General features: G+C 36.8%; 2 protein-coding genes and 3 long non-coding RNA genes across 8 annotated transcripts in view; 2 read left to right on the top strand and 3 right to left on the bottom strand.

Moving 5' to 3' along the window:
* Nucleotides 1–25,505: 25,505 nt before the first annotated feature.
* Nucleotides 25,506–27,244, bottom strand: LOC139964241 (uncharacterized). Of its 2 annotated transcripts, XM_071965693.1 has the most exons (3): nt 27,101–27,244; nt 26,613–27,017; nt 25,506–26,081 (listed from the first exon to the last, which is right to left on the bottom strand). In XM_071965693.1, the coding sequence occupies exons 2-3, from the start codon at nt 26,880–26,882 to the stop codon at nt 25,638–25,640; spliced, it is 714 nt and encodes a 237-aa protein (XP_071821794.1). In that variant the 5' UTR covers nt 26,883–27,017; nt 27,101–27,244; the 3' UTR covers nt 25,506–25,637. The 2 variants fall into 2 exon arrangements, with proteins under 2 accessions (XP_071821794.1, XP_071821793.1); XM_071965692.1 differs by having other exon boundaries at nt 26,613–27,244.
* An 8,030-nt stretch (nt 27,245–35,274) lies between these two features.
* Nucleotides 35,275–37,740, top strand: LOC139964282 (uncharacterized). The gene is made up of 3 exons (XR_011791937.1): nt 35,275–36,054; nt 36,158–36,313; nt 36,872–37,740. It is a non-coding gene; the product is annotated as an uncharacterized lncRNA (long non-coding RNA).
* A 14,141-nt stretch (nt 37,741–51,881) lies between these two features.
* Nucleotides 51,882–54,879, top strand: LOC139963585 (uncharacterized). Of its 2 annotated transcripts, none has more exons than XM_071964467.1 (4): nt 51,882–51,964; nt 52,582–52,674; nt 53,906–54,061; nt 54,577–54,879. In XM_071964467.1, the coding sequence occupies exons 1-4, from the start codon at nt 51,929–51,931 to the stop codon at nt 54,604–54,606; spliced, it is 315 nt and encodes a 104-aa protein (XP_071820568.1). In that variant the 5' UTR covers nt 51,882–51,928; the 3' UTR covers nt 54,607–54,879. The 2 variants fall into 2 exon arrangements, with proteins under 2 accessions (XP_071820568.1, XP_071820567.1); XM_071964466.1 differs by having other exon boundaries at nt 54,526–54,879.
* A 5,937-nt stretch (nt 54,880–60,816) lies between these two features.
* LOC139964001 (uncharacterized) lies at nt 60,817–63,865 on the bottom strand. Its single transcript, XR_011791811.1, has 3 exons — nt 63,807–63,865; nt 62,949–63,070; nt 60,817–62,151 (listed from the first exon to the last, which is right to left on the bottom strand). It is a non-coding gene; the product is annotated as an uncharacterized lncRNA (long non-coding RNA).
* A 6,685-nt stretch (nt 63,866–70,550) lies between these two features.
* Nucleotides 70,551–72,089, bottom strand: part of LOC139963889 (uncharacterized) — a 13,914-nt gene continuing 12,375 nt past the window's right edge. The window contains exons 5-6 of one of the 2 annotated variants that reach the window (XR_011791787.1): nt 71,890–72,048; nt 70,551–71,325 (exon numbers count right to left, since the gene is read on the bottom strand). This is a non-coding gene — a long non-coding RNA (uncharacterized lncRNA). The remainder of the gene's footprint in view (nt 71,326–71,889; nt 72,049–72,089) is intronic. The other variant, XR_011791788.1, reaches the window with a different exon arrangement.

The following is a 72,089-nucleotide window of genomic DNA, read 5'->3' as shown; positions in this document are numbered from 1 at the left end:
ATGTTCAATTGTTCACTTTCTTCCAATTGAGTAATTGAACAATTTTCTGCAAAATGTTGAATTGACAACTTATCATATCTCGTCAATGCAACATTTTTCTGCAAATTTCTTAATAGTTCACTTCATTCCACCTGAGCAATTGAACCAGACCGATATAAACGGCTGTCTCTTGACCAGTAGTGAGTGACCTTTGCCTTGTAGATTATATCGCTGGCGAGACATTCCCCGGACAGCAGGCAGTCGCTATTTTTTTCTGCAATTGCAAGCTATTTCCCCAGTCTCTGGGTTTGCTATCGATATGATCTTGTTATTGCGGGCTTTTATAACTAGTCTCATATTCCTCATACAGCTATAGCCAATTTTGATGTTGTTTTGTTAAATATCTTGTGTAAGACATGGTCACTAGGGAAATGCTTTTTTACGAGTTTCAGAAACTGCGCACCCACCTTGGTTTTAACGCGTTTGCTATATGATGGAGTGTACCATATTATTTTTCTGGCTCTGTTCTTTTTCTGGGTATGGTTGCTGCTCTTCGCTGTATGTTCAATTTCCTCCTTGTGCCCAGCTTTCCGGAGGGCTGCGTTGTAGACGGGTGCTGCTTTTTAAAAATATCATGGCTTGACGATAGGGTAGAGATTCTTTTACCGATGGCTTGTGGCAATCCCTTTGTGATAAGTGGAGGATGGTTTTGTATATAATTGCAATCGTAGTGAGTTGGAAAATCCAGAACAGTGAAAAAACTACCAGCTTCCACTGGGATTCGAACCCGGGCCTCCCGCTTTATATGCGGACACCCTAACCACTAGGCTGATATATTTATATGATATATTTATATATATATATATATATATATATATATATATATATATATATAAATGAAAATCGTAATGAGTTGGAAAATCAAGAACAGTGAAAAAACTTTCAGCCTCCACCGGGATTCGAACCACGGGCCTTCCGCTCTTGGATTATCAGCGTCCATAGCCTAGTGGTTAGGGTATCCGCGTACAGAGCGGAAGGCCCGTGGTTCGAACCCCGGTGGAGGCTGAAAGTTTTTTTCACTGTTCTTGATTTTCCAACTCATTACGATTTTCAATTCCTCCATTGCATTAAGAAAGAGTATATATATATATATATATATATATATATATATATATATATATATATATATATATATATATATAGGAAGCACATATTGAAGTCAATCGGTTGGTTTCCCCCTGCAAGCACCAGTCATCATAAACAGCAAATTCACAGGCATACAGCCATCCAAATCTGAAGTACTCGTGTATGCGATTAATAAGAAGTCTTAAAAAAAAAATCCTACGTGCATCCCATGCCCAGTCAGACCAAGGGCCAAGTTTAAAATCCTTACCGAGTTCGTGCAGATAAATGTTTAGATCAGCATCCAGTAAATACATTATGAAATGGCTTTGACTCCACACACTTAAAATGACACATTAATGCTACACTTTGCTTACTATCGCCCCAGCCCTTTCATCCCCAATCCCAAACGGAACTAATGGTTAGTGCCACAATGGGTATTACTTGGGCAGCAATTCAAAAACCATTCTACGCTGCAGAAAAATACCCCATTCATAGTTGAAACTTGCGGTAACCAACGTGACACTATGCCAGGGTTTAAGTTCCGTGTCCTCCATGTCGAACTTGGTATGTGTCTTTTTCTCTGAGTGTGGTGTCCTAATTTCCCCCTATGTGAAATCCATTTCACCTGTTCGGTTTATACACGGAGATTCATTTTAAAGTAATATCGTTTCTCATCCCGCAGATTAATGAATTAGCTGGTACATCGTCGTCGCAAAACGTTTATTCAATTATTGTTATTTGCTTCGAGTGGAGGGCGATTACAATAAATGGTATTTCATTGGAGTTGGTTGCAGTAATGCAAATATTGTTTGCTTTGTATACTTTCTCGACAGCTGTTGTTAGCGTCTTTCTATGGAATACGGCTGAGTCGACACCAATGAAGAGGACCTCTGGCAATAATTTCTGTAATCATGAATTGATGTACCAATATATTATAGCAATAAAACGTCAGGTAAGCTTTGTTTTTCACATTTAATACATATATTAATACATATTTAATTCATTTATTATGCATTTACTATGCTTTTACCATTATTGACGTGTGAATTTTTTCGATGTATTTTAGTTGGCGTAGCAACCAGTCATGTCCTGAACGCATACCGTGGACGGTCAATGTCACTGCACAATTTTGCTGTGGTACATATGTAACCAGAGCATAACCTGGTTAATGTTATGTATAGTTATCATTTTCTTTTATTTTCCTACTTTTGTTTTTATCCATTTCATTACTTCCTTTCATTTTCTTATATTTGTTTTTATTCATTTGACAATGAATAACCTTTACTTGGTAGATTTAGGAGTTCCCTTAATTTTCACTTTTATTGCTAACTACTACATGGCAACAGTTAGTGGTCGGGTGGCCCTGTGCGACCTGTCTTTTTCTTAAGCTAATTGTTTTGTGTGGTCCTATTTTCTTGGAATATATGAATGGCTCCAAGAGTCTATTAGTCCAGTAAATCTATGATTTAACCTTAAACAAATTGCAACAGAATTTATTTCAACGCAAATTGATAGAATAAATTCGTCTGAGTAACATACTAAAAATCGACATAAATCGACATTTGCCAAATTCCGAAATTTTGGCTAGAAAAAGAGACGGGTTTGTCGATTATACTAATGCTTCTTATCAGCTACGGTAAACAATTATATAGCCGTGGCTACAGCCTACTGCTTACACTCGCGCACGCTCGGTCACGAAAACCTTTGACTTAAGCAAGGATGTAACGTTTTTGAGTCTTTGCTATCTGTGTGGAATGTTCAGGTAAGGAATAGATGTACATTTTTGTTATACGTAATAGCCATTGCGTTTCTGTAATTTAGAATCAATTGAATATAGCACAAAAAGAAAGAAAATAATCGAAAGAATAGCTTCGCTTAACTGGTGTTAGGCTGGTATTACACACAAAATACATGTACTGATGTAGCTTATATCGCTGACATTGGAGGCCTAGTTACGTTTAGACTTGGACCTTATCTAAATTCGAACTCCACGCAAATAGAACATTTGCTGGTGTATATTTTAATTTACCACAAGGTTACAAAGAAAACTAACCCCCAACTACCATTTACAAATGCAGTCTGGCTAGTTTTGCACGAAATACGAACGTATAGGCTAGCATAACGTTAGGCCTAATGTTATTTTAAGCGAATGAACGGTCGATAAAGAACGTAATATATTCCAATAAGTCTAACTGCATTCGTTAAAACAGCTGTAAAACCATAAGGTATACAAAACTTGCAAATAAAAAAAGAGCGATTAAGATAGGCTTAAGCAGGGTTGCACTCAAAAGCAAGCCGAGATTTCGACAATTTTGTAGGTACGGATGCCTTTACGTACCATTAGTAATTACGTACAAATTGCTGGAAAAATGAAGAAATCATGGATTTTCTTTATTGATCCACATTAAGTTTCATTTTTTCATACATTAATATTAACCAAACCATTATTCATTCGGATTCTTTAGATAACAACCGCATTTTCATCGATGATTAAGATACAATCTTTGTAAACTTTGCAACATAATTGCATACTTTTGAAAATGTCACTTAAGATAAACAAACGTGACTGTGTCGTCGTATGCTTTTCTCTACTTACTCTTTACGGGGTGTGGGGTGTCATTAGGTTGTATCCCTACCTTCATGCTCTATCAGTAACCTAGTGAACTAAGTAAAGTAAACCTTCACATATATCTTCATTGTACATTTTTGTATTTATTGTTTTCTTTATTAGATGGACGTGTGCGTCACCTGTCAGATTTCTTTTGAAACTGACTGCGACCCTGACGTGACAATGCGAAAGAAGGGTGTTCAAGGTATTATTGAGGCAAGCCAAGAATGTGGTGATGAACTTACCATATCTGTTGGACAGAGGGTTCACCAAAAATGTCGTAAACGATATTGCAATAAACGATCCATTGCTAGCGATTTGAAACCAAATGTAGAATGCGGTTTAAAGCGTAAATTACGTTCACAAACTGAACAGTTTTTGTTTGGTGAACACTGCTTTTTTTGTGGACAAAATGCTGAAGTGAACGGTAAAAAAAGGTCATCAGGCTTACCCCGTCAAAACCTTTGAATTTCAAAGGAAGATTGAGTCGGCATGTGACGACCGCGGCCAAGATGACGAATGGGCTAAACAGGTGAAAGCCAGATTTTCACTTGTAAGCGATTTACATGCTGCAGATGCAATCTATCACCAGGCATGCAGCATTAATTCAGAACACAAAAGCAGCTTCCAAAGTCTTTTAAAGGTAATTCTAAGAGTAAACGAACCCCTGGACGTCCCGAAGATGAACATCAAGCAGCCGCATTTATCAGAGTTGCGGAATATTTGAAAGAAAATGACGAAGTACAAGCTACTCTAACCGATCTAGTCGAAAAAATGAGAGAGTTTTGTCCGAACCCTTATAGCACTGTATACATGAGGAAAAGGCTACAAGATCACTTTGGTGATACAATTTTGATAACTGAGGTTAACGGCAAACCAAACTTTGTAACATTCACAAACACAGTATGGTCAATTTTGCAAGAATTTTCAAAGAGACCACGGCATCAAGACGCATTTTCTGAGAAGTTGTTTATAGTAGAGGCTGCTGCAAAACTTATCAAAAGTGATATAAAGCAAATGGAAGCATCGCATTTGAGATATCCATCCTCATCAAGTGTGTCGTCAACTGAGCAAAATCTTCAGTTTATTCCTGACAGTTTGAAACTACTCTTAAACACTATTATGGTTGGGAAAGAGAATGATGTGAAAGTTTCTTCAATTGGACACGCCCTCATCCAAGCTGCACGACCTAGGGTTTTGATGGCTCCTCTACAAATTGCATTAGGAATACAAATGCATCACCACTTTGGATCTCGGTTCCTAATAGATACTTTGAATAAACTGGGATTCTGTTCTTCGTATTCTGAAGTTCAAAGGTATGATCGAGCGCAGCGGCAAGCCAAGGAATCCATATGCCACCGATTGTTACAGACCATTTTGTGCAATACGTAGCGGACAATGTGGATCATAATGTTAGGACCCTTGATGGGCACGGTTCCTTTCATGGTATGGGTATCATTGTGGGAATCACTCCAGGTATCATAATCCAACGAGCTGTAGAAAGGTTATCGGTAACTACCAAAAAACTCACTACCATGGGGACGATCAACATATCTTATTATACGCGAAAACAGAGTATATTGCCGGAACTGAGTTTCAAAGAAATCAGAGATCTTCACTGCGATGATCCAACGTGGAAGCTGGATTTGTTATGGAAGATAATGCGCCCCATCAAATCATCAGTTCCAGGATGGTCAGGTATGATGCAGATGATGCAACAGGGGGAACACCCAGGGGAATCGTCTGTCTTCTTTTTTCCAATGATAGACATGAATCCCAGTGATAACTCATGCATATATTCTACTTTGAAGTTTGTATGCAATGAAGCAAGACAACACAACACAAAGGCTATTCTTACTTTCGACCAACCCTTGTACTGGAAAGCTTTAATGATTGTACTTAACGAACCTGAAGGTAGCGATCTCAGGTCCACAATTTTGCGTCTTGGTGGGTTCCATCTCCAAATGAGTTTTCTTGGTTCTATTGGTCACTTGATGGCTGGCTCTGGTTTGCGTGAACTTTTAGAGACAATTTATGCGTCAAACACTGTCAACCACATGCTGACCGGTAAAGCTGTAGCAAGAGCGTTGCGAGGGCACTGTTTGGTCGATAGTGCACTAAACTATATGGTTATTTCAAAGGTCTTTACAACAAATAAGACGAAAGAAGTAAACATCCAGGTTTCAGAGGATAATACAGTATCAAATATGGTACAACAACAGGCCAATGACAATGCGAGTACGTTAATGAATGATGAGCAAGAAACAAATCAAATGGATGAAGATCTAGTTCATGAATCACAAGAACCTTCTGTATGCAGGACCGATGAAGAACTTCTTTTAACGGCAAAGAACCTCCATGACAGACTAATGGACAAGGCAATCTCACCTCAAGAGGTCTGCAAAAGCGATGTGCTCGACAGTATAAATAAAGAGCTTGAAAGGAAGAAACTTTCTTTATCTAATCTTCGCACAGGAACACTTTGGATGCAGTACATGCATATGGTTGATTTGCTTCGCTTGTTTATTAAAGCTGAACGGACTGGGAACTGGAATCTTCATCTAAGTACAATAAAAGAAATGTTACCATTCTTTGCTGCTGCAGGACACAACTTGTACTTGAAATCAGCATACATATATCTGCAAATGATGATACAATTAGAAGTGGATCATCCCGAAGTTCATGCCGCTTTTCAAAATGGTCATCATGTGATCCGTAGGAGTAATCGGTTTTAGGGTGGAATCTCATCCGATCTTGTGATTGAGCAGGTACTGATGAGATCTCTCAAAACAACAGGTGGTTTGACAAGAGGACGTGGCATGACAGACGCCGAAAGGGCAAGATGGATACTTTCAATGCCAGCATGTGCAGATATGAAAAACGCTATGCAAGAGGTATGTGGAACTGACTACCACACAAGCAGTCAGCATAAAGAATCTTCCGAGGCACGAAAGGAAAGGGATCACAAGGATCTGTTCACTGTAATTTCGTTTCTACAAAATAGGGATCCGTTTGCAGAAGATCCATCTCTACGAAACATTGAAACAGGGGTAATAGCTGACGGAAATGTAAACGTAGACAAGGCCAAAGATGTCGGGTCGACTATTGTGCAAGAAATGGCTGGGAAAAGAGTGACAGGATTTTCTTTCAAGCGATCACAGCAGGCCACCACAATGAATGCCAAAACAGCTGTCAAAGTGGATGGAGATTCAACTGAAGTTGATCCACAACTCCTTTTCCAGCGATTATTATTGGCGTCAAATGGTATGTACGATGACAAGGCAGAACTTTTCCGTTACGAATTATGCAGTCACCCATCATCACTGTTTGATACATCTGGTCATATGAGAGCATCGAATAAGTCTTCCCTCGCTGATGCAATATGGGGGCTAGGTGACTGTAACGCACAAGAACTGCCATCAGTTGGACTGCAGTTTGTATTAGACGGTGGTTCCCTCCTACAGCGTCTGCCATGGCGCCAAGGCGAAAGCTTCAACACTATTTGTAAGATGTACTTGGACTATGTCAACAAAAAGTATGGTAACGCCATGGTTGTCTTTGATAGTTATTCAAATGGCTCATCTACAAAAGACTCTGCTCATATCAAGAGGTCAAAAGGAGTTGTCGGATCAACAGTATTGTTCACTGAAAGCATGCCTTGTAGATCCCGTAAAGACATATTCCTCGCCAATTCATGCAACAAACAAAGATTTCTTAACATGTTGGGTCAAAAAATGGAAGAAAGAGGTCTTAGTGTGTTCCATGCCGATGACGATGCCGGTTTACTGATTGTACTAAAAGCTGTCGAATGCTCTACAAACAAAGCAACAGTTGTAATTGGTGAAGACACAGACATAGTCGTGCTACTTTGTTTCCATGCCAACAGTACCTCACACAATGTATACTTCATGAGTGAAAAATTAAACATGCAAAGGATCTGGGACATACAGAAGACAAAGTAAGTGCAGGCATTTACCATTTGTGCACGCTATAAGTGGCTGTGACACCACTTCTCATCCGTTCGGAATAGGAAAAGGTGCAGTTTTAAGGAAAATGGCAAATGACGATCATTTTAAGAATCAAGGTGAAGTATTTTCTAGACAGGCCTCAAAAGAAGAAGTAATTAAAGCCGGTGAAGAAGCCTTAGTCTTTCTGTATGGAGGTAGTCGAGGAGAAAGACTTGATGATTTGCGAGCTCGAAAATTTTTTAACAAAGTAGCGTCGAGTAAAACATCTGTTAAAGTACAGACCCTGCCACCGACATCAGCAGCAGCAAGATACCATAGCTTAAGAGTGTTTCTGCAAGTTCAACAGTGGATTGGAACAGACAGTGATTTACAGCCCCACGAATGGGGATGGTATACGAGTAATAACAATCTGATGCCCACCAAGTCACCCTTACCGCCAGCTCCTGAAATGCTACTGCAGGTCATCAGATGTAAATGCAGAACCAACTGTGATTCGAAACGATGCTCCTGTAGGAAGCATGGGTTGGAGTGTTCTGTAGGATGCAGTGAATGTTGTGGAATCAGCTGCTCCAATGTTGCAGACTACGACAACGATAGTGAGGAAGACTGACCGTAGTGACCTATTATTCAAGGTATAATTTACTTCATCAGTGTTTCAGTAAAATATTTGGTTTGTAAAGCTACTCCATATGCGCCGTTTGAGGAAAAATCACGAAAGTCATCTAAAAGATTCAGCACGTCAATTTGATCGTTTCCTCAATCAAATCAATATCCCTCAATATTTGATAATTCGTTTTTTATAAAGAGGGGAGTAGGGGGCATGCCCGATTGAAGTGAGAGGGAGCACATTGAAAAAATGTATAAATTGTTACAATTTTGTCACCCCGCGACCCACAAAAATAAAAAATAAATATTTCTCTCTACCACCGTTCTATAGATACCCCACCCCACCCCCTCCCCCCGCAAAAAAAAGCAAGTCACAAAACGAATCGCCGCTCGGTTAGAAAGTACTAATTGGCTACAGGAAGCGATGTGGGCACTGCAAGTTTAGCTCGATTGCAAATGGATAGTACTCGCTGCTTATTTACAAAAAATGGCAATGTGTAAAGAAGTTAAATTTCAGTTTTAGTGATAAAATCCCTTGTTTTGTAAATCAACAGATGCCCATACAATGTGATGTCAAAGGAGAGTCACATGTTTTCATATTATTTGCCAGGCAATATACGTTTTATCTCAATACTCTTATGCCCACGCTAAAGTTATGTAAACATTGTTCACCTAAAATTATAAATTAATTAAATAAGGAAGAAGTTAGAAAACATAAACTTGCACGTACATAGTCCTCTCTTAACTTATGATCACATGGCGATGAGGAAAGCGCCCTCACTGACGGATTCTTTTCTATCTAATTTACAACCATTGTTCACTATTTAAAGGTACCGCCGTATGATTTGATTATGCTTTTATTGTAATTAATGTCTTTAATGGCAATATATATTGAAAATTGATTGAAAAAATAAGCCCGCCGCCATTTTGTTTTAAGACGCCTTTTTGGTTGGGTTAGACAACCAGGATCAATGTCGATTTTGGATATGATGTTTATCAGACACTTATCAGTCTAAAACTGCTAAAAAACATTCTGTTGCAATTTGTTTAAGGTTGAGCCATTTTTTGTCATAGATTGACTGGACTATATCCCTTTTCAGAACTTTGGGTTAAATAGACAATTTTATAACTTCTTTTGGTTAGATAGGAATGTTTTGATGATAGATGATTATTTTAAATGTACCCAAGGACACCATAAGTTAAGTAATGTGTCTGGTACATTATTTATTAAGTGTTAATTGACAGCTGGTTGGTCACTGGACCTCGGATACCAGGAAGTGGAGGGCAAGCTGGTCTAGAGTCAGAGGGGGAAAGTTGAGACAAAGGCTAAATCATGAATATTCAATGAACCAACCTTTGTGTTTAATTGGTTTAAGGTGGTCATGTGTGAGTTGCCTTGTACTATTATTATGGGATGTATTCTTATTATTACGGGATGTATTCTTATCATTATGGGATGTAATTTTATTATTATGGGATGGAGTGAATAGGGTAGCATGGTAGGGGGGAAATTAAGAAAAGACACTGACGCCGAGCTTGTATAGTTAGAGGAGAAGAGGGAAGGATTAAGTTTGTAATAGTTAGAGGAGAAGAGGGGAAGGATTAAGTTTGTAATAGTTAGAGGAGAGGAGGGGAAGGAATAAGTTTGAAATGGTTGGGCACGAGATCATAATTATTTTCTTAGACTAACTTCACCAGTAATAGAGTAGAGGACCAGTTTTAAATTAATTAGAAGTTAAATGGACACTTGAAGCTATTTACCCATGGAGTTTTTATAAAAGTTTAGTGAATACCTGGAGCTTGTTCTACAAATGGATATTCTATTTTAGTAAACACCTGGAACTGTTTTACAAGGAATTTCATATTTAATAAAAGTGTATCACCCGAAGCTGTACCAATGGAGGCAGAACTACTGTATATTTCACCCAGTGCTAATATCTGGCAACCCTATTATTTGTTGTGCTAATTTTCTGTTGTGATGGAACTATAAATCCCCATTTTAATTCTACGTCCTTGTTTGGATCCGGAAGTGAACCCCTGCGATGACCCAACCCGAGTGATGAACAGTCACTCCTAGAGACGCCCCAAGCTGAGACGCCCCAAGAGGTTATTTCCCCGAGTCGCGAGCTATCCAGAGAAACACTCAATCCAGAGACGTCCCCAACTTAGTGAACCGCCCTAGAAGTTCCCCAAGGAGACAATGTCGTTCTCAAATTGTATTCGGTCGACCCGCGCAGCGATTTTGTTATTATTTTCGTTGGGACTGATAAGCTCAGTGGAGTCGTTATAAGAAGTAAGAGTTCCGAGATATGTAAGTTACACCCATTTATATAATTTGACATTAAGTTTAAGTAACCCCATTGATATTAATACGTCCATGTGCATCGTAAACACACCACTTTACCTTATTTGTTTGTTTTTGTGTGAGCATTCCGCCTTTTTAAGTTGTCCCCACGATCTCAGAGTGAACCGGCCCTACCTTCATTTGAAGGTGCCACTTGTAATCTTCCCAAATCTTCCCATAAATATATTTACGCCTGGTCACTGCGTTTTTGGCCGGCTACACATACGTAAATGCAAAAACAGCATTCGAAATCTCATTGAAAAAAATGCTCACCTTTAACCTCCAGTGGCTGATCTATAATCTCATTTCTCTGTTGTATGGACTGATTCATACACTGTAACAGTATTAGGCCATACTCTATATTTTTAAGTTACATAACAGATATTATTTCCAGTGCAATCGACCAGGTTACTGTACTCGCTGATTTGTAAATTACGCCAAAACGAAAAAAAATTCTGATAAACAAGTTCGAACGTTTCAAAAATCTTTCCCTTAATTTGTTCTTTTCTGTGAATGTCGATCAAAAGTGGTATGTATCAACTTTAAAGTAAAAGCAAGACATCAATGCGTAAGATAGTATCACGTGAAAAGTTCATATAGTAAACATAGTAGGTGATCATTCCAACGTATATACACAACAGAGTGTCGAGTCACTTACTTACTTTGAAGAATGTCCTCACTTTTCCTCGATACAATACTGGTGAACATTTCGAAACATTTTAACTTCTGCTGGGAAGTGGAGAGAATAAATGATGTCGTTTTAAACGAAAGTGGAAGAAAGGGAACCGAAGGAACGAGAGAATGCATTTCAAGGTAAATTGTTATATTTCCCTGTATTTTGAGTAATCTTTGTAGTTAACATATAGTTAGGCTATAACTCTTACCAACGTTTCAGTGTTAGGCTACCGTACATCGTAAACCCAATCGATCATTGTTTCTGTTCCGTAATGTTGGATCACAGGAAATCGACAATACTAAATGATATCAAATAGATTCTATAGGACTATTTATAGTATTGCAGTCGTAAAAGTGCCGTACTGTTTCTTGATGTAAATTGTAGGCTGCAGGATACACATGTGTTTTCTATTTGAAATAGGAAAAGGAAATATATATATCATATAAGTAAATTGTGGCAATGAATTTGACCGCAAATGTTTCGCAAAAGCAGGTCGGTTCAAACAAGATATAACATAGCATGGTGAATGTAAAAAATTTCCACCGATCCACAAGTATGTTATATATGATATATAATCTCCTTACTGATGATAATTTTAGATACGAATATGAGTAGTAGTGACGATGGTGTAGGACAATCTATTGTTAAGGGATTATATTAATATTAATATTGTTATTAATATTTTTATGAATTTTTTATGAATTTTTATATGATTTTTTTTATGAATTTTTTTTATGAATTTTTTTATGAAATTTTTTATGAATTTATTTATGAATTTTATTTATTTATTTTCTAATTTTATTGATCTATTTTTAAAGTGGTGAGGGGATACGTTCACAGAATCATGAACCCCAAACATGACATGCCGTAGCCTTAACTTTTCACCACACTAAGTTTCTAAGTTTTTTTTTTTTTTGAGAGGCCAAGAACTGTTATTTTATTTATTTATTTTTAAAGTGGTGAGGGGATACGTTCACAGAATCATGAACCCCAAACATGACATGCCGTAGCCTTAACTTTTCACCACACTAAGTTTCTAAGTTTTTTTAACGAGGCCGGGTATTTTCACTATATAGGTAATTGTTCCATATGGAGACAAGGTGGATCATAAATATAAAAAAGAAAAAGAGAGACTAATTAAGAATAAATAATATACATAAATAAATAAATAACGAGAACAAAAAAATAAATTAATAAATAAATACCTAAATTAATGAAAAGAAAGAAAAAGACAATGCACGTTTAAGGAAGTCGGATCAGTCTGTTCTTTCTGGAGAAATTGGTGGCCCTAAAAAGAGCCGTTGGAAGCCGTTGTCCTACCAATCGATGATGGCCAACTCCTGCTCGAACTCCACCGTCAACTCGTAGCGGAGTGCCTCTTTCTGCACAGCAAACCAGTCGAATTGGGCCAATAGCAGGTATGTCAGTAAAAATCTAACCTGACTTGCCCTGTTTTCCGTTTCACTCGCCGGAGTTTTGTACTGGACGTCGTGGTCCGAATCTTTCAGCCATATACTCTTATCTCTGGTCCCACTGTGTCTGACTCTGACCGTCACTTCTTTTAGGAAAATCCTAAACTAAGCTCTGTTGCAAAGCATAACGAAAGTTTCGCTTTGCACGATCTTTTCAAACTCCTCCTTAAAGAGAATTTTCAACTCTTCGCCGTACGCCTGGTATAAACGCCTAGCACTTGCCATTATGGTTATGGAAAAGTACAATTTGGAAGTTCAAAAACGAATGAAGTTTTGAATAAGATGAAAACTCTTTTTAAAGGAAAAAGGTAAGAAAAGGAATGCAGGTGCTCTTTGTTCACGAGTCTAAAGCTCCAGAGTGAAGCCGGTGATTATCTTTTAGCCGACCATTAGGTGGGGGGGGGGGGGGGTACGCAGCTTAAAAAAAACAAGGTTCAAGTTAGGAAAAGTTTTAGGGATTACCGGTACTCTTTGTTTGACGTTCGATAAGGAGCTAATATAAAAGCACGCTGGTACCATCAGAGGGTCTTCGATGAATGAGGGGGTTTAACTCAGTCACTAACAAAAAATAAAGGTTAAAGTTAAAAAACGAAAGTTGTGTAAGCTTGTCGAGGACTGATTAATGTTTGACGTTCGATAAGGAGCCTAACTCTAATGGGCGTTGGTACCAGCAGAGTGTCTTCGATGAATGAGGGGTTTAACTCAGTCATTAGCAAAAATAAAGGTTAAAGTTAGGTTTGACGTTCGATAAGGAGCCTAACTCTAATGGGCGTTGGAACCAGCAGAGTGTCTTCGATGAATGAGGGGTTTAACTCAGTCATTAGCTAAAGTTAAAGTTAAAAAAACGAAAGTTGTGTAACAAGAAGTTTAAGTTTGTCGAGGGCTGATTGACAGGTTGAGCCAGTAATGGATTTAAGTCTAGGGGGAAAGGATGTTAATGGCCTATCCTAAGTCGAATAACCAATCACACGCTCAGATTGATTTCAGACATGCGCATTGAAGGATTGAGTGGTAGGGCCATCCTAAATCGAATAACCAATCACGGCTCTAATTGTTTTTTAGACATGCGCACTAAAGAAATGAGCATCAGGGTCACGCCGTTTCAGTTTCGCGGGCCTCACACTTACCCACGCGTTTGATCAAGATAGAAGTCATTTGACATCACCAACTTGTCGAAATATTCGTTCTAAGTTTTCATACTCTCGTAAACTAAAAACCAAAATATCAAGCATGGATGCCACGAATCAAAAAATTGTTGCTGCTTCTTGCCTTAAGGATTTGGAAGTCATCGCTGCTGAGGAAATTCTGAACGAGGGGGAACGTGAGCAATTTTTTGAGCGCATGTGTGATTTTTTACGTCCGGAGGATCAGCCTAGCGATAACGTATCATCCAGTCAACGAGAAAGAGGTAAGACGTTCATTTAATTCGAATATATATTCACGTATAGGTTTAGAAGGAATCGTTTATTCAATTCAAAATAGAAGACATTCCAAATTAAACTAAATTCAGTAAGAGTTACGATTAGACTCTTTAACCCTGTATTTAATTTTCTGCTCTGTTTAGTAAAGAACAAAACAAGTCCCAATATAATGGATAGGTTTAGGTTAGTTCTAATTTTTTGTTTTCAATATCAAAATGACCCCTTCTACGTTGTATATACAAACTTCCTCCTCTCTCTCCCTTTAATTTTTTTTATTCATTTAGTTATATAATTACTTAGTTATTGATTCATTTAGGTATTTCTTTACTTAATTCTTTATTCTTAGTCTTGGAAAGTAACAACAACAAAATTCATTATATTTTAGTTATGTTTAGTTCTTATTGATTTGTATTTTATTTGTACGTGTTCTTAACAGATATGGTCAGAGAATGGTTAAACGAGTCCGAGTTGCCCAAAATGGATGCCTTGGAGACTATGGTATTAGACTGGCTAGTTGATGGCGGGGAATGTGAAGGGGTTACTGATGAAGAAATGATTTCAGTTATCCCTAAGCTTCCTCCTGTCCATGAAAGTGCATCTACCGCCCCTATTCGACAACAAGACACAGACCAGGATATCGTAGGAAGGATCAACGAAGGATCTTTGCCTTCTGGACTCTCTACACAAGCGCCCCCCGAACAAACCGGAGAAGGCCGTAAACCCTTAAGGGAAGAAGAAGAACACTGCAAAAACAAATTGGTTAATTTCATAACCAATTCCATTGTTTGGAATGTAATTGGTCAAGCCAACCATTATATTGTTTACTTGTAACCAACGTACACCAATTTAGTAGGTAGTCCTGAACATTAGCAAGAGGTTAACTACACCAACAATAATTGGTTCTAAGTACGTCATTATATGAGTCATATCCGTGACTTTGTTCTCTGCATGCTTTGGCTCGCCACGCGCGGGAAACCGCTCTCCGTTTAATTGTGTGCTTCCACCACTAGCACTGCACTGCAATTTATTGTGTTAACCACCCAGTTACGTACGTACACAACACTGATGAGTGCACTCCAGGCACAACGGCAAGGTGTACCAGGTAAACTAAGCTAATTCCGCTCATTTTAATCGACATGGACCATTACGTGAAGAACATTCTAACAGAATGGAACCTAGAAATGCTTCACGAAGTCTTTGAAGGTAAGAATATTATGTAAATTGTGCAGTAATAATCAATGTATTGGCATTACTGTAGGCTAAGGTTATACGGCCTAGCCTACCCATGCAACTTTAGTGACATGACAAGCGACGTTCGCCTAGTGTTACCACTAAATGTTAAGCCTAACATTATGATATAATAGCGCTGTAGGCCTAGGCCTCCTACAGTGCTGCGTACACTACTGTACCTGCAGGCTGAGGTCTGTCCTAAGCTAGCACTGGACTAGTGTTATACTTGCTTAGTGCTAGACCTAGGTCCCAGGCTACTTTTTTTTTAAATTTTGTTTCTCTGGAACTTGGAGGGTAGCTATCCAGTCAAAATGTCCCCAGACCAAAACATCCCTGCATTTTTAGCAACCAAAATGTCCCCGCTTTTTACCAAAATGTACATGGTATTGTAATGGCCTATTGCCAGTATTGGGTACAAAAATGTCCCAGCAGCTAGGAAATGTGAGAGGAATTTGAAAACTGAGTGTAAGGACGGAATTAGGAATGCTGAATTTTTTTCATCAACACGTTTTTATAATGTTAGGCCTGGGCTACTTGCTCAAGAAGAGGGATCGAATAATGAAGAAAAGTATACTTAGGGCCGTCAACCACTTCAATCCTTCGCATATGGGCTATATGGTAGTACATTGCACCACGTACTAGCCTATATACTAGCCTAGTCACTCATTGTAGCCTATACTAGATGCACGTAACCCAAGCACTCATTGTGTTGCAAGTACTGCAGTAGGCTAGCACTCTTCAATTTTCCAGAAAACTACTGTGCCTTATCAGTCACACCATCAACTGTGTTTTATTTTAGTTATTTTGCATTAACAAGACTCAGAGATTAAGTAGCATGCTAAATCATGTTTCAAGAGTGGAGTATATCACACAATTTTAGAAAGGAATAGATGAGACAGTTCTTAAAGGGCTGTTTGCTCGGTGAGGGTGGGTTTAGTGGCATGTCACATGTCCCCCTAAAAATTATCGCTGCCCCCAAATACCCCCAACGTCCACCATATGAGATTGACAGCCCACTTTTGTAAATTGATGTGTGTTATATTGCTGTAATGTACCCTCCTGTAGAACACTGAGTTTACTACTGTTTTTGAGGGTTCGTGGAGTGCCACTATGTAGGCACACAGTGCAAGCTACTCTATTAATATCAACTGTACACTTCAATATTCTCCCTATTAAATTGTGTGATTAACGGTATCAGCTACAGAACAGTATATCCCATATTTAATCGGCAATTGCAAAATGATACAAAAGGCCATAGGTGGAAAGAGTTGGGAAGCTGGGAGGCTCCTCCCTGGGATATTTGTTTACTTGAAGGGAAATTTTAGCAATTGGAGGGAAAGTTTTGTTTTTTACATGAAAACATGGAAGAAATTGTGGACAATTTTAGTTCAACTCCCTTCCTAGGAGATAAACATTTTTTATCCAGCTCCGCAAAAGGATTACAGTTGGCATACTGTACTGTAGCGTTACTTGCTACACTCCGCTGTTCTGTAAATGTTTATTCTATTTGGGGTTAACTACAGATTAGACCAACTTATATACTTGTCTTTTTGCCTTCTGAACAGAAAATGAAATCGACAAAGAAGCATTATTCTTGCTTGGAGAAGAGGATGTAAGGGCATGGATCCCAAAAACTGGCCCTCGCTTGAAATTTTTGAAGCGTCTAGCAGACCTCAAGGTCAGCCTCCTCTTCGTACTGTAGTTTTGATTCTGTGACTAGGGCTGGGCTCATGGGGTACACATGTTATGTATGTAAGAGGGATTTGCCCCTTTCAAGTTTACGGTGGCATCTAAAAGTGTTACATGGTATTAATAGTGATTCCTCAACATACATGTGTTACCAGGATGGATGTATGCGAACTTTCACAAGATACTGTTCCTACAGAAAACATTTGGTTAATGTACATTCTGATAAAATGTCTGAAGAGGAACCACATAGGCCTACCGATGAACCCTGTGAAAACCATGGGATTGTACCAGCAAATGTAAACCAACAGCAGGACAATGATAGCGAGTCTACATCTGATTATGAACCTGTTTGTGAAGTTTCACCTGAAATATTAGACTTTGATGAACATGGTGTTTGTACAGAAGCTGCTCTTTTTGTTTCAAAATTGAGATCATGTAGTTCTATGACCATGTCAAGCACTTCATTTGTTATTGAAAGTGTGTCCAGTATGGTGAAGAACATTGTAGGAAACTTGAAAGCTTCAACAATTGAAAGTTTTAAGAGGTACGCAGACTCACCAGAGGAACCGTCTGTCATACTTGAGAAACTTGAAGAAAACTTTGATTCACTGAGTGAACCATTTCAAGGTTTAAACTCAGAATATCTGGAGAAGAAGTACCTTTTCTGATAGGCTATTGTTCTCATTATAAAACTATGCACAATATTGCTGTTTACTTTCTTCAGAAGGGTTGGAATGGCAAATGTTTTAACAATGCAGATTCCGTCCATAGTGCTTGCCTGCCCTTTATTTAATAAAAGCTCCATTTCCTGTTGTTTTTTCTTTATTTGCACACGCACAGTCGGCACAGAAAATTGTAAAATCTTATATGCATTGTTGCATCGATATTGTTTCTTTGCAAATGAACTAACCTTGACTGTATACCTCATATCATCCTTGCCATATCATTTTATGTAAATTGCATGCTGTTGTAGAGTTCCAAGAGCAATACATGATTGTGTTAAAGCTATAATACCATAAAAAAATGTTGTTCGATTCATTTTTGGCCTACACTGGAGAGCTGCAGTGCTGGACGCTGGAACAGATGAGGGAGAGCTGACTGAAGTCAACAACCAATAACCAATTAATTGGTTAAGGAACAGGATTGGTTATGTCAACCACATAAATTGGTTGCATAATTGGTGGACTTAACCAATTTTATTGGTTAATGTAACCAATTTTCATTGTTTAATGACTTAACCAATTGATGTTGGTTATGGTAGCCAATTAATTGGTGGGACTCACAACAAGTGATCAAATTGGTTGAAATTAACCATTTTTTTGGTTGCATTCAACCAATTTGTTTTTGCAGTGAAGAAGAAGACATTGACCCTTCATCTGAGCATGACACCAGTCAAGACAGTTTCAGTAATTATGATGTAAGTAAATTTTATAATATTGATATATTGATATAAAAGTGAATTACAATACTTTGTATGAAATGGTACAATCAGTGAATGAGAAAAAAACAACCTCCCGTCGTAACGGTCACTGATACACATAAAATCACCCGGGATGTCAAAAGAAGGAAGATCATCAATAAGACGATGAAAAAAGATTACAGAGTCGTTTACGACAAAAGAATCATTTTAGATGAATTCAGAACCGTACCTTATGATTTGATTTCTAAGACGTAATGTCATCAATGGGGGAGGGGGGTTATATGGAACGGTGGGAAAAAATGGAAGGTATGAGTAAAAGTCGTAAGATGTAAATAAGAGAGAATATTATATGTATATATATTTTGAGAATTTATTATTTAACGTAATTGTTTGTAAAATGAATATCAATTGAAGAAAAAACATATTGAAATAAAAGAAAGAAAAAAGAGAAGGGTATTGACCCCCCCCCCCCCCCCACACACACACCCCATCATATTTCGCGTTTTGTTTCACTTGCTTTTGCGTCTTCTTTATTTATGTTCCTCTTTTGTATTTAAAAGCTAAGATGAAATATGATGAACTAATGATGAAGGAAGTAATGACGGATTATATAAAATATAAAAATAATAAATAAATGAAAATAATTATTACAGGGCTTCCCATTTTAGCCATTTATGCCGTTTAGACATTGGTCTAGCTGGAGATGATCTTCTACGAGAATTTCTTTTCCCGGGAGGAGTGGGTAATAATCGGGCGGGTGGATCCTTCAATTGGTGCATATATTGTCGCCTTGTTACATTTCCGACATAGGCTTCGGGAAAATTGATTGTCATTAAACCTCTCATAAACTGTTGCCACCCAATGGGATTAAAATCTTTACGCGATTGTAACAGATCGAGGATTAAGTCGGTGATGTTAGAACCGACTACTAGATTACCCTCATAGATTAACTCCCCTTTTAAATTCCAGTCGATAGTAGGTTCATGATCTGATAAACGCTGATGATGAATACGGTCTAACAAAAGTTTAGCCTTGTTTTTAATAGATTTTGGAAAATGTTTGATTAATTGATAATTTGGTTCCTCCTTGGAAGATTGATCCTTGTTAATAGGGGTAGTAGTTTGACTCTGGGACTGATCCATCGTCGTCGTCGTATCGCTCATAACACGCAAGCGATAGGTTCCCCAACTGTTTTTTCTGCGTCCAAATAGCGTTGTAGAATCTGATGGTACAAGTCCACTTTTTCGTACAGGGTTAGGTCCTTCCTATCTAGAGTGTTTTTCATGGCTTCATTCAATTGGTGGAGTCGAGATGGTGTTTTATCCTGATTGGTTGCGTGAACCACTCGAGCCACATCCTGAGGCATCATAACCATCTTCTTGGTATATTGCATGATATTTTATCGTTGCGTCACAGCACCTAGTAACATGCCTCCCAAAGATTGAATGATAGGTTTAAATATCAAACTCAAAAAGCCTCCCCTTTGTATTAATATATCCTTGCGCTTTTTATTGGATAGGCGTTTGTTGGATAGTTCCCTGAGATGTTTCTTGTACCGCGACAATTTCGACTTCTGGACGCGAGATAATGGCACATTTCCTTTTACAACATTGGCGGCGCATTCACATAAACTTTTGATTAACTGGGGGTCCGCGTGTTGTAGGAAAGCCTTTCGCTGTTTGGGGGAACATTTCGATAAAAAATCAATTTCCCGGGCATGGTTTCTCAAGCGACGTGATGGTGGTGCCATGTCTGCGTTTCAGATAAAAAATGAAGGCCTTAGATCTGTGTGTCTATGTTTTATCAGTTTGTGTTTATTTCCTTCGATCATTTGGGTACGTATGCATACTGCGTCTCATGTGGAAAAATGTTTGTACGAAGACGAAAATCCTCGGGCGTGTAAGGCTTTAAATCGATGAAGAGGTATCCGTATGGATTCTTGGTAGCATCTGCAAACGCTTCTTGCATAAATTTGACTTGACCGGGATACATCTGTTTGGCCAAATTTGAGACTTGGGTTTTGTCTCTCGGGATTTTAAATAACACGATATAATGTGCATTCAGTGTGATATTACGCGTTTCCTTTGCCCCGTAAAAGAAATTTTGTAAAATATATATCACGGAAATATTTCTGTGATGTGATCCTTTGGAGAACAAATCAGTTATGCGTTGATCGTTCCCATGTGACGTCATAATATCGTCTAAAATCATCAACGTTTTGTAAGTTGGGTCAAGATATGTCTCCAAATCCGTCGGGAGACCTTCAACAAAACGGATGTTAGAGAGGGCAGCAGACAGCTCCATAAAAGATTGCTGGTATTCCCCATAGCAATACACAATCCTCTCAGGCGTTCCTTCAATGACATCTTGCGTTAAAATTTTCTTTACAAACTGCGTTTTACCACAACCAGTAGGCCCTGCAATGACGCACGTAAAGGGATGTTGTAGTTTCGTCGAATGCATTTAGAGAAATGAACCCGTTTTCAAATGTTACCCTAAATATAAAGAGAAAACAAATGTCTCGACTACGAAAACGGTGCAAAGTCGTCTCATGGCCGTTATCGTCATTAGCCTACGCATAATTGAATCCTGATTGCCACGCACAGTCCTTTTTAAAAATGATTCTGGCAATTTTAAATGCCAAATATTCGTCATCTACGATAGGTAGGGCGACGTCATAGCGTCGTTCGATAAATGCATTGACCAAAGAGTCGTTTAGTTGCCAATCCTTCGTAAACTGGTTGACGATTCGCGACATGGACAGACCTCTAACTCTGTGCAATAAAAAATACAAACAGTGTTGGCCACACGCTGTTGAAAAGAAGTCTTGTATCTGTTTGTCATTGACTTTCAGGGGTGATTTTGAAGCGTGTCTTCTTAGAAATGGTCTAAAATAAGAGGCGCATGCTTCGGGAGAACGTCCAAAGGAGTCAAAGAATTCTGTTTGCTCAACGCCAACGAAAATAGCCACCCAATGACTTCCCGGTTCTTCTTTTATATCCGTGTTTGCTATAAGACACCATGGGGGTTTCATGCGTTGAGTGGGCAGGCAGTCCGCTGGAAATACCCCTCGACATAAAGGGCGCAACATTGCGTCTGACTTGATGATCGTCATTAATTGTTTTGTATTCATGGTGATTACAGAGAAGAGCATTAAAAGTCTATTAATACGTTACGAGTTTTATCCACTTCTACCACGGTGTCATATTCAGCGTATACAACCACATTTACACTTCTGGTCAATGCGTGCTCAAATTGCATTTCAAGGCGCACATTACCGTTTTTGCGGAGATTAAAGTGGCCTCCGCTCGCTAGGTCAGGGGTCATGTCAAAGGCATACAACGTGTAACCTTTGGCGTAGTCACTTCGGCTGATCTGATTGCCTTTGTCACTAAACATACTATTTAATCCCGAATAAAGGGTCTGATAGGCCATGATGTAGCGGTCATCCGTAAAACTAGGGCGTAACGGTTTCCATGGTAGCTGTTCACCGTCGACGTATAACGCTAAAAAGTTCAGATGATGGTGATAAAAATTAAATGGGTTTCTGTTGTAAGCACCATTAAAAGCTTCCGTGTCAACAATTCCCAACACCACTCGTTTCGGTAGATTACCCAAGAACAAACTTTCCCGTTTGAAGATTAAGTTTCCTCTCGGGATGGAAAGCGATGTGACTTCTACTCTGTTGATAGGGTATTTAGCAGTGCCTTGCTCCAAAGCCTTGGCATGTGCTAAAGCCACTTCAGGGTGAACTTTAACATGACGTACGTAAAGCGAAGCATCCACAATGCAAACTTTAAAAGATGCGTTTGCTTCACTGGACAAGAGACAAAAAGCATCTTTGTTACGGTGTAACTTCATTTTCATTTCAACACCACCTAATAACATCTTTTGCTGAACAAACATATCACAATGTAAGGGGCCAACCAGATCGACGACCTTACTATTCTTGACAAATTCGTATCTGGCTTTTAGGCCTTCATTCACCACTTGTTGATCTCCGTTGGGATTACAAGAATCCATTTTTCCAGCAGTATCTTTGTAGAACAGGCTTCCAGTGAGTTGAGATTCCTTGGCTTCCGGGCCATAAGAGAGCAATGTCTCCATCATTGCACGATAGGCGTAAGTATTCGTTGAAGGCGTTACCAGACGATCGTTTAACGTGACATCTACTTCGGAAAAGAGAGACTGTAATAACAAATTAACGGGACCAACGTTTGCGTCCGGCGGGAGATCATCGCCGTTACTTTGACTCAACTTTGTCCTCACGTGAAGAAAAGTTTGAGACAGATCGAGATAATCCTCGGTCGATCCCTGCACGGAAAATTGTATCGGGGATGTATCGGTGATATTAGTGAGAGGATGATATTGAATCCAATTGCCCTTCACGATGCTGGTTGTGTTGGGGGTACTGTGAACAAATCCAACTCTGATTTCATGCACTCGCATGAATTATTGTGAACAAGGGCCATGATGGTGATGATGATGATGGTGATGATGATGATGATGATGATGATGATGATGATGATGATGATGATGATGATGATGATGATGATGATGATTACACGTCGAAAATATCCAGAGACCTCTTCACTCGCTTGAAGGGCTGATCTGGCTAATCGCCATAAGATACCTCCTAATCCGTGTCCTTTCTGATGGTGGTAACCAGTGAGCACTGGAAGTCCACGTCCTACCTGGCGAAGGTAGTAGTCTTTAAATGAATTCTTCATATTGATACGTTTAGGATTAGGTAAAAAGGGAAGATTTACTCTGCTTGAAGTGGAGTTTCACGATCAAACGCCCAAGTTGAAATGGAATCAATTGTCCGAGATCATCCCTTAAATCTATATGGATGTTTTCTATCATTCGGGATCGAACGGGAATGTAATGCGGATTGGTGTACGATACCGTGATGTGCTCCCCTGGGCGTTTATCTCCTATTTTATCAACGCGCAGTAAGGGCACGTGAGCATCCCCTACCCTCTGATGATCGACTATGTCACTGTAAACAAAAAAACTGGTGACGCCATTGTGTACATCTGAGACAACGTCACCGATGTTGAATCCCTCCGTGCATATCTTGTTATGGTCCAAGAAGCCTAAAATTTGACTGAGACCTTGAAGAGCGAGGCTGTAACCTCTTTTTACTCTCACCGCGGTTTTGAAAGAATGTTTGTTGAGATGTAGTTTCACGTTGGCTGTCTCCGCTGGGGTTAATTCGTCGTGAAAGGCATCTATGACTTCCTGTATGGTGTCATAATATCCCTCGGGTAAACAAATGTTTCTCTCGTTGAGGAGCATGCTGCAATTTTTATATGTCACATTGTGCCAATTGAAAGGATACTGAATTTCACAAAGCGTTACTTCCCAATTCCCTGATAATACAATAGGCTCTGCCAACTGCGTCGTGAAACTAGAAAGCGTGTTACGTGGAAAATATTCGTATGAACTGTTGCTAGGCAACGTCACGTAAAAGTGCGATGCCATCATATCTTGTCCACGTCCTTCACCCAACTGTTAAATTTTGCTGGATATCCCTGCCATTTAACGAGATATTCAGTGCGGCCTCCTCGCTTTCGCTTCTTCAAAACTTTTTCGACTCTAAATAGGGCGCTCTCATCGACGTAAACACTTTGTAGTTCATGTTCATAAAAGTTACCCTCAATGGCCTCACCATCCCAGTCCTGGAGTTTGTATACGGGTATAGGTTTGGGTTTCCGCTTCACTACCGTGAATACTTCTTCACTCCAATTAGGTAAATAACCCTTTTCAAATTTGAGTTTTGATTTTGCAATTCTAACTCTTTCCTCTAAGTTAAATTTAAAATTGTCATTCGGTTTCCGAGCATGCTATTGAAGGATATAACGTCTGCCACACCCGTCCTTCATTTTCCTTTGAAACGTCTATGGGTCGCATTTTAATGGATCTGTGATACGCACGATTGTAACCTTTTACGAGTTTGGGTAAAACGTCGATGTATTTCAGAGAATTGCGATAGGTAAAGTCTTTCCACATCCTCGATTTCAAAGTGCGGTTGAACCTTTCCACGACAGAAGCTTTAGTTTCATTGTTGGTCTTGAAATAATAAATGTTTTTATCTTTTAAAAATCTTTGAACGTTTTTATTTAAAAATTCCCCACATCTGTCAGTATGAATTTGTAATGGCGTTCTGCCCGAGGAAAACATGGTTTTTATAGCGTTCAATACGGTAGGACCAGATTTATTTTTGATCGGTACTACCCATGCGTGCTTCGATAAGACATCGATGCACGTTAACAAAAATTTAAACCCCCGATGGTACCGCGAAAGAAAACTTAAATCAACCAAATCCATCTCCCATTGGTGATCCATTGCACTAACCAAAACTCTGTTTCTAGGGAAAAGTCTCCTTGAGCTTTTATGTAGCGTATACGTATTTTGTTTTTTCATCCAGTCAAGAATTGCCTTTCGGGTAAGCTGATGCACCCCTTCCTTTTTGACTTCTGAGTAAAGTTTGTTAACCCCTCCATAACTCGCAGGGTGTCGGGGGTCGTAATAATCTTGTGCAAGTAGTCCTCGTGGTTTGCATCCATGGTGGGGGGGGGGGGGAGGGACAAGGTTCTTTGTTATGAGAGGAGCGGACAGTGAATGATAAACTCTCGTCGATATCATTATCCTAAATGGCTAAACAAGGTGTTGGTACTATATCATTTGTAAGGGGGGGGGAAGGGGAATAATGGGGGGAACGGGGAACATGCAAGGAAGGGATGGGATGGTGTAGTTTAATATTCCTGACAAATAAAAATAAAATTACGGAGACTTGTAAGCCAAAAAACGACACACGAACAAACTTGTAACTGTCGTATATAGACTGTAATTGAGATTAAAAATTTAAAAACAAAAAAATGCTTAAGATAATATTTGTTTAGCTTTTACTTACAACACAATCATATTCATTTATTGTAACTAACATCTTAATTATGTATTGTTTACATTACACATTTTTACCCATTATTACTTATTCTTAACATTATTCTTCTTAACAAATCAACATTTTTACTTAATACCCAATGCACACAATAATAACTTATCCACAATTCCTTTGGTGGCATATTTATCTTCAATGCACGACATTCAACCAGATATTTGGTCTTAAAAATATGTTCAATGTCCAATTTCTTACGGAATCATCCAGGAACATAGCGAGGCGTTCATCGTCCGTGGCCATGAGACACCAGTCGTGCTCAATCTGACTCGGATGGTCCACACTACATCCGTAACACAAATCATTGCATTTTTGTTTTATGGTATGCCAAAGCTCTTGGCAAATCACATTCTTTGCTAAACGTTGCAACGTCTTTTCGTGTTCGGTTGTCGTTGTCTGGACCTCATCTACGACGATGCCTTGTTCAAACAGCCTCTTTGGTTGACATCTGGGGTTTCGTCTCTTGATGTGCCTAGACACTTTGGGTGCCTCTACATCCGGTTGTGGTACATTGACGATCGGGGTCTCCAGTTCTGCCTCCTCATCAGAATCCAGTACCCAGATCACTTCAGTTTCATCCTGAAACATAGTACCAACAACATATGAATACTAAATCCTGTTACAATCAGCAATCATCGCTGCGAGCTTTTCGTCAATGTCAGGCAAAATACTCTACAACCACATCCACTGCTCCCCCGTTATATTTATACCTTTCTTTGTCGGATAACATTTTCCAAACTCACTGTATCGTGTGTGTTCACGTAGACTGAAAAATGTCTTCCCCATCCAACGAGATAGGCCTATAATTTTGAAAGGTTTTTCAAGCGTGTTAGTTTCATTCTCAGGTTGTAAATGATGTTTTTCATATACTGAACGTGAAGGCAAAGGGTTCTTTTCAACTTCCTTCAACGCATTACTAATATGCGTCATTAAAATTGTTAGTTCATCCCACTGTTTGACGGATAAAGTAAGCCCTGATTTTCCCGGTAGTAACGCATCACATCCATCCTTGCTATAAAATTGTCTTATGGTAACGTAAGCCTTGCCACGAAATGTATGTAACTGTACATGCGTATTGCCTTCCAGATGAAACAGAGCAGGTTTACTCACATGCGTTGGTTTGCAACCCGCTTCGTCGTAATCCTCTGTCAATGGCGATACCGTTGGTGGAGGTGACTGCGACGACCGCTTAGTAGGGCTCGGCCATTGTAGACGAATTTCCTCGTCTTGAGGTGTTGGTGGCGTTACACCTTTTCCCAATTTGGCCATTTTAATAATGTTCAAGTCCAAAGGCACTGCGTTTTGACGGCGCAGTCTCTTCAAGCCTTGACGCACAGAGTCATCGGTACAAAGTGTCGAAGTTTCGATTGAGGAAGCCATGATATAAATGTCGTCCAAATCAAGAATCCATAAAAATGACTAAGTCCAAACTTTAAGATAGTTGAAACAGCAAAAATGTTCTTCAAGTCCAAACTTTTGAGAAGTTTGAAGCAGCAAAAATATTCTAAGTCCGAACTTTCAGATAGTTGAACAGCAAAAATATTCTAAGTCCAAACTTTTGAGAGGTTTGAAGCAGCAAAAATATTCTAAGTCCGAACTTTTCAGATAGTTGAACAGCAAAAATATTCTAAGTCCGAACTTTCAGATAGTTGAACAGCAAAAATATTCTAAGTCCAAACTTTTGAGAGGTTTAAAGCAGCAAAAATATTCTAAGTCCAAAGATTTCAGATAGCTGAACAGCAAAAATATTCTAAGTCCAAAGAGTTGAGATTGGCTGAGGAACGATGTGAACAGTGAGATGCTTTGATGCAGAGTGATCTTATAAAGGGTTTTACAACTCACCAATATCTCTGTTTTTATCTTAGAACAATGAAACGCCTGTAAGCCCTTTCCATCAAAAACATAAGGTTAAACACGTGGGTACCCTTATCCGCCCTTAATCATTGCTTTCATAATTAAGCTACGTCCGTTTGTCTCCTTATGACACAAATAAACCCGTATAGTGAAAAATACCCTCATCCCATCTTCAAAGTGATTATTGGGTTTTTTACAATAATCCGTCGCAATCATTTCTAAAGCTTTCTTTACTTCCGCTTCGCCATCATTCTTATCATCATACATAAGAGCACTCTACTTAAGCTCCTCATTAAGATACCTTTTCAATCATTAACACACCCCCCGCTGTTAATGCCAATCATATCAGAACTTGTTGCCAACGTGTCATGTTTCTCTCTCAAAACTTTGGAAAAGGAGAGCGCACTTAAGCCTAAAACTTTGTTAATAGAGGGCGTTCTGTCATATGACATCATACAATTTATTTTAATAAAACATAATGATAATAATAATAATAACAAATATCAAAATCATATATCAAAATCATATATCAAAATTCATAAAAAAAATTCATAAAAAAATTCATAAAATATTTCATGAAAAAAATCATAAAAATATTAATAACAATATTAATATTAATAAAATCCCTTAACAATAGAGTGTCCTTCACCATCGTTACTACTACTAGTATGTGCTGTAGGTCTTGAGATGTATTACTGTCTTCCTAAGATAGTTGAACCTTGTGTTGATTGCATATTTCCAATCAAGAGAATAATTCTATCTATCAACATTAAATATTTTTTATATATATATATATATATATATATATATATACCGGTATATATATATATATATATATGTATATATATATATATATATATACCGGTATATATATATATATATATATACCGGTATATATATATATATATGTATATATATATATATATATACATATATATATATATACATATCTAACATTTCTATCTCGTCATTGTTTGTCCCAATTTTAAACTCATATGAAATTTTCAAGAATTTCCTCTCTCTGTCTCTTTCATATTACCAGGCTCAAGTTGGAGAACTGCGCGAATGAATAACAATATTCACTTCTAATTCTTAAAGGCCATTTATCAACTACAACGAAATGCTGAATTGAACAAAACCGCCGCTAATTACATTTGCTTCTGTGCATGAGAAGAGGATATACTCGCAATGTATTGGAGTTGAAATGATGTTATAAATGGTCAACATTTTCATACGTTTAGGCTGACTAGAGTGGCCATAACAACTTCCTTCCATGGTACTCTTCTTGTTATTTTATTTCTAAAATGTAGCATGATCATCCTCTCCCTCCCCACCCACAAATTTGGATGAATTCAACCATCATCTAATTCCAACTTATCCTATCCTTAAACGTGTTTGATGTAAGACTTTGCTCAGATGAAATCATTCGGGAAAGAAGCAAAATAAAGTTTTTCTTTAATTGAAAACGATTGGTCTGTATTTCGTTTCGTCGTATTATGTGATTTCCTTTATATATCTTATACACACTTGAACATGGGAACTAAAACACAATGATGTTGACCAAATAGGTCTTAAATCCCTTGTGAGCCGCCTAACATGGGTCAGAACTGCCATATTGCTGGCCACTGATCAGACCTTATTTTCATGGGCATGACCTTATGAGTCTGATTAACATTTGACCCCGTCTTATGTATGGGTAAAATATGACCCAATAATCTTCAAATTATGTCATGTATTCATTCCATTTTACATATAAAAGTATAACTAATATAACAGGGAAAGGGGAGAAAATGGGTAAGATGTTAGGATCTCATATAAAATACATCTACAAATACAAAAGTTAATACATAAAACGATATAACAAAATAACCAACTACAACAAACCCTTTTAAGTGCTCGGATTGAATGCTTACAGCACAACAGTATATGACAGAGTTTCTGTAGACTTGTGTTCTGTATTTTGGCAAGTTGTTGGGATTTCTTAGATTTCTATTCGATTTGTGCAGGAGACTTTTCAGTTCAGCATACAAAGGGTGAATCTGATAACTGTTAATATTAACTATGAGACCTGTCCCTCTGTTGTATAATCAAGTTAATTGAAACTGCCACATCAATAAGGAAATGCTGCTTTAAAGGTAAAGGTCATTCCATATCAAATCACCAAATTTTGGAGTATGTTGTAATTGGACATCTTTGAAAAATTCCAAAATTTATTGTATGATTGGAACACTATTAAATAGGCATATTCTGAAAAAAATCAGTTGCATTGCTTCACAATTGGCCGATTTATCACACTTTGAAATTCCGCAATTTGTCGCCACCGCAGCATTTTGGCATTTTCTTGACTTATGAGGTCTCATTTCTCAGCAATTAAACATCCTACTACCTTCATATTACATATGCCTATAGAGTCTATCCCATAAAACAGGAATTTAAAAAAAATAGGCTACAAAAATATGTGTGGAGTTAGGTTAACTTAGAGGTGGGCTCGCTCGTAAATTCCTCGTAAATTTGTGTCCACCCGATTCAAAAATAATATAAATACTACACTCTACCGGTTCGTCGCTGTTGTCTCGTAATTTCCCGTATTTACGGCTAATAAGCAATAAACGGGTTTGGTTACATTTGAAAGCATGTTTGGTCTCTAAAAGAAAGTAATAGAGCCTTCCAAATCTCCTGGTCCATTGTCAGGAGATCAAACACACTGATCAACAGCTCAGGTTCTTGTAATTTATGCCAGGCCGAGAAACTAGCAATAATAGATCATTCTAGCCCTAATCTCTTGAACAAAAGATCAGAAATCCTCGCAAGCTGCAGACACCAACCAAAACACCCCCAAAATAAAGTCGAAACTAAGATGAAAGAGCGATAGCTTTTTAGTACACCTCCTGACGATTGCTAGTAAGCATGAAACTCTGAGTAGAGGTTTGGTTGCAAAAATCAAAATTTACATTACGCTCTTCTTCATAACGTGGAATTGAGCACTCTATCGTGTTCTACTTGGAACATTTTATACACTTCTATATATATATATATATATATATATATATATATATATATATAATAGTCTTATATATATAGTCTCAGATTCCATATTTGAAAGCACCCTAAATAAATTTGATATATATATGTATTGGTAGTACCATTACTGATATATAAAAATAATATTACCATTCCCCTAAACAATTTTGGTTTGTAGGCATATGGCTGTAACGACACAGAGCTGATTTGAGAGCGTAATACGAGTTACCGAGAGACCAAGTTTTTAACTTTTTTTTCACTGCAGCAGATAATTTCCTGCCATTACATATTATGCTTCTAGTCAAAGTAAAGAGTATATCAATAGTTGAAAGAATTAGAAATGTACCTAGTATATAGATATAAAGAGCCATTGAAAACTGTAATGCGAGTTACCAGTAATGCGAGTTACCTCTGTAATGCGAGTTACCATATATTATTCCAATCTCACAAAGCACACTTGCAGTACTACTGATCAACAAAGCAATAGAGCCCAATATATACTTTTATAAGGTGTGCACAGTAGGTACTTCCTGTACCCAGAATGCACTGCAACCTCCGTTACATCACATGTGACCCTTAGGACAGTTTCAACAGACATTGATGATTTTAACACCTGACCTTTGTGGAATCACGGACCTCCCATGTTGCATTCAACTGTGACATCATCAAATGAGTAAAGTAAGAACTTCCTTTCTCCATTTTAACATTAACATTTTTTTTGTCATGGGATATTAATTGCTTAATACAATATTTAGGACAAATTGTGAGAGCTTAGGCTATATTAGTCTGTAGCCTATCACATAGTAATCTAGTATGTTCTTGGATGGGCAAATATTGTAAATCATGGCCATTATAATGTGCCTTACATCCTGATGGAAATAATTCTTGATATGAAACTGATGTCGCCAAGGGTTTGGGCACCTCGGAATTAGTGGGGATGGGCAGAGGGGGGGGGGGGCTGAAGGGGATTTTGCAGAAGGGAAGATTGGGGCCACGGGGGGGGGGGGAGGGACGGTGTTGCGGAGGCTTGGTCAGTTGGGATAGATTGTTGTGGTTTACCAAGTCAAATGTGTGTTCCCAAATATCATGATATGCAAAACCCTTCCCCAATATGAATGGCTTAAGTCACTACAATGTGAAAATCAGCCTTTACTCCAAAGCATTTCAAATACCCAAATTACACAAAATAGAGCAGGCCACCGGATTTCACAGGAACGATCGATAAACTGGAAATGGCCGAACCACATGGATGACAACACTTTCTATCGTTGAAGCCAGATGATAAAGAAGTTGGGAGTGTCTTTGATTGCTAATAGTCGTTGCCATATCAAGTTTGCATGAAAATTCTAATTTGATACAAAACACCATTCATTCAAGGTTATCTAGAATGGCCTACCATCATGCCCTCATTCTGCATGATGATACATCTATTGTGTTATTGTTGATAATGTTATTATACTGATAGAATTAGGGACGAGGATTGTTTTATTAGTTTCATGCTTTTCCTAAGAACCCTAAGTACAATTTTTCGAAGTTCCAATCACAAATCAACATGCCAAAGAAACTTTTATTGTAATTCACTATAAGCTTTGAACCTGTTTAACTTTCAGTACATGTTTTGAGACATTAAAATGGAAGCGGAGAGCTACCAGTTTTGCTTGGATTAGCTTGATTGGAAATTTGGAGTGATAATTCAAGAATGGACATTGCAAACTTGTTAATCAACAATTGTTCAGTTGAATTTTCTGGTTCAATCAGCTTCGATTATTATTGATATAATTGTCAGGATGGATAAAGTTTTTGCTAATTGTTGTTAAAAGTTTTGTAAAGTGTTTTACAGTTTCTAAGAATTTCTAAGAGTTCCAAGTGTTTAAAAATGACTTTGAAGCATATCTTTTTCAAAGAATTTGATCAATAAAGAGCAAAATCGATGACTGGACAAAGTGTAATGCGAGTTACCGTAATGCGAGTTACCAGACTTTCCCCCCTCTATACCACATTTGAAGTTGTTTCATATTTTCTACTGCTGATATATAAACATCAGTGGGGTAGATATCTTGTACATGTATGCAATTGAAAACATCATTCTTTGTTTGAGCACGGTGCCATTTTGTACCGGTGTCAATTTTTCAGGTGTCCTTTTTCCGTAATGCGAGTTACCGATATTTGGAAGCGCACCATACATTAAGGCGAACATAATTATAGTTCTTGATAATTTCATTTTGTAGTTATGAATTTTGGATATAACACCACAGAAAATTGAGGAATTACAGTTACCCATATTCAAGCCACAGCACTTGGATTATAAAAACAGGAAAAAGTGTAATGCGAGTTACCATGGAATCGCCCATATATATATATATATATATATATATATATATATATATATATATATATATATATATATATATATATGTAGCTATGAGTGTTTAGCTATATTTGTCCGCGTACAAAGCGGGAGGCCCGGGTTCGAATCCCGGTGGAGGCTGGAAGTTTTTCACTGTTCTGGATTTTCCTTCTCATTACGTTTCATTTATATATATTCATTTGCCTTTGTCGTTTACCTCCATTCCATTAACATAAAGTCTGTTCAAGGTATCTCTTCCGAGATCCGGCTTTAGGAATCACAAATGATTTTCAAGTTGGTTAGCATCATGTTTGATCTCTAGAGTAAGGCAAAATATGTCACCAAAAACAGAACTAGTATTGTTCGATACAGGTGTCAGACGCTTACAGTGAAATTACGACCTTCCTTACCGGTTTTGAACCTCTAGACATACAATCAGCGTCCATGGCCTAGTTGGTTAGGGTGTCCGCGTACAAAGCCAGAGGCCCGGGTTCGAATCCCGGTGGAGATTGGAAGTTTTTTCACTGTTTTGGATTTTCCTTCTCATTACGTTTCATTTATATATATATATATATTTATATATATATATACATCTATATATATTTATATAATTCATATAATAATATATATTTTTTTTAATGTTCATACAGACCCACTTTCCTATAGGACAGTGTTACCGTTTTAATTGCGAGCAAAAAACAACAGAAACTGTGATTAGAGGATTATGCGAGGCACGTGATCTGGTAAGCTAAAATGCCGTTAATCTCAGACCCATTTATGAGTGTTGTTAACAGGATAGTCCATACAAAAGGTGGCTAATGAAAGTGTATTATATTTCTTAGAATCCTGGTACAGTACAATTCAATCTCTAGAGTCCGTTTGCGACATTTGAACCTGAACTTGAAACATCTCGTTAACCAGCCCAAGAAAAAAGCGGAATGTTTTTTTTTTTCTCTTTTAGGCTGGACTATCTTTTTAACATCCTCATTAAACAAATATTCTGATGGCTGGAAAGATTGCATTGCAACTATGCTGTTATCTGTCTTCATGTTTCAGTCAAAATCACATTCATATGGCGATGATTGATGAATTCTTATCAATTTGGTGACAGTTTGTGAATGCATATTGCACGAGCACGTGTCAATGATGTAATTTTGCAATTAAGATGTAGATCATAGTTGAAATCTTTCCCAAAAGAAGAATATAATAATACCAATACTTCTACCAAAAATCAAAATCTATCAGACCTTCTATGAGGTGATTTTATTTGGTAGGTTTAGAACATAAAGCTTTTGACTAACATCACCCCCTGATGACAATATTTCACAGACCCATCAGTATACTGTGATCCTCTGCATGGAGCAAATTAGGGTTTAACATCAAGTCAAGATGTTACTCTCCCACTGAGAAGTCGAATAAGAGATAAAGATCTTGATATTGAGTTTTCAAAATACCAATGTTAAATATGTTATATATATTTTACAGTTTTGAAAGGGAAGAGGAGGCAACAAATAGAAGTAGAACCCTCCATGCGTTCTTCTCATCAACTTTCTCTTACGTCTTTCCTCTAATACATAGTCACAACGAGTAGTTGATCCTTTCATACTTACCTTGAAATAATATTATACTATTATTTACTCTTAACGCTGATCAAATTTTTCATCAATTAACGTCAAGAAACAACTAATTCGTATTAATATTTTATCTAAGTATTTTAAAGTAAATCATCATGGTTTCCTATTTTAACCCACTGTCAAGAACGTTTTATCCCATAGTCTTTTCCCCGTTCAACTTCGAAGCAATTTGTATTTTGGTGGTAAAATACTGCAGGTCAGAAGTGGCTTACTTTTAGGTTAATATGTTATTCCGAATTAAGGAAAACGTCATATGGTATTTACATTACCGCTTCTATAATGCTAAAAGGGGCAAATGATTTAGTGACAGGACCCCATATGAATGGAAGCTTAAGTAGTGAGCCAGGTGCCAATTTGACCCTCATGCTGATTGTGGGCATTAAGCGTGCCACAGTTTGGTATAAATGAACGCACTTTTCAATCTGCAATTATTGGTGTGTTTTCTTTATTGTTATCAACATATTTGTATCAAACTCAAATAATAAAGTCATTTAGAATAAAGGTTGGTTACTTGCCTAACGCTCGATTATTTAAATTTACCATAATTTCGAATTAATAATAATAATTTATTTCATAAAGCGTAAAATCCACAAAGTGCTCTAAAGCGCTATGTAACAGGAAATAAATATATGACACAAAACATGTAGTAAAACTGCAGAATAAAATACAATATAGATGAGTATGAAGAATAACTTGATTGAACGATACCGGTGAGGCTTTGCAGAACTTGCCTTCTGCAAAATTAAGCTATCATGCTAAAATAATCATTGTCTAGGAGCCTTTGGACATTTTTCAACTGAAAGAAGGTGTATTTTCATCATGGAAGATAACATTACTTTATTTTTTTCTGTGAGACACAACATACTTTATAAATACAAAATATACTGCACTATTACAATTTCAAATTCAAAGAGATTTTATACCATAACGGTTATCCCAGCAGGATTTTGGAAGAGTGTGTAAACAAATTCCTCAATAAGAAACTTAGTTCTGAAGTGGATAATCAGGATAAGGATGATGACAGTAAGTACATGATTACCATTCCATTCATAGGTCACCCTTCACTAAATTTCAAGAGATCCTTAACTAAACATTTTCGAGGCATTAACAAGAAGTGTATTATAGTTTTCAAAACGTTTAAAGTTGGTGATTACTTTTCTTTGAAAGATAAGACCCCCATGACCCTTAAAGCCAATGTCATCTATTCATTTGAAGGTTCCTGTGATAAGAACCAAACTTACATCGGTAAGACTAAAAGACATCTGGCTACAAGGGTCAAAGAGCACTTATCTAACAAATCTGCAATCTATGAGCATATCACTCACTGTATAGACTGCCAAACAGCTAACATCACCAACTTTAGTGTCATAGACAGCGGCTATACAGACTTTGAAGTTAAAATTAAGGAGGCACTGTACATCAAGAAACTCAAACCCGTTTTAAACAATCAACTATTTCAACATGGATCGTCTTATATACTCAACTTATTTTAGAACCTCCTATATCTTTGAACATGGATAGTCAACATTAATACTACAACTTTCGTGTGCACTACACATAAGTGACTATATTGTTATCTATTTCCTGACGAGGAAGATGGGAAATCTTCGAAAACGTTTGAATATACACTACTATGACTTTCATCAACTGTTTCGTTTATTTTGCTCGTTTATATGGTTCTACAATTTCATATACGGTAAGTAGTTTCACTTTTGTTTTTGTAAGAATCGTTTTCACTTTTTCCTGTGACACTTTGAACATGGTAAATATGTTTCGTATTAAATATATTTTCTCATCAGGGATACGATTCCCAAGACTGGTGTACTATGTTAGTTTTATCGATGACACAGTTATCCGGACACTACTATAGAAATAGAAATCCGGACATAGATAATAGACCATTTGCTACATTTCTGCAGCTCGATGACCTTATCTGTCCAACATACAATGCGCCGGTGAGTTGGCTGACTTTCTTCACAATCCAATCAAAATTCAGATATACCGTATTATCATTGAGGCCCACATCCCTATAACAAAGATTCAGATGTTCACTTCCAGTTGCAAAAGGGATCAATACAGAGCAGTAGAGCAAGTACATAATATAGTATACCTATTTGCTGTTATCGTAGTTATCGTATAGGTATACTATATTATATATATATATATATTATATATAATAATAATAAAAATAATTGCAATGACAATGGCAATAACAATAGCGATACTCGTAGCGATATAGCAATAGCAATAACAAGTGTCCTTTAAATGAGGATGTCAAAATTGAAAAAATGTCCGGACGTGTTCTTTGTTATATGATGATATAATGGATTGAGGGGGTAGGGTGTGGGGGGGGGGACTTTTACACCACTTCCTCTCAAACTCATAAAATGATGCATAGTAGCAATAGGCACAACATTGTAATTGTCAATTTGTTTTCTTACCGAACATCCCAAGGTTCTTATGAGGTCCTCTCAATCATATAACTCATCCATTTCCTTCATTTTCTATTACAGGTATATGTAAGTACGACAGCTAGCTTTCAAACGCTTTTCTGTTTTGCTATATTTGCTATTGAAAAGAAATGTGAGTTTTGAGGTACAATACCATCCCGCTTGTGCGAAGTTAGTTGTATTATGAAGGACGAATGTTTTGTGACAGCATGGCAGAAGCAACACATGACACATTTGTGGAAGAATGTTCATGCGAGGAATGCTTGAACTAGAATTGAGAGGTGTGAAGTCACACAGTGCATACATAATTGCTATTGTTGCGTGGCTTTCAAGTTCGACGAGGGAAGCAAGAACAAGTGTGAATAGAAGCTGAGAGTGCTGAGAACAACGCGTGTGAGCTTTCATTGTACAATATACGATTCTGAAATGTCCATGCTTGAACTTGAGAACAAAACTCGATCGACGTGGAGAGGATGGACGAATCACTTAACGACGTTCGTATAAACGTGATGATTGGAGGACAATTTAGTATTTCGTTCGCGTTATCAACACGCATCATATTTCATTAACAGTAATATACGTACAGAAGAGAGAAATGGAAATTTAGTACATGACGACATCAGCATATAATATAACAAAAGAACAGATTATAAATTATATTAAAATGAGCTAAGCTTCTTTAAAAAGAACGGGGTTCAATATGCCGTCTGATAGACGGAGAGGATGAATGATTTGTACAACACTGTCACAGTCTGTTACCCTGTCTAGTAATTTTGTTTTTCGATGATATATTTAGCCTTCTTCCATCCGTATTACAGGGGACGCTCTCCAGCCGACTACGCATGTCCAAAGGCAACTTCGCATGGGTATTAGGTGACAGCATGTACTTGCATAACTCAATTTCTGCACCTTAGGTGGCCTATTGCATTTCATCATGCATGGAGAGTGTCCCCTATTGTTAGTCTTGTACAGCGTTTGATACTCTTACCAGTGAGTTGTTATGGAACAACTCCCTGCTCTTACAAAATAGTGATATTCTTGAGCTTTATGTATATGTGCGTTGGATTGGTTCAGGAGTTGTGGGGAAAAGTATATGGTCCGAGACAGCAGTGAATAAAGAACAGACAGACATTTTACCTGTTCACTTAATCTTAATTTGTACTTGTTGTGTTATATATCTATAGGACCCCCGTCACTATAGGAACGTTTAAACTAGAGGGGTATTAAATGTTATGTTAGTCACACACACACATGTGACAGCTTACACATGAGGTAAGTGTAAAGAACATGAAAGGATGCATATTGTCCTTGTTCCATTTGTCCTGTTATGATCCTGCACAGCAATGGTGATTCAGTGACAAGTCATTGCAGGGAGATGAAGCCGAGGAACAGGGCATACGTGCCCCCTCGGTGTTGTGAAAATCTAATTCCATTAATAGTTCGTACCCATTTTGACAGCTGATTTACACAGAAATTACAGTAACTACTGTAAATATTAACACTTTGTACCACAGTAAAAACTGGATTGTGCTAACAATTCTGCTAAATCGGTAGCATGTGCTATGAGGATTACAGTTAGAACTGAGGATATGTGTAATTCCAACAAATTTGTTGGAATTACAAATATCCTCAGTTCTTACTGTAAACGTAATAGCACATGCTACCGATTTATCAGATTTGTCAGCACGATCCAGTATTTACTGTGGTACAAAACTTTAGATTTACAGTAGTTACTGTAATCTCGCTGTGTGAATCGGCTGGATACCATCAAGACGTTCCGAAATGTTGCTAAGGTCAGTGTTACTTACAAAGTTCCTAAAGTCATCCCTCCTCTCATCCTTCCTTAGAACTTTCTTTGAGGCTTTTCCCGAACATCAATATTACTTTTACCACTTTGAAACGCTTCTATCAGTGTGAATGACCACCGGGGTTCCTATTCAGGAACTTTACAAAAATTGGGTTATGCTTATCGGACATTAAATTATCGAAGATATCTACATATAATTCATCAATATTTGGAAGTATAGTTCTGGGGAAGTATAATAACGCAATCGACAGTGCAAGGCATCGACACAAATCAATTAGTCTACGACCATTGTTATTCACGTATTTGTCCATGTTACATCTTGCCGTAGAAATCCCCCCCCCCCCAACAAAATAACCCCCATCAAACTGGATTTGTTGATATTACACATATCCCCAGTTCTTACTGTAATCCTAATTGCACGTGCTGCCGATTTATAGCACGTTCCAGTTTTTATTGTGGTACAAAACTGTACGATTTATGGAAGTTACTGTGTTCTCTGTGAGTATCGGGGGATTTTGAAGCTAAAAGAACCCCTTTTTTCATTTTTTTTTAGTTAATCATTATTAATTTAAAGAAAGTGCTAGTTTGTTGCAATTTTTTTTAAAGATGAATGAAAACTGTAAGATTAATTCGAACGTTCTACGTTGTTGCAAAAATTCAATAAAAACGGTTCTTTTGTTGAAAACAAAAAATACTGGAATTTTTGACCGAAATTTTGTACACAAACCCCTGTTTGGAGCCTCAAGTTCCAACCGCCCTGATTCCACCGCCCAGAAAGTTTGGTGACATAAATTAGTGTAATTGTTTTTGCATTGCTTTCCCTGTTAAATGATTTGTTTGACTAATTAATTGAATTACTAATTGAGCTAACATTGAGGCTACATATAAGACGCTCACAACGTTACATATCCAATGGATTCAAATAGCCTCCTAACAATAGGAACATTGTTTACAAGCCGGTCAGAGGCTGCAGACACTTTTCGGGTGTATATGGCAAAAATGAAAGAATCTCTGTCCATTCAATATATTTAGGTGCAGATTGAATGATGGAATATAATGTGACCTAAGCCGTGGATAGGAAATAAGTGGACGAATACATTTCATCCCAAAAGTTCTTTCACCAGTATCGTGCTTAAAACTTTGTATACTAGTGAAAGTACTTTTGGGATGAAATGTATTCGTCCACGTATTTCAAGGACAGACTTTAAGATTGGAAATAAAAATGAGAATACAGACGCAACTCTGAAACCAACGCGGAGCGGGTAACTCAACTGCACGTGAAAGATATGTCTTTCCCATGTGATACAGAACCCTCAAATATTGCACACTATGTTGTTTTATTTCATTTTGTATGTCTAAAAGTATTCGGTATAGTCTTCTTTGTCTTACCATAATAATACACTTTGGTAAATGTTAAGTTAGTTGTTTGAAGGTGAAGCAATGGTTTGAGCAATCACCTTACATTAACCAACTTTAATTAAATATTTGAGTTAGTATTAATTTGGCCAAATAGTGTGTAAATTCCTATTGTTTTTTTGTATGAGAAGACTGTATTATCTCTATCTCAATCGATGCCTATTGATTACTTGGAATCGGTTGGTGCGTTCTTCTTAATTATATACAGGGAGAAATATTTAGAAAATGTATGCTCCCTATTTTACCATATATTCGGTCCTTTGGCAACTATTAAAGGAACTGAAGGGATAAGATTTATATAGCTTGTTATATTAACGCACATATATCTTGGTGTCAAGCATATAGGACTAATACGTTTGACATAAAAGGGATTTTAGCGAACAGCGAGTGTATGAGACGTGACCGAACAAAGTGAAACGTACTGGTAGGTAAAGGTAACATATACTCCTATACTATTTCACAACAAGGTAAGCGAGATTGTCTCTTCAATTCTATATGCCACGTCATCCGTTCCTGCAGTTCATAACGCGTGCAGTATGTTGAAACGTGACAACTTTCTTAAGATTGCATCGTGTAACGTAATTAAGTGCCAGTTCGTTCATCAATAATCCTAAAATAACCGCTGAATAACTGAAACCCATTTCACCTGTTCAAACAGCCGATTCACACAGAGATTACAGTAACTACTGTAAATTTAAGGTTTTAGACCACAGTAAATACTGGGTCGTGCTGACAAATCTGATATATCGGTAGCATGTGCTATTAAGTTTACAGTAAGAACTGAGGATATTTGTAATTCCAACAAATCCCAAACAACTGGATTTGTTGGAATTACACATATCCTCAGTTCTAACTGTAATCCTAATGGAGCATGCTACCGATTTATAGCACGATCCACTTTTTACTGTGGTACAAACTGTAAGATTTACAGTAGTAACTGTGTTCTCTATGTGTATCGGGTGGTTCAAATGGGAATACTATATATAAATAGCTGCTAATTATAACGTTATATGTATAGTATATACTTTAAAGATAATGTATGCATATGCACGGCCACAGTATCATTATATCAACAAGTCTAACGTGATTTCGTTCAGAACATATATGGGCACACTGTCGTTCATTACAAAAGAATGAGAAATATCGTTATAAAAATTATATTAAAAATGATTACCTCCATCCCTAATTTCTATGCCTATGCAATATTATTTCATTTTGCTGTGCTATTAGAGAAATGTTTTGCGAGACTCATCTCGTAGTAAACTAAAATTGGAATTCATGCTGTTTGTCAGAAATGATTTTACAAATAATGTTCCTACATTTCTATTTACCCTTCTTCAAGACTTAAGGTGTTTCGTCTTCCTCGAGTTACTGGATTGTTATGGTTTCAAAGTGTTTCATGGTCAAGAAACAATTATTTCGGCTATTATGTTGGCCAGTCTCTTGTTTGGGAATTACTTACAGTAAATAACGATAAAATGTTAATGTGACATTTACCATGCATCCTGGCAATGATCAAACTTAAAGCCTGACAAATGCCAAATATCCAACGAAGCTTGTTGAATAATGGGCAAACAGGGTAAACCAAATTAAAACCATAGCTGTACAACCATCTGACTGCATACAGGCAAAAGATGATTAACCAGACTTAAACCAGTCGATGTCATTGGGTGGTAATATGGAGGCCCCTGTCTGCCTCCTCCCCCTCGTAAAACACTGTTGTTATACTACCATTTCAACCTAAATGTCCCATCATGAAAGTATTATCCTGAAAGGGTTATACTTAATCCATGGTCTCATAAATAACTGCGTCTGGCATCCCGGTGAAATTTGAATGATTCAATTCCAGGTATCTCTGAAGTTAAACTGTTCCCAGACTGTAGATGAGTATACATCTGAAGTGAACTTGAAGCAAACAACTGTAATGTCATTGTTGATCCACAGTTGTTTGTCAGTTGTTTCCAACGTTTCTAGCTAGCTGTTATGATTTTGCAAAATGAGTACCAACATGCATGTATACCATACGGTAGTATGTCATATATTCGCTAATATTTGTGTTTTTATTCCAGTTGACAAATACATTTACTGTCCAATGCTTTCACTCAAATATTTTAAGCCGCCTACCGTGAATATTACATTAGACTTGTGTCACCGTAGTTATAGGCAACCAAGTTTCGTCAATGCCAGGAATGGATATAAAGTTAACAAAATAAAATCGATACCACGACTAGGCCTACACTCGACGGAAGTGCTAAATCGGTTATCTATCATTGTATCAACAAACAGATTGCTAGGCATTAAATGTGTTTTTTATAGTTTTATTTAGCTCATAATTCTTTAAAAAGAAGCAAAAAATAATATTTTATGAAATAAAAAATCTCCAAATATCGACATCCAACGTACAAACATTGACATTAACATTCAAAATACTGCCTACTTAAAACCATCTTCCCCAAGTGGATTATTTGTTTTCGTTTCCGTTTATATCCGCAATGTATCCTCCAAGGAAGTATAAGAGGCAAAAATATATTTATAAATAGAGATGACACATAACATAGTTCAGATGGCAGTCACGAGAGAAATACAAGACCAAAACAAAAGGGACAAAAATGACATATACAAAAGTATAAGATTACAGATAGAAGTTTTGAAACTGTGGCACCAGCACTACAGTAAGCGGAAGCAATTGATGTGACAAATAATAACGAGGTTTCTATTATCTTAGCACAAAACGGAGTTAAAATGGAAATAATAACTTTCAAACTTCGATTGAAGAATATCATGCATCTAAATCGAACTGGATATTATCCTTTTTGTAGATTGGCTTAAGAAGCCCTTAAAGTCCAACTTGTAGGAACAATACTTGTTATGATTTCAATTACTTGTTATACTCCTCTCATCCTTCCTCAGAACCTTCTTTGAGGCTTTTCTCCGAACATCAATATTTACTTTCAATTGACTACTTCAAACGCTCCTGTCAGTGTGAATGACCACCGTGGTTTCTATTCAGGAACTTTGGCAAACGATGGCAAATAACAAATGTAATTTCTCTCAATTTCTACACCAACTTCATTACACCGGTTAATTACTTTCTCTTCCAAGTGTTTCTTATTCACTTTCATTCAGACCAAAGTTAAATATAGTTGACTAACTCAAATTTCGACCGAGAGAGAGATAATGGAGAATAAAGTCGAAATATGAAAGAGAAAGTATAGAAATTCGAGGAAAATAGTGCCAGGGAATATGCCAATATCCTTATCTGGGAGATCGTTGAATGTATGGGGGTTTTCTCTTGGGTAAGACACCAAACTCCTGTCGGGTTTCTCTCCGCCTACTCAATTGCACTCAACTCCATATGTTGATACTCATCTATGCCACTGGGGGGTTGTTACTGGATACTTTTACAGCTTAGAACCCTTCCGTTTCCTATTGAACGGAATAACTGCTATCTTTGTGTAACGTAACCAAGTTTATATATAGGTATTAAGTGTGTGGCAAATAAAGTTCACCACTCTTTCGTTTGACCCGCTCTACATTTAGGAAGATCCAGATCACCGTTCAATACAATTATTTTATAATTGGGGAAGTTATTGTCATTACTTCAGTTTAACCAAAGAAGAAGAAGAATAACATATATACTTTGATTCAATTATGACAATGAATAACTATTAAATAGCAGGTGTTGATGTCAGTACAAATCACCAAAGAGATGCCATTTAGTTTTAAAGTTAATTTAAAGGGCAGCAATATATAACTTCTTAAAGGAGGCATGAGAACATGAGAACGGTAATCACCGTGTCAGTACCACCGTGTGAATGCGTATTATTGGCTTTGCATAATTGGCAATGACTTGAATGAGAGCGTCTCACGCAAGTGTTATGGTTGAACAGAGTGCACCCCTGGTGCTTTTGAATCTGACAATTTACACATAATTACCACTTTCAGAGGCAAGCCAACCTGTATTTCTATAAATGGATATGTACTAAGTGAGAGCTAAGACCACTTTAATGGTACGCGTGATGTGACAAGAGTTGTTATTGTCTGGTTGTCGCGTTATACGTAAGAAGGGTAAATCATTTCGTTTACACATTTTTAAAGAAAGAAAATTGTAAAAACACTTTTTCGAATTTAATTTACTTGTGGGTTAGTTGACTTATTGTTTTTGAGTCTTTTTAAACTTAATTAAGAAGTGTAATTAATTTAATGAAATACTGACAGGCTTGTATAAGGAAAGCGCATCGTCTTCTTAATTTCCCAATAGTTATGTACAGCGACACATCCATAGCTTTGTAAAAGAAAAGTAGGCATACTCTCTTAAAATGATAGACTGAATTTTTCAGTTTGAAGTGCGATTGAAATTGTTTTCAGTGTATTGGACTGAGTTTAGACTAAAAATCACTCAATATATTATGAAGAATCCGTTGCACTGATCAATATGTGTTTACACTGACCGTAGAAGCCAGTCATATTGTTCAATTTTGTCACGGGATCGCGTCGATGTCAGTCTTTCTATTCCACTGAAATGACGTCCAATCGTTCTCGATATTTGTATTATTACAATACCTGAGTGGCGAACATGACCGGTACCGCGCACTAGCGCATTGCATGCGGCCATGTAGATAACACGGAAACGCGGAAATCGATAAACCGAGTTCGGTAATCGAGATACCGGGTTCGATATCAACGTTTTCCGCGGTTTCTGCGTTATCGACCTTGCCATATAGCAAGGTCGAAAACGTGGAAACCGCGGAAAACGAGAGGAATTTGTCAAGGGATGGTGACGAAGTTTTTTGGGCGGATTTCAGCCTATATGCGCCAGGAAGTGTTGCGGGTTCAAAGCTATTTCACCGTAAATGTTGGTCGAAAACGCGGAAATCTTAAAGTTTACAATGGATGAGAACATTATTTTGTCAAGGGAGGGTGAAGAAGTTTTTTGAGCGCAAGTCAGCCAATATGCGCCAGGAGGGGTGGGGAAGGGCTTGGGCTTTTTTTTATCACTAAATGCCGGTCGAAAACGCGGAACTGTTTTTTACAATGGCGAAACTAGAGGACTTTGTCCAGGGAGGGACAAGAGTTTTCGGCGCATTTCAGTCAATATACGCTAGGAAGGTGAGGGGTTGTAGGCCTCTTTTTTTAAAACTAAATGCAGGTCGAAAACGCGGAAATGTTTTTAACAAGGCGGAACTAGAGGAGTTTGCTAAGGAAGGGAAAAGAAGTATTTTGGCCGGCGCATTTCAGCCAATATGCGCCAGGAAAGATGTGGTGAGGTGGGTTGAGTTTTTTTTTCATTAAATGCAGGTCGAAAATGCGGAAATGTTTTCAACAAGGTGGAACTAGAGTAGTTTGCTAAGGAAGGAAAAAGAAGACAGAATACCCACTGAAGCCTTGGCTGATGACCCCCATCGCAATCACCCGCCGAAATATCATATAACAGGTATGTACGAAGGAGGTTAATTGGGGACCAGTTATTTCATCCTGATAAGCAGGCGGGGTCATCATATATGGCCTGGGAGATTAAGGAAGGGGGGGGGGTTGACGAAGTTGTAATCATGAAAATAGTTAATTTATATTCCAAAGGTGCAGCAGGGGCACTTTTCGTTCTAGAAAGGGGCACTTTTTATATTTTTAGAAAAATTGGGGCAGATGCCCCGCCCCACCCCCTCTAGTTCCTACACCCTGAATATTACAGTCAGTCCCCGGCTGTGCGAAAAGTGCTTTCTTTTCTTGTAGAATACGCACGGGATTTCTTGACGTCACTCCTCATTAATATTTAATTAGGTAAAACTTACCATTTTCGAAGGACAATTTCTCAGTGATTAATCAATGTATAGGTCTGGTAATAGTTGAATTTGACGAAGAAAGGGTGTTTAATCCAATCGTGATTGACAAAAGACACAAAAAAGGAATGGAAAGGGAATTTCGGCCGTATTTTTCGAACGTAAATTAACCACTTTCGAACTGTTTAGAAAAATGTTTTTTTTTTTTTTTTGGGGGGGGGGGCATGATATCATCATTTCCAAGTTTGAAAACTATAGTATATTCGCTAAAAAAAAAAACCTTTACCACGATTAAGTATCTATTTCTCTTCAAATCATCATGTAACGAAGTCAATTTCACAACAAATATATACGCACACGAATATAGGTAACTAAGCGTGATAAAACTAATGGAACTGAGTTGTTTACATCGAATGACAGGAGGAACTACTCATGGCAGTGAAATGACTTTTCTGTGTGGGTAGGGGGCATAAGGACGCCTGCAGATCATGAAATACTCACTGCCAACAAATGCAAGCAATGCCATATCGTAACAATCGCTACTTCTAGTACCCAGTACTACTGTAGCTGTACAATCAGACACTCAACACTGGTTTGTATTTATCACCAGCAGTACTTTTATTTAGAGACTCTCATGAAGATGGACCCATCCTGGTGCTCTACCAAGTACAAGCCCTGCCACTGCAAAGAGTACAATCCCTGCCAGCGCCCCTTCAAATTCACCCTCCTGAAATTGTATATGGGGTTGCTATAGTAATCAGCTTATGGAGCCTTGATGGTATCGAGACGGGCCTTTGTACTGGGTATATTTTCAAGCATAACTAGTTTTGTGGAAACATGCAGATTATACAACAGGCAATTTAATATGACACCTGAGAGGGCATTATGGCTTAAAAAATGGTGAGACAAAGCTCTAGTTCACCCACTGAAAAGACAGTGGTTGCCACTCTGACACCAAGATGTGGTCAGGTTTGTGGGACTTTTGGTCAGATAACTTCTTTTTTAAGAATGACAACATATTTTTTTGGGTCTCTTTATTCCTCGTTCATATTACATGAAACTTTTTAGACTATAGAGACTTGAGGTAAAGCAGTAGAACGGCCCGTCCAGGCAGGAAAATGTGGTCGAACAGTTAAAAAGCACATGAATACAATAATATATCATCCTATATTTGATATAAGAAACAATTTATATATGCTCCCAGCAAAAAAAAGTACCCTAGTCTTACAGCGGTAAACTATGGTTAAATTGGGGTAAAACATGGTAAATTTGCCACAGTAGCCTTATAGAATAAAAGTATGGTACATACTTATTTTACTTAACAAAAACTGTACATACCATATGCTGTAAACCTGTTTAACCTTTATATTGTTGTCATGCTTGTTTTGACTGCAGCATATTGACCAAATCTGGTGCATATAAAATAGTATGCCATAATATACATACGACATCATGTCATACAGTATGAGTTGCTTTGTTGTATGTTTCAACTAGGCCAATTAAGATACAATCCACTAATGGGTGAAATGTAAGGTAATGTGGTGTAATGATTATAATTAAGTCAAGTAGTGAAACTATTGTGCAATTGGGATACAACTCTGGTAAATTTAGGGTAAAACTGTGGTACAATTAAGGTAAAACCATAGTACAATTAGGGGAAAACTAATTGGTATTATGATTATGATTTCGGTGTCAGAAAAGATGCAACTTTACTATCGAACACAAAGTGCTGCTTTAAAAGTGAATAACATTCCAATTCCGCGATTTATCGCTAATCTAACTGAAGTTAAGTCTCGAGAAATATCTGCATATTTAATTAATTCGTCTTCTGTATAGGTCTTTCTTCATTTTCTTGTTTTCTTGCACTTTCAATCTTGTGAAAACAACACTAAAGACTAAAGACAAGTAAAATAGTTAAACAGAATTCTTTCGTAATTTCACCCGAGGGCCCGAATAATGATTTAATTTATTAACTTATTTGTGTATGCAGACCTCCCTACTTAAACCACAACAGCTTCATTCTAGACGAAGAAATGGTAAACTTAAGGATCAAATGAGATCCTACTTGCTTTATGAAAAGACGCCCACGTAGTATAGATAGAATAACATATTGATTGAAAGTTGTTTGTCTAATTTCTTGAGCACTATTTCCTGAGGTGAACGACTCTCTCTCTTAAATGAAAAGCAGTCACGGGTCAGTAATACATTTCCTAAATAAATTACCTAGATGAGCTAAGATTTCGATCGATCTAAGATCTTGAAGAATATTCGATAGAGTTAGTTATTAGAAATTCCCCTTAACGCGACCATATATATCGAAGCCCAGACATGTAGGTCGTATTTAAATTAGATCCACCTCCCCCTCCCTCTGGAACCGCCGGATACTACACAAACTACAAATATTTGCATACCCACAAACTCGTTCACGTTCACACTTGATCGCCCGCTCAGGATCCAATTGCTGGCGGGCGATCCATGCATATGAAGTTACGTTATTCATTGGGCCCCTGCACATGTGCACCTATGCACCTAGTATATTATGAATTCCGTACAGAGTGCGTCCGCATAACGGCAGAGGCTGGTGCATTATCAACAGGTGCAGTATTAAAGGAACAGTCCCCAGCCACACTATTGTACAACGGATACTTTGTTTTGTAGGATCAGTTACAAATTATTCTGTGGGCGACGTCAAAATTACTATGGCTTACTACGATAATAGTAACGATAGTGAGAGAGGGACTCATGGGGCACGATGCCAAATTGTTTGATAAAATTAAAAAGTGTCTATTTCCGAAAGTATGTTGGGCTCGATTTTGTTAATGAATAAGTTCGAGTTTTCCCTTTTATTCTTTTGAAAAGTTCCTTTTCCGTGTACTTCAGGGATTAAACTGTGTCCTTTTGTTGACAGAAAACAACCCTCTCGTTGACGAAAAGCTTGTACTGTAACGTGCAGTAAGGGGCTACACGCGTTAACGGTAATACTGAAAGCCAACGTTTTGGAGCTACACTTGTGACATGTGCCATTCCGAGATTGGGAGTAGCTTCTGCATGGCTTACTGGGATATCTTCCGCAAATAGTGGTAATGAGTTAAGTTAACAATTAATCGACTAATAACCAATTACTTGAGAAGAAAACAAATTTGAAGATACATCTAATGATGTTTCATGAATTCTTAATTGGAGTCACTTTCTTTGTAAATAATTGTTATAAGGAAAGAACAAAACCTCTGTGCCTCATTCAGTATCCCCATCTGCGTCACCATCTATACCTAGATAAATAGTAAATATTTAGTCCCGAATGGGAACTTCGAATAACTAACTATTGAATGTTCCACTAATATCTTATATCGATTGTAATCTTACTTTGATCATCACCACGTAATATTGGGTTAATTAGTCAAAAATTAAAAATTAAACAACTCAAAAGCTTTTTTCTGTTATTGTTATAAAAAGAACTCAATGAGATACGCGTCGTGAGTACGTGGTGGGGGTTGAATGATCCATAGGTTGTAAATCTTTATTTTGGGGATGTCGAAGAAAACGGTGTCAATTTAACTGATATAAAGGCTAGAATTTTTACGGCTACACAACGACTGTTTGCGGTTAACGACCGGAGCTCGTTTGGGTAATTTAAGTTTAGGTAATTAAAGAAACCCGTGATTTGTCTTATTTTTTTTTAAATGTACATTTTCAACCTTGAATCCCCGCCGTGGAAGCGCTGCGTGTTCAGTTTGATCGACTGAAGGTGACGGCACTTTAACCAGGGAGTTGTTTATTTCCATAACAACTTCCTGCTTTAACCTAGCCAAAAGGGTGATCGGTCGTAGTTTGAAACTCCGCTAAATGCCCGATCTACGTAACGACGGTGAGTTGAGCGTGGCCGTGATCGATCGGACAGTGCGCGGTGGGCTTTAAGTAGAGTTTTAAGTAGTAGTTAGTAAGAATCCGCTCTATTTTCTTCACTTTGGCTTCAGAAATGGACTGGGTTAAGTACCGTAATACTTGAGTGCGCAGATCACGGAATACGTCAAATGACTTTCTTGGTATGACAACTTTCAACTGACAACTTCATCGATGGAATTAACCAAGGAACGTGGCGTTATAGATATTCCTGCCTTCCGGGTTGACGCGAATCATGCGGGGAGAAAAGTGTTAAACTGCAGTATAAATCTTGAGAATTGGATTAAATTAAAAAATAAATAAATAAAGTACCGAGAACTTTGACACCAGTCGTGGTACCACGTATTCGTCTGTTCTGTTGATATATTACGAAACGGATGCCACAAGCAAAGAAGATCTTGGACAACATTATTGACAAGATGTTACGTTCTTTGGTTTCCTTCTTCGTTGTATTGGGTAAGTATAACATTTATGCTAATGATCCTTATAATCTCAAAGAATAATAATTAAGCGTCTACACGGGGACCTTATTTAATTGGTCTTTATGTTTCCGGAAATTATTTTGAAACGTTGATATCATGTTAGGAATATGCAAATACACATACTGCGTTCATATAAGTAGTTCTTAGATCAACATTTCACAATGACCATCTAACAAAAAACAAAAAATAAAGAGAAGATATTTCGCTTAATTTCAACAAACAAAATATATCGGAACTTTTATTTTCGTAGCAACTTTTGACTCAGGACAATAACATAAATATGAAACACAACTCTGAACCTCCTATTCTTATCTTCAGTTTTGCCTCTTCGGTAAAACACCGTTTCTTGCGTTTCTAACGCAAATATCTGATTTCTTGATGTAATTCATAATGTTCATTTACTAACTACTACTTGCTGAAACCATGGAGATAAAAACAGTTTTTACATCCATGCTGAAACCGACCAAAATATTTTAGGTGACTATGTTGACTAGTTTTGAATTTCACTCATTATTTTCACTCGCTCTTTTGTCAGTCGAAAAATCATTCTCAGAAAGAAATCGTGATTCTACTCTTTGCAACTTTTCTGCAGCAACTAAGAGAGCTTTGTACAATAAAGATACTTGCCAGCTCTCACCCACTTTCTAAAGTTTAGCAATGATAACCAAAAGGTAACAAAATTAATACACCGCAATGGAATACTAACCAATAGCGTAATCAATTAAGCCCAAAAGCAAAGTACAACGGAAACTCATTGAACAAATGGACAGGCTCCTGAACGATCGTAAAAGTCCTCCTTATTCGTTGGTCTATATCTAAGCATTGCCTGAATTGTCACAATGCACATTCATTACGAGGTCCGGAATTGTCTTTGAATTCACACCAAAGTTTTTAGATGCCAATCATTCTTGTACGAAACGGCCTACGGGCAGCTCATGGCTTCCTTTTTGTACCTAATTCCTTTGTAATCAACTCCACCCCTGCCTCCAGGTTCATTAGACTCGTGATCTGTAGGTATTCTGAAACAGAGTTGCCTCAACACTGACTGCTATTGCATACAGATTTATAATTCATTTGAAATATCTTTCTGTTCATATCATCTTATTGGTACTTTTGTATTTCTAGCTGTTATTCCTGTCTACATTGTTGATATAACTGTTTCAACGCCACCAAGCAGTGGTTCTAACAGGGGTGTTTGTCATGTTTTTGTCAAAATACAATTTCAACTTGTCAGATCCATACATCGCCAGGTAAGTCTCACTGGAGGAAAGCACTTGCCACGTGCATTGGGTCTCTGTATTGGATGTTTATATGTCAAAAAATGAAAGAAAAGAATTAGGATGGAATTAGCAATCATATGTGCTTATTAGCCAATGGTTTGATTTGAATGAGCAAATCCGAGTTCAACTATGATCCCTTATCAAAGAGGTCAATGACTAACGAAAGCTCCAAAAAACTATCTATTGTATGAATTATACATCGAGCGTTATATGAGAACATGTATAATTTACAGAAATAGTGATGTCATAATATAATGGTCACTATTTGATATCAACTAATTGTATCCTTAAAGGTGTGAGATGGTTTGTTTCTCGCATTCCATATCAGCTATCGTTTCAAGTTCATGTCCTCACTACCAAAGTAACAATAGACAGTGGGAATAAATCTTCCCAAAGAACCATCATGATTACACCTATTACAGTGCCGAACGTGTGTAGCAATTCGTCCTGACATTCTAATGTTACTTCTCACACATGATGGAAAACTGTCCAAAGTAGGTGAAATTATAACATCCTCCCCTCTCTCTCCCCCTCACCCACCACTCTCCCCTCTCTCCTCAATTTCTCTATCTCTCTCTCTCTCGAATTTCCATGCTCTATAAGCAATTCTTTAACTGTCTCCGGACACTTTGAACAACATTGTCCTAATCACTCTAATGGGCATTAGAAATCATGAAAATAGTTGTAACTCCCATCAAAGATTTACCATTTTACAAGCCTTTTCTTAATTCTAATGTATATATGTATAAACATTAGTCAATTTATGCACATTGGGAGTGATTGCCTAATTTTCTATTACGGTATTCCTTTATTTTTTTATTTTTTTTTTTTGAAATACTTTATTATCTTCTTTGAAGAAAGGAACAACATCATATTATTCAAAAGATATATGTGGGCTTGTAAATAGGAGATAACTTATTAAGTCCTAAAATAACACTCTATACGTCATAGTTTGCTGTATTTTTTGCATATATTTAATGAGTCTCCCAGATTTATCAAAACTTCAGATCTGTTTATCTTGGAAACAAAAATGGTCTTCGAAAAAAAATTGAATGAGATTATCATACACAACAAATATACTTTAACAATGCTTTATTCATTGTACATACAGATGAGGTCCTTTACAGGCATGTGTTCACGACTCAATTGCGACAAGAATTCATCAGACCCCGTAATCCGTGAATTATGCAATAAAAGTACACAGGTTAGCTGACATGTCTTTTTTAATATCTAAGGAGGAAGTCCCTGCGGAAAAAATGAGCCATGATTATACTGTTTAATACAGTTTTGTATTGCTTACTCTTGGACGAAACTCAGCTTTATGGTATTCAAAATCAGACAACTATATACTCAAGATGCAAGCGCCTGCTTTCTCGACATAACTTACATGGGAATTCCATTTAACGAAAATGGGACTTTTAGATTCATTTTCAATCAGCCTGGTAGGATGTTATGATGAGGTGATTAGACTTCATTATAAGCTATTATCAATGGAATATATTCAGGGACGTTGCTAGGGTCTTGTGAGTTGGTGGAGGTGGGGGGGGGGGATTGGTTAGAATCATAATATTCAAACTAGAATCATAATTGTCCAACTGTTACCCCAATTTTTATTTATCCACTATACATATTTGTTATAAATATTTTGATAAGAATAAATGATAGAAATCCTCTTTACTTTATTAGTAAAGGTATATAAGGTATTATAAAGTAGGTTATATGATAGTCATACCTTTACTTGCGAAACGAACACCATGAACATTCTATCACATGATGTCTATTCAGCCTGTTCTGACTATTTCGAAAGTTTTGTATCCTCTCTGCACAAGCAACCGGTTATATCCACATGGTCGCAGTCTCAAGCTAATACGTCCGGGCTCTCTCCTTTTCTTCAGATTAGCAGGCAATATTTGACAAAGTTCACAGTGCAGTTAAATTCACACTAGATTTGAATGGGCAACAATGGCGCAATTTACCAAGAGGTGTGTAGACTTAGATAGGAAACAATATGAAAATACATCGATTTGCCATCAAATTCAAAAGGTCCCACGGTGGTATATCCACATCACATGTGCTTAAAATAAAGTTAAGTTGCACATTTAAATGCAACTGTGGATACCTTATTGTGCATAATAATGGAAACCGGATACACAACTTTCGAAAAAGTCAGAAAAGGCTGAATAGAAATGACGTGCTAGAATGAAGTTCAAACGATGATTTCTCTTTGGCGTTACATTTTGCAAAATAACTAGGTTTCGGCATCCAATTTCCAGTTAATTTATGAATTAGTTATCTGGGGTTCATTTATAAGCGTAGTAAGTAGTAGAAACGATGGCTATGCTGTTAATATTATATGTTTCATGAAACTCAAGCAGCTGTACCAACAATCAGAGAAATATTTCTATCGTAAAGTTTTGTTTTCTCTTTTTTACCAGGCACAGATATCACATGATTGGTGTCCTTTGTTGGTTCATGCAATATCAGGATTGTCTGCCCACTACTATGAAAATAGAAATCCGAACTATGATACCAGGACGTTTGCTGTACTTCTACTATTCGATGATCTTATTTGTCCCGGATACCCTGTCCCAGTAAGTTAGTAGCTATAAACAGAATCACCTTTGTTTTATTGAAAAAAGAAGGGGAAAAAAACACACAAACGTTATTACGTAAGATTCAATAAACATATTTGCTGAAGTCCATTGAAAGTATGTTCAAGAGAGATGGCAACTACTTTTATTTCTCTAAAACTATTATCCATCATTTTAGTGTCCTTTTCCTCGCTATTTTCATTTCTTTTATTTTCTTCATTTCTAAACACTTGCTTAAATGTTAGTGTAGATGACATGTTTGCTGACAAATGAAAATCTGTTTTAAAGAGGTGGAACCTCTCATCTCTTTACTTCCTCTTCCTCACGGTTTTCATGTTTCTTTCCTTTTCCTTTCCCCTTTTCTTTCTCTTCCTCTTCTTTCTCTGCCCTCTTCTTTCTCTGCCCTCTGCCCTCTGCCTCCCTCCCCCTCTTCCTTTCCTTTCTTTATCTTTCCTCTTTGGTAGACATATCAATATACAGGAACGAGTTTTGGAACACTTTTTTGTTTCGCACAGCTGGCAATCAAGAAGGAATGTCATCTTTAAAGATACGCGGCTATACTTCGGTTATGGGTGAAACACAATTAAAGACGGAATTTGTTCGGAAGCAGTCGTTTAGTCAGGTGGCAGAACGCACGATGGGTCTTTTCGAATATTAAAATGATAGCAAATGACAATTTCAAATATTAAAAGTAAATCATATTAAAATTCTTCGTATTGCCAGAGCAAAAGCGAGTTTATGTTTTGTGGATACATTGCTTCTTGGTTCTTTAAAATTAAGTGCTTCAACATTTTGTTTATTTGTCTCTGTCACTTAAATCCAAGTGAATAATTCAATTCATTCCATCTTCTTGCTTTTTTCGTTCTGCAAAATTCTTCATGGTCTTGTGATTCTTAATTGAGACGCCTAAGCAGCATTTTCTGGATGACTCCTTCCGCAAACTTGTCAAAAGAGCTTTTCCTATGTTGATAAAAGTTTCCATCGTAATGTTTAGCAGGGAGATGTGTGTAGAAAAATGATAAATACAATTCATTACCTTGACAAACACAGTTTTCTACCCGAATTATGTTCATGCCAAATTTATTTGGATGATGGATATGAATAATACATATGTTAAAAAGGTCTCTGGGCAACGTCACTGAAATCACAGTTACTCCCTAATTAAGTCCCAATTAGGTGAAACAATTTGACAAACTCAACATGCTGTTTGTAGAGAGATAGTTTTGGTTAAACTGCATCGAAACATCAATTAATTACCAGGGTGTTTTTTGCTGAGATTTCGCTTGTGAACATTGATTCTTGTTCTTTTTTCATTCAAAGGTCTTATTTTTGCTAAGTTAACTGAATTATAAAATCATAATAAAATAAACTGTTAGCAAACTACTTATCCGCTAAAGAGCCTGTGTAAATGTAAGTTGGCCTGACGTTTCGATCCTAGCAGGATCTTCTTCAGAGGCTAAATGACAAGTAACAGAAGGGACTAATGCACGCACAGAATACAAACAGGTTAAAGAGCATGGTGAACACAAAGAGATAGATGTAAGAGGATTAGTAGACAAGGGATTGAGAGAAGAGAAAGAAACCAACAGGGCAAAAGGAGAGGTAGGAGATAAACAATGGAGGGACACAGGTAGGATTAAGGGAAGAGGGTAGGGAATAAACTAGAGGACAAAGACAGAAATATAAAATAGTTATTTAATTTTCTTATAGCGTAGATTACTGCAGTAAAATGAACATTTTATGCTATGCATCTGCATAGTGGGTTTACTATCTGCGGTTTTCTTTACTATTAAATTGTGTCATTTTCCTTCCATTGCAAGGGGGTGTTTTCAGACGTTTCCTCCGTGAAATTGGATACAAAAAGTGGACGATATGAGTATATATAGGTTACATTTGTATAATGAACATGCTGATATGGGCGTTCGCAGTGATTTTACGGTAAAGCGTTCGCGCCATAAGGGCAACAGGAAATAAATTTCTTTTTTTCGATTGCGACAGCTTTTCTCCATTAAACCCACCTGGTCAGAGTGCATTTAGAATAAGAAACATTGAATCTGCTTCGAAAGTTTGTTTTCCTTAATTCATCAACAAACACGTATTGAAACTATCGTTTTGTATCTACATAACGTGCATGTTTACCTAATTTTTGCTACATATATGTAAAGGGTCACCACAACGGGTTCAGCAAAGAAAAACACTGGCAGAAATACCTCTCATTTCTGCGACGCAAAAAGTCAAACAATTTTCTGAGCGACGTTCTCTTCTCACCGATTCTTTAGCTTGGGTCGAATCACCCGTCTGTAACACGGTTAGTAAGGAGCGACTTCACTTCCGTTTCATCATCTCTCCAAGCAGACAGTTCGTTATGGAGTTTAAATTTGGGTCACTTGTCATCCTAATTATACTAAATTTTCAATTTCATAGGAGCCAGTGCCAGAGTCATGAGAACCGTAAGTATTGAATAAGAAGCAAAATCAGAAAATATTCTCTTTAAGCTCTGAGCCGTTCAACTAGCAATTAACGCGGAATGGATAGTATTTACCAGTCGATTCACACAGAGGTTACAGTAACTACTGTAAATCTTAAAGTTTTGTACCACAGTAAAAACTGGATCGTGCTGACAAATCTGATAAATCGGTAGCATGTGCTATAAGGATTACAGTAAGAATTGAGGATACGTGTAATCCCAAAAAATTCCAACAACTTGATTTGTTAGAATTACACATATCCTCAGTTCTTACTGTAATCATAATAGCACATGCTACCGATTTATAGCACGATCCAGTTTTACTGAGGTACAAAACTTTAAAATTTACAGTAGTAACTGTGTTCTATGTGTGTATCGGGTGTATTTACAGTATAGTATGGTTATTTAGGGTTTGATTTAAGACAAATAAGAAGGTTATTTAGGATCAGTAATTACGAACTTACGTTAATTTTTGCCTTTGGCTTTCACTGTATAGGCCTAAGTAACTAAATGTGCAAAGTTCTAAGTACCGCTTGCGGTATTTTTGTCGGTTGTTGTTTGTCGGTTGTTGTTTTTGTTCCTCTCATGTTCTTTGGTTGACTGCGTAGCCCGTTCCTCTGTAGTACTTATAAGTAACCTATACTCAATGCCGCAGTGATGGAAAGACTTACAACATTTGGCTTTGCATGAGATCTGGTAATCAGATGTTCTTACATAAGAAGCGATGAGACAAATCAATAATGAAATGTAGAACCAGGTTATAGTTTACCCTGTTCGGATAGTTTTTAAGTGGTTCTGTGGAAACAACCACGTGTAGGCTTCACATGAGAAACGGGAATTATAAGCACATGTGTTATCGCTAAAACCAAATAGTTTATTTATTCGTGGCTGCTATCTGGCAACAAGATTAATATCTAATGCAGCATTAAATTAAATGTTTTGCCTGTCATTTCCCTTCCTCTGTGAATATGTATTCTTCTTTTACATGTATTTAAATGAAATAAAAATAAAGACAATGGCTTTACTTGATTTGTTTTAACTGATCCATTCTTTCAAAGTAAAAAACAAATTTCTATGCTATGAATGACGAGCTGCCGTGTTTTATTTTTTCATTGAAATAAAAAGAGAGTTGATAGCATTTACTTCAGTTGTTTCCTTAAAGGAGAAATTAATTCCCTCTTTTTGATTGAATAGTGGGGTGTTTTTTCTTCTTAATTTTTATTTCTATTTAAAAACTATATTTCAATCCAAAATATTTTGGTAAATCAGTTTCTTTTATCTCCTTTTCCTAAATTATTCAGCTTATTTACAATTAGTTCGAAGAAAGAAACACTGGAAACTTTGTACTTGATTATTTTCTTGGTACTGCCATAAATATAAAAATACGAGTGGATTAAAAACAAAGGGGTTGATATGTGATATATGAGAGAGAAGCTTAAAATGTATTCGTGTTTATTTATATAGAGATGAAGGTAACGAATTTGTTTACATTAGCAATTTAAAATTCATGTTGATATTATTTATTGTTATTCGAAACTAACATGCAATGGCAATACATGCCAATTTGGCTGGGATTACTGTTTAGTTCAAATAACTTAAAAGTAAACGTTAAACATGGTTAATACATAATGGAGATGTCTCGTCTGCTCGACGAAACGTACGTTGCGGATGGAATCGAAATCATTTATTAATTGCCCTACAACATTCATTTGGTGAAGACAATCTAAAGTGAACCGTCTTAATTTTCAATCAAATGCATTCCTACTTTGAGTTTTATAGTTAGTACGTTTGATACAACTGCCAACCCCTAACGCAACAAAGATGCTTTAAATGAAATCCATAATTAGTTAACGAAGCCTTCAACTTATATAGTACGTTTTGGTAAGCCACACCTATAAAAATGTGTCATTTTCAGGAGAACTCAGCAAGATACATACAAGTCGCGGTTATACCACAAACCACCCACTGTTCATGCACTGATTACAACAAAATATTATAATCAGATAATATCTGGCAAACCATAAACAACAATATTTTGTAAAAAATACAGTTTTTCACCCCTAGCTGGCATGTGAAAAAAGTCCAGCACGTTATCTGCTTAATTGGAAAATAATTGAAAAGTGAAGCATGGAAATGACCTCGAACGGCGAGGTGAGTTTCTTTTTAAGTCGCCTAAATCGTGAGAAGGTCGTTATTCAATCAGACTTTGCCTGTCTGCTTGTATATATATATCAATCTATCGAACCATGCATGAATTCAACCATCCTTCCTTCTATCCTTCCCTAAATCATAATATAATAAGAATGACTAGTTTTGTTTCATATACATCCCAAATGGTCAACAATATTATTTCAAACGTAGTCTTGGAGTTATTTCATATTTTGCTAACATCTTTTTGACATATGTGTATCGATTACACAGCCATTAATGGTAGAAAAAATATGTAAAGGTTAAATGTCTATTATAATGATATCAAATATTCCCATTTTCCTTTTAATTATCATGTTGTCCTTTCTATAAAGGGTGTCCTACCCGCACTGTTAAAAATAATGGGCAAAATTTACCCAACTTTTTAACCAACGTTGGGCATGTATTCAGCAACCTCAAAAGTTGGGCAAAAATTGACCAACCCAAATAGGTATAATAAATTCTCAACAGTTGGGAGGGGAATTACCCAACTGTTCAGGTTAGCCATTTCCCCAACTGTTGGGTGGGTCATTCATTTTGTTGGGCAAATCATTTAACCAACGTATGGGTTAAGGCACCAGTAATGTATCCATCTGTTGGGCAGTTCATTTAGCCACTTGTTGGGTGTATACTAAATGTGTCCCAATTGTTGGACAATTCATGGATTTTGTTGGGCATTTGCAACAACCAAATGTTGGGTTAATCCTGAACCACTTCCAACTGTTGGGGGTTTCTTAGATCGTGCTGGGCAATAATGGAAAAGAACTGTTGGAATTCTAAAAAATCTAAGACATCACATCCTTTGAAATAAAGAAAGATACTGTATTTTGTAATACTTGGAACACCTTTATTCACTGACCTTGAAGAAGGTATATATAACTATCATGGGTGAATAAACTTATTGTTGAATGAACTGAACTTGAACAAGACATATAACTATTATGGTTGAAGAAACTTATTGTTGACTGAACAGTATAATTTGATATAAGAAGTCTTAAATTCAGGTATTCTTGAAACAAGGGTATGAACTGAAATAAATTAATTAATGAAGCCATATGTTTCATTTATGTAGGGTTCACGCACATTCCTTGGAAACTCATTTTGATCTGAAAACAACCTTCCCTAAAGTGACATTTAACATTTGTGGCCTCAATTTTCTTAAGAATCCCATAGGATAAATTTTATGGAAAAAAATGCCAATGGCTTTGTGATTCCTTGCCATGAGAACTAAAATCCCCCTTGTACATCATACACCAACTTTGCATTAATATTTTAACCATTTAACTTAAGTTTAACCCCAAAAGTTTCAGTAATGTGGATCAAAAGAACATATATACCCTCCATTTCTGGAGTACCCATGTATGAAAGTGTACTGGTTGAAATTAATATTTAACCAATGCAAGGGTGGATCAAAATGGGCTGCAATCAAGGGGTGTAAAGCTCCATACTTTAGTTAAACAGGAAGCAAAACAGGTTGTCAGCAATGTTCTTGTACCTAAATGCTTACTGCCTTCAGCCCAGTACTGCCCTTGCTGTCTTTTCTTGTTTAGGAAATGGAAATTTGCTGTGGCCAGACTCACTCCCTCTCTAGATCTATGTTAGGACCTATGTTTTCTGACCATAGCTAATCACTTATTACCTTTGGAGTCTTTTAAACTCATCATTAATTAATTAATAATTATGTGGAACCATGTACAAAGTTGAATTTACAAACTTTAGAGCAATTTCTTTTGCACTTGAACAATTGTCTTCCACAATCTAATGATATTGGCAAAACATTTCCACAAAATGATTACTACATAACTAGCCATCTTTAAATTGTTGAATAGGAAAAAGTCTCTTTTTTAGATGAACATGAATGGAACACTTTTAAACTTTTGTTCAAATGAATAATGGTATTAAAGGAGATATGAGGGCTGGCAAAAAAATGTCTTTGAAAATGTTCTTCATGATAATTTTGATATATTGCTATGCTAATTTCTGTGTTTCTGTGCTGTGAAGCAAGCTCTACAATGTTCATATGATTTAAAACTGATAACATTCTTTAGGGCCATTCCATGTGACGTAAGACACAAATCAGAGCGAAATTTTACACTTGTTTTCAATATGATGTTCAATACAAGTCTGTAGTTAAGCTAGAAGCCTATAGTTACTGAACTTTGAAAACCCAAAATAAATCCTGTCACCACTGCGAAACATTAATGCTTTCCCATTGCGAATTATATCGCCCTCAACAATTGTCACGTAAGTCACGCAGAGAAATGAAGAAATTAAACTTTTTGGAGGAAATCAATAAATCCTGTGAAGCATTGAGAGAAATCTGCTAAGGTGCCTATTATATCTGAAAAAAGGACACATTGAGGAATAACTTCAAGGTAAAATTTAATTGATATGCATTTTATACTGATATTCTAATGCAAATTAGTCACGTAAGGCACACTGTTCAGTTTCCTTTCAGTTTCCAAATATACAAGGTAACACAGGCTAAGGAAATGTTTGCAAGTTCATTACATTGAGATGGGGAGGGGGAAGGGTCTATTCTACATATGTAAAAATGTAAAAATAGTGGATAGAAAGAGCACAAATATGTCAGTTCATTGTACACTAGCTCATCACACAGTAGTTGCTGGAAGAATATTAATTGGTGGTGCAAATCAAGAGTAAGTTTCAAAAAACATTTGCAGTCACATTGTGCATGAAGCTCTGCCTTTCATGGGTGCCCTTAATAATGTTGTCATTTTGATTTAAGTGAATACAATTACAAAGTAAGTTCAAATCTAGATGTTCAGTTGTACATAAAAAGTCCTATGGACTAGTTCTGCGAAATATCTTAACTTAAGTGCTACAGTAGCTAAATAGTTCCTTAATTAGCCGTAAAATCACTGCAACTGCCCATTTCAGCACGTTCATTACACAAATGAAACCTACATATACTCGTATCATGCACTTTTTTTTACCCAATTCCATGATAAATGCATGCTTCAAAAATGAATTTCTAGACACCTTGTAATTTGTGTCGAAGTTTGAAACAGCGTATTAGGCTTTGGATATGTATCCCATTATGATACCTCGAGGAAAAAAGGCTCCGAGCCAGGTGATAAACTGTTTAAGGACTGGCAGCATTCTTCATGAAAGCTCTGAAAGACCGGATGGAGGAGGAAAGATTCTTCATTCCTGATTGCTTATATATGCAACTTTCAATGAAATCCCAAACATTTCGGCAGTGGTGCTGGTACTGCAAGTTGAATATGTAGTGTGCTTTATAGCAGATGTCGACTCCTTCAGAGAGTGTCTGCACGCTCACTGCGTGCCTCTCCAAGATAACAAACACTTGTGATGGTGTCAGCTTGAAGTCTGAGTAAAACCCAAGGATGAAAGGCTGAGATCTTCATTCACTGCTTATTCCCTGTAAGTATGAAGGCAAATGGGTGTGCTCCTGTGAAACCAATAGAAGCAATGAAAAGTAGCTTTTAGCATTCCATGTTCAAATTTATTTATTTCTGGTGTGTTCTATATTACAGCCAAAACCATTTACTTTATGCATATCACAAATACGTTATTGAACTTGTAGTGTAAATTAAAAAATGGAAACGCTCCCTTTTGATATGTCTAACCAGTAGGATGATACCAGCACACCACTGATTCATACGTAGAATTTGTTTGGAGAGACTAACCTGACTTAAGATCATCCAAGTGAACAAGAAGATTGTCGTAGGGCATTAGTTGGCACCTCCTTCCCATTCGAAATATAAATGTAGATCACAATGGGTACATGCTAGTTTTGAACTCAGGGATTTTGCACAATCCAATGCCCAACAATAGTAATACTACACCTAATACTACTGATACTACTGATACTAATACTACTACTACCACCAACGACAACGACAAGAAGAACAAGAACAAGAACAAAAAAAAAAGAACAACAACAATAAAAATAATGATGAAAATACAGCTTAAAGGGTTATACAGATCAGTGGAGCCAGTCACAATTCTCCAACAATCCTGGAGAGTAAGTTGCTGCAGTCTTTGTAATCCACACAGGGTTTTGCTCAGGTTCCTCACAAGTTCACATTTTTACCTGAGTAGAGTGAGGCCATCAAGATAGAGTGCCTTGCCTAAGGACACAATGTAGCCGGGATTTGAACCACTGATTCTTGGATTACGAGATTCAAACCCTAGCTGATTACAAGCAAAGTCAGCAGCTGATATGAATAATGCATTTAGACATACCCTTTTTAATTCAATAAATGATGAAGCATGGTCTGTTGCCGCTGATCGTCCTCCAGTTTTGGCCTTGCTCCTGGTCCCAAAATTAAGTGGTAACATGAGCAATGACAGGTTGTCCTTCTCCTCTGCAAGTGAAAACCAAAATGCCAAATTTAGCAAAGCATAAAATCCTCAAAATCAATGGTTGTTGTAATATAATAGTCTATCGGGAAGTAAATACCAAATTCAATAGTCATCAGGTTAGAAACAATAGGGTAGGTAAGTAGCTGGGAGACCCCCCTCCCATTCAAAGAAAGATAGTGATCCTGTATTCAATATGGGAAATATAGAGAACATACTTAACATCATCAACCTGGTTGTTCCTGAGGTAATATGGTTAAAGGTCATGTTTGACCTCTGCTGACTTAATTTATTGTCCTTTGACCTACAGTTTCTATGTTATCTACAATAAACACTAAGAAATTACAGTAATAATATGCTGAAGCTACTGTAGCTTGCCACTGTAGCATAATAAAAACGATACACATTGTAAACATAAGCCCAAGATTTCAACCACGGATCACCATAGGCTTATTATTAGGATAGAAAGGTTATTGAAAGTTCGAACCCCACACTTAACCTTAACTAGCCTAGTAGGAGTAGGACTCGCTTAAGTAATCTAAGCTAGGCCTATAGTACGTACGTCGGTATACAGGTATCCTTTTGTCAAGGTGATAGGCTACACTACTGTATAGGCTCTATACGCTAACGTTAGTATTACTACTATGCCTAGCATAGGAGTACAAAATGTTGATGAAAATTGTGTGAAAGAATCGTCCCAGTTTATTCCGATTACTTCAATCCCTTTACTGAAATGATTACCTTTCATAGACTGAATTATTTCGGGAACAAACAACCCCCAGCTCTTGAGTAGATCTTCCATTTCAACTTTTGAGGCTGTCAACTCGACGGAATATGTAACCCTTCGTCGTGCACGCGCGCTCAACACACTTTGCATTCAAAGTTGCCCAACGTTGGTAAACGTCGCCAAGGGAAAGCCGAATGCTTGCCCAGCGTATGGTATAAAGAACCGAAATTTCGCCCAACATACGATTACGATGACAGAAAAGACCAACATGTGGACAAATATGAGCACGGAGTTTACCAACTCGATGGGTAAACAAACTAATCTGCGATTCGATCATTTTTATATATAAATTGGGCACTATTTGACCAACACAGTTGAAAGGGTATTGCCCAACAATTTTTTTACCCAGTGTTTTAACAGTGCGTGACGGATTCTACGCCTTGCATTACGGCTGTAATCACTCATGCGTCTCGGACAGTGATTGTACACCAGAGGAAAGATGTAGTTGTGAACAGAAATGCGGTTTTATTTGTGTCCATCAACGTAAGACCAACTTGTACTATGATATTACACACATAGAAACTCTGTATTGGTAATAGTGAAGGATATTCCCTGTGGAATTTACAATGAGACCTCTACAGTGTATACGACATATTCCTCACCGAAAAACTCAATCAATCAATGTAACCTTTCCGTACTGCGGACAAGACTATTTAAAGGCAACTTATTTTCATCCAATAAACCATAAATTTTACTTCATGAAAAGGAAAGGTTTCTTAATATTAAATTTATCAGTTAATATGTCACACCTGGACCCATGCAATGTGGGGAATGCTATAATAATCTATATTAGTGTCCTGTGTAAACCAGATGAGAAGATTATTTATATAAGCAGAAAGGCTACTGCTTGAACCGAGTAGGTTAAAGGAAGGCTGTTTAACAATCAATACAGAATTTGAAACCGTTTGCCAAATAAAGCGGTACTAAGAGATACCACAGTGAGATGAGCGACATCCGTGAACATTACATTTGAATTGGTTATGAAATAATCCTAAGTCTGGCAAGGCGTGCTGTATATAAGGCTACATTGTTACTTTAGCGTAGCCGAGGTATAGCGTCAGTGTGCTTGCTTAGCGTCACCTAGAAATTTTTATGAACGAAAGTTTTAAGAAAAGAGAACTCTTGATTTTTTTTGTTACTTTGACTTTCAGGTGCCTCATTAACATTTAAAGCTGCGTTGGGCTTATAGGAATTGCAAGGCCTTTTAAGTTCTAGTCCTAGCAACAACAGCTGAATATTTTCCAGGGAGGGGGGGGGTCTACCACAAGGAAGATGACTTTGTTAAGAGAGTTGTTCCTCTCTTACGTCATCAATATGAAATTTCAAGCGTATTACATAAACAATGGCGGCTTACTGTGCATTGTGATAAGGCCTTACTAGTAGGAGCCAATGTTGAAAGCGAGCGTATTCAGTCCAATAGGAAGAGGTTAACTTAAAAATCGAACATAAGATAGTTTTGAGGTTACTGAATAATATAAATTGTTTTTGATCCCTGCCTTCGTTATTCCTTTAATACATTTAATAGATTTCTACAGTTTGAAATCATAAATAACGATAGTCCTTGTTCAAATTCTTGTTCAAATTAAACAAATGTGAACATATATATTTTTGCTCTCTCTCCGTTATACAGCTATAGATTGCTCACAGCCGCGGCATTCATCAGATGGGTACGTCATTTTGCCAAATCCTCCCATCGATAATTTTGGTCAAACGATCAGATTTGGTTGTCAAAAAGGTTTGTTGTATGGACCAGAGACTCTGCACTGTCTTTCTGATGGAAATTGGAATGGACCAATTCCGCAATGCTTGAAGCAAGACGATATGACAATTTTACGCTATCGATGAATGTGTTTTAACACTCATTCTAAAAGTAGATTATGTTTTGTATCTTCAATGACATATACTTAACTCAATCACATTAGATGTTTGAAGTTTGTCTATATTTTCAGCCAGGGAGCATTTACAATGTGTAGGCCAAAATTTAGGCTCATGCACGTTCATGGATGATTCTTGAATTACTCATCAATTGCTTTCTTCAGAATTTTAGTGTTAATATAACCATAAGGTTAGAAACTTTAAATTAGATCCTCAGGCGTTATCTTTTTTCACTGTTTTGATATATTTAAGACGGACACCTATGAACAACATTGTCCTAATCACTCGAATAGGCATTAGAATTCATGAAAATAGTTGCAACCCACATTAAAATCCATCAAAGATTTACCATTTTACAAGTCTTTTCTTAATTCTTAATGAATAAACATTAGCTATATTTATGCACATCGATGATGTAAAGAGAGTGATTGCCTAATTTTCTGTTATGGTTTCCCTTTGTTTTACAATCTTCGTCTCAAGGATACTGACCCCAGGGTTGTAGTCTCCGGAGTATTTTATTGTCCTCTTTGAAAAGTGTAACATCACATTATTCAAATGATATATGTGAGCTTGTAATTAAGGTTTAACATATTAAGGCCTTAAATAAGAATTTTTGATAACACACCACGTCATATTTTGCACATAATTAAAGGATTGTTCAAAACCTCAAATGTGTATATTCTTGACCACGAAAAGAGCTCTTCGAAAACGTTTAACAGATTTTTGAGTGAGAATATCACACACTACAAATGTACAGAATATGGGGCAAATTGGTTAGGTGCCTATAGTACTTAAACTACTAATAGGTCCTACTTTGTGCTGATTTCGTTAGGCGAACGCAAAACTCGATGTACATCAGCTCCTCCGAAACAAAGGAAATGTCAAATTAAAAGATGACTTTTATAGACCCAATATAAACTTGATATATTGCAGACTGTTACGAAACAATGCTATAATATGTCCAAGCGGTATTTCTGAACCACGTTAAAGATTTTGCGGAAATCAATCTTTAAACACGATGCTCAAGAATGAAAGTGGCTGTACTATTTAGTGTAAAACACAGTCTATCAGCTTAGTTCCTTCGACACAGTACTAAAAGTCAATATAGGAAAACAGTAGCTCTATGCTCATGACCTCCGATAACATGTTTACTCCGCAATGAAAGAAACAATTGTCAAACGAAAGATGGTGTTAAATGTCATTCAAAGGTTCTCTTTTGATCATCTGATATGACTTTAACAGCTTTGGGTTTGTTTTTAAAACAGATAGATAGATAGATAGATAGATAGATAGATAGATAGATAGATAGATAGATAGATAGATAGATAGATAGATAGATAGATAGATAGATAGATAGATAGATAGATAGATAGATAGATAGATAGATAGATAGATAGATAGATAGATAGATAGATAGATAGATAGATAGATAGATAGATAGATAGATAGATAGATAGATAGATAGATAGATAGATAGATAGATAGATAGATAGATAGATAGATAGATAGATAGATAGATAGATAGATAGATAGATAGATAGATAGATAGATAGATAGATAGATAGATAGATAGATAGATAGATAGATAGATAGATAGATAGATAGATAGATAGATAGATAGATAGATAGATAGATAGACAGATAGATAGATAGATAGACAGATAGATAGACAGATAGATAGATACATAGACAGATAGATAGATAGATAGATAGATAGATAGATAGATAGATAGATAGATAGATAGATAGATAGATAGATAGATAGATAGATAGATAGATAGATAGATAGATAGATAGATAGATAGATAGATAGATAGATAGATAGATAGATAGATAGATAGATAGATAGATAGATAGATAGATAGATAGATAGATAGATAGATAGATAGATAGATAGATAGATAGATAGATAGATAGATAGATAGATAGATAGATAGATAGATAGATAGATAGATAGATAGATAGATAGATAGATAGATAGATAGATAGATAGATAGATAGATAGATAGATAGATAGATAGATAGATAGATAGATAGATAGATAGATAGATAGATAGATAGATAGATAGATAGATAGATAGATAGATAGATAGATAGATAGATAGATAGATAGATAGATAGATAGATAGATAGATAGATAGATAGATAGATAGATAGATAGATAGATAGATAGATAGATAGATAGATAGATAGATAGATAGATAGATAGATAGATAGATAGATAGATAGATAGATAGATAGATAGATAGATAGATAGATAGATAGATAGATAGATAGATAGATAGATAGATAGATAGATAGATAGATAGATAGATAGATAGATAGATAGATAGATAGATAGATAGATAGATAGATAGATAGATAGATAGATAGATAGATAGATAGATAGATAGATAGATAGATAGATAGATAGATAGATAGATAGATAGATAGATAGATAGATAGATAGATAGATAGATAGATAGATAGATAGATAGATAGATAGATAGATAGATAGATAGATAGATAGATAGATAGATAGATAGATAGATAGATAGATAGATAGATAGATAGATAGATAGATAGATAGATAGATAGATAGATAGATAGATAGATAGATAGATAGATAGATAGATAGATAGATAGATAGATAGATAGATAGATAGATAGATAGATAGATAGATAGATAGATAGATAGATAGATAGATAGATAGATAGATAGATAGATAGATAGATAGATAGATAGATAGATAGATAGATAGATAGATAGATAGATAGATAGATAGATAGATAGATAGATAGATAGATAGATAGATAGATAGATAGATAGATAGATAGATAGATAGATAGATAGATAGATAGATAGATAGATAGATAGATAGATAGATAGATAGATAGATAGATAGATAGATAGATAGATAGATAGATAGATAGATAGATAGATAGATAGATAGATAGATAGATAGATAGATAGATAGATAGATAGATAGATAGATAGATAGATAGATAGATAGATAGATAGATAGATAGAAGAGACTAGGAAACATTTGGGTAATTAAGGAAATATGACTTTTCACTTTTTCTCCAAGTAAAAGCTGAAAAATGAAAGATGTACGAGTGAATTCAACCATTTTACGTTGAAATGTGGTCTGTTAACCAAGGCCTGGTTTTTGCATTGTATAAGTACATGAAAAATATGACATTTGAAATATGTTGCGTATTTTCTCATTTATTTGCATGTAACATTTCTTATTTGTAAAATTCTGTAAATATACATTTATCCAAAAATGCAGGATAAATAGACATTTAAATGGAATAATTTTACACAACAGTGTTACCTTGTTAATTCATAGTAAAACGAGCAGACATAAACATTTTATCTCTATTCTGGTGGATTAGATGTCTTAAAAGAGTTTGCTGTTACAGATACTAACAAATTAAGCAATTTAGCCATAACATTCACTGAATTTTGAATAAACCATCACTTACTAACAAAAGCAAAGATTTTTATCAATCAAGTTGCCAAATATAGCAAAAATTTAATATATGATTATTTTTGGTATGATTTTCCCAAAGCGAACATAAAATGCAAGTATTTTTTGATAAATAGTCATTTTGGGGCAAAATGGATATATTGTACAATGTTTTTTGTATCTTTGGGGCGTTCCAATACACCCCAACCAGTTAAGTGTAGCAATACACCACTATGATAAATTGAATATATCTTTGGGGCGTACCAGTACGCCCCAACCAGTTAAGTGTAGAAATGCACTTCTATGATAAATTGTATTTATCTTTGGGGCGTACCAGTACGCCCCAACCAGTTAAGTGTAGCAATAAACCACTATGATTAATTACATATATCTTTGGGGCGTACCAGTACGCCCCAACCAGTTAAGTGTAGAAATATACCTCTATGATAAATTGTATATATCTTTGGGGCGTACCAGTACGCCCCAACCAGTTAAGTGTAGCAATAAACCACTATGATAAATTGTATATATCTTTGGGGCGTACCAGTACGCCCCAACCAGTTAAGTGTGGCAATACACCACTATGATAAATTGTATATATCTTTGGGGCGTACCAGTACGCCCCAACCAGTTAAGTGTAGAAATGCACCACTATGATAAATTGTATTTATCTTTGGGGCGTACCAGTACGCAACCAGTTAAGTGTAGCAATAGACCACTATGATAAATTGTATATATCTTTGGGGCGTACCAGTACGCCCCAACCAGTTAAGTGTAGCAATACATTACTATGATTAATTATATATATCTTTGGGGCGTACCAGTACGCCCCAACCAGTTAAGTGTAGAAATATACCTCTATGATAAATTGTATATATCTTTGGGGCGTACCAGTACGCCCCAACCAGTTAAGTGTAGCAATAGACCACTATGATAAATTGTTTATATCTTTGGGGCGTACCAGTACGCCCCAACCAGTTAAGTGTAGCAATACACCACTATGATTAATTATATATATCTTTGGGGCGTACCAGTACGCCCCAACCAGTTAAATGTTGAAATATACCACTATGATAAATTGTATATATCTTTGGGGCGTCAGTACGCCCCAACCAGTTAAGTGTAGAAATATACCTCTATGATAAATTGTATATATATCTTTGGGGCGAACCAGTACACCCCAACCAGTTAAGTGTTGAAATATACCACTATGATAAATTGTATATATCTTTGGGGCGTACCAGTACGCCCCAACCAGTTTAGAGTAGAAATACACCCCTATGATAAATTGTATATATCTTTGGGGCGTACCAGTACGCCCCAACCAGTTAAGTGTAGCAATAGACCACTATGATAAATTGTTTATATCTTTGGGGCGTACCAGCACGCCCCAACCAGTTAAGTGTAGCAATACACCAAGAAAATTGTGTGTGTTTCTCAAAACTACATATCTTCTTTTACACAAGTTGTTGCAAGAAAATAAGAGTTCACACTGCCCAATCAATAGTATGTGTAAAACATAAGGTTTCCTAGTTATTCAGCTCAAATTCTTTATCTATAGCTGCATATCTTTCTTTCAAGTCACAGACTTCCCTCTTTGGAAGGCGATTTTTATGGGTTAAATTAAAGTCCCAGAACATTAAGGAATGAAAAGAAACTGATGGTGTGTATGGCTGCTTATTTCTTCCTTGGCCACAGTCTAGCAGTTTCCAGTCTCCAGTCCAGGATCCCTTCATCCAATGTAAAATAACCTCATCCTTTTAAATTTTAGTGACTTCTCCAAAGTATGGTCGTGTGCTTGAATCAATGAGGTTTACGGCTGCTATATTCCCAACTTTAATATAGTCAGATACTTCAATAACTTCTTTAGCAAAGTTATAACATTTATATATATCACCACTCTGAAGATCTTCAACTCTAAAAGCAAGGAGCAGAAGGGCAGAAGGACAGAAGATAGCGGTTCTTATTCTCCCTGTAACAATTATCCATTTGCAAAAACAGATCCTTCCCAAGAGTATCCTTGTGCTTCACTAGTGTCCACAAATTGCATGTAATGGTCATGTTTGAATCATGTTGGATATGCTTCAGATCAGTCATAACATATATGCAAACTTGTCACATGGACCTTTAGTGTGAATTAGGACACCTGAAAAGAAAGAGAAGAATGAATATATACTACTTCATTGACATGTATGATAAAGAGGTTGTTATTACTTGTTTTCTGCTATTAAATAAAGTTTGATAATTAACCTACTATGTGCTTTAACAAAAAAAAAACACAGTCACATAATATTTGATGGATACTAAGGCCATTATCTTTATCAGAACAACAAATAAAGAACAGAATTGATTTGACCTCAACCAAAACAATAGGAACACTAGACTTCTTGTAACCTTAGGTGTCCATCCTTATACTACTTATGAAGATAATCAAACTTCCCCTCTTGAGACATTGTGTTGTAAAACAAGGCATCGTACAAACAAACACCCTGTATATACACCCACACACATGCTGCTCACGCACATACATACTGTACTATACACCAACATGACATTACAATTTCATACTGTAGGATTACAACTTCTCGGAAACCAGAAAACGTGATGTTTACACTTATAATGACATAAACACTTTCGGTCTTGTGCACTCTTTGGTCACTTCACAATACCATGGAGGTAAAACAGACCTCCATGATAATACAGTACTGACCTGTTATGTGGATGTGGATGTTTTACATCCTTATCACTCTGGACAAAATGTGGCAGATCAGTCTTTGATTGGTCCATTCCATCGACTATAAGGGTATTCAGTTCCAAAGAAACCTGGCGCGCCTTAGTGCGGGCAAGATGTTACTGCTCTCCTTTTGACCTAGTAAAAATAGAACATATTATGATACAAAATAAACTCTT

The sequence above is a fragment of the Apostichopus japonicus genome, chromosome 22 (genome assembly GCF_037975245.1).
Source record: "Apostichopus japonicus isolate 1M-3 chromosome 22, ASM3797524v1, whole genome shotgun sequence".
Taxonomy (NCBI): domain Eukaryota; kingdom Metazoa; phylum Echinodermata; class Holothuroidea; order Aspidochirotida; family Stichopodidae; genus Apostichopus; species Apostichopus japonicus.
Note: the sequence above shows the minus strand (reverse complement) of the source record. Positions and strands in the feature narration are given on the sequence as shown.

Bases quoted from the DNA above. Each gene is read 5' to 3' on its own strand.
- LOC139963585 (XM_071964466.1), top strand. From the start codon at position 51,929: ATGTTACTTCTCACACATGATGGAAAACTGTCCAAA. The intron at 51,965-52,581 runs GTAGGTGAAATT...TTGTACATACAG, and splicing joins ATGATGGAAAACTGTCCAAA to ATGAGGTCCTTTACAGGCAT. The intron at 52,675-53,905 runs GTTAGCTGACAT...CTTTTTTACCAG, and splicing joins TATGCAATAAAAGTACACAG to GCACAGATATCACATGATTG.
- LOC139964241 (XM_071965692.1), bottom strand. From the start codon at position 26,882: ATGGCTTCCTCAATCGAAACTTCGACACTTTGTACCGATGACTCTGTG. The intron at 26,082-26,612 runs GTGAGTAAACCT...ACTATGTTTCAG, and splicing joins CGGGTTGCAAACCAACGCAT to GATGAAACTGAAGTGATCTG.